Source organism: Triticum urartu, chromosome 4 (genome assembly GCF_003073215.2).
Source record: "Triticum urartu cultivar G1812 chromosome 4, Tu2.1, whole genome shotgun sequence".
Taxonomy (NCBI): Eukaryota; Viridiplantae; Streptophyta; class Magnoliopsida; order Poales; family Poaceae; genus Triticum; species Triticum urartu.
In genome coordinates this window covers 60,704,502-60,776,116 of record NC_053025.1, presented here as the reverse complement: position 1 = coordinate 60,776,116, position 71,615 = coordinate 60,704,502, and the positions used below count along the sequence as shown (strand labels likewise).

Below are 71,615 nucleotides of genomic sequence, written 5' to 3'. Positions count from 1 at the left end.
CTATATCAAGAATAATGAAATATATGTGCACATAGTTTCTATTTGCAACAATGAGAATATCATTAATTCTTCCCATAGATTTCTTAATGGTGGAATCCGCAAGATGCAAGTTTAAAGAACAATCATCAAAATCACGGAAACCTAGCAAATCACACAAAGATTTTGGAATCGTGGAAACACTAGCACCCAAATCACACAAAGCATAACACTCATGATCTTTAATTTTAATTTTTATTGTAGGTTCCCACTCATCATAAAGTTTTCTAGGGATATAAACTTGCAACTCAAGTTTTTCTTCATAAGATTGCATCAAAGCATCAACGATATGTTTAGTAAAAGCTTTATGTTGACTATAAGCATGAGGAGAATTTAGCATGGACTGCAACAAGGAAACACAATCTATCAAAGAGAAATTATCATAATTAAATTCCTTGAAATCCAAGATAGCGGGTTCATGGATATCTAAAGTTTTAACTTCTTCAATCCCACTTTTATCAATTTTTGCATCAAGATCTAAAAACTCCGAATTTTTCGAACGCCTTCTAGGTAAAGGTGACTAATCTCCAGTCCCATCATTATCAAGATTCATATTGCAAAACAAAGATTTAATAGGGGACACATCAATAACTTTTAGATCTTCATCATTATTATCATGAAAACTAGAACAACACGCTTTCACAAAGCAATCTTTCTTAGCACGCATCCTAGCGGTTCTTTCTTTGCACTCATCAATGGAAATTCTCATGGATTTGAGAGACTAATTGATATCATGCTTAGGTGGAATAGATCTAAGTTTCAAAGAATCAACATCAAGAGAAATTATATCCACGTTCCTAGCCAACTCATCAATCTTAAGCAATTTTTCTTCAATCAAAGCATTGGAATTCTTTTGCGAACTAATAAATTCTTTAATATTAGATTCAAAATCAGAGGTCATCTTATTATAATTTCCATAAGAATTGTTGTAGGAATTACCATACTTATTAGAGGAATTACTAGGAAATGGCCTAGGAAAATTACCTCTATACGCGTTATTGCCAAATTGTTCCTACCAACAAAATTCACATCCATAGATTCATTATTATTCTCAATCAAAGTAGACAAAGGCATATCATTAGGATCGGTAGGAGCACTCTTATTAGCAAACAATTTCATAAGTTCATCCATCTTTCCACTCAAAACATTAATTTCTTCCATCGCATGCACTTTTTTATTAGTAGATCTTTCGGTGTGCCATTGAGAATAATTAACCATAATATTATCTAGGAGTTTAGTAGCTTCTCCTAAAGTGATTTCCATAAAAGTTCCTCCGGCGGCCGAATCTAAAAGATTTCTAGAAGCAAAATTCAATCTGGCATAAAAAATTTGTATAATCACCCAAAGATTCAAACCATGTGTAGGGAAATTACGTATCATTAATTTCATCCTCACCCAAGCTTGTGCAACATGTTCATAATCAAGTTCCTTAAAATTCATAATATCGTTTCTAAGAGAGATGATCTTAGCAGGAGGAAAATACTTAGAGATAAAAGCATCTTTGCACTTATTCCATGAATCAATACTATTTTTAGGCAAAGACGAAAACCAAGCTTTAGCACGATCTCTAAGGGAAAAAGGAAATAGCTTCAATTTAACAATATCATTGTCCACATCTTTCTTATTTTGCATATCACATAAATCAACAAAGTTGTTTAGATGGGTAGCGGCATCTTCACTAGTAAGGCCGGCGAATTGATATTTCATGACAAGATTCAATAAAGCAGCATTAGTTTCACAAGATACAGGATTGGTAAGAGGAGCAATCGGAGTGCTAAGAAAATCATTGTTGTTGGTATTGGTAAAGTCACACAATTTACTATTGTCTTGAGCTATCATGATAAGCAAGCAATCCAACACACGAGCAAACAAGAAGCAAGCGAAAAAGAGGCAAACGGAAAAAGAGAGGGCGAATAAAACGGCAAGGGTGAAGTGGGGGAGAGGAAAACAAGAGGCAAATGGCAAATAATGTAATGCGAGGGATAAGAGTTTGTGATGGGTACTTGGTATGTCTTGACTTGTGCGTAGACTCCCCGGCAACAGCGCTAGAAATGGCTCATTGTCAGGAGTCAAATCTTGACTTGACTTGGCGCGAATCTCCCCGGCAACGGCGCCAGAAGTCCTTCTTGCTACCTCTTGAGCACTGCGTTGGTTTTCCCTTGAAGAGGAAAGGGTGATGCAGTAAATTAGCGTAAGTATTTCCCTTAGTTTTTGAGAACCAAGGTATCAATCTAGTAGGAGATCACGCTCGAGTCCCACGCACCTACACAAACAAATAAGAACCTCGCAACCAACGCGATAAAGGGGTTGTCAATCCCTTCACGGTCACTTACGAGAGAGAGATCTGATAGATATGATAAGAAAATATTTTTGGTATTTTTATGATAAAGAGAAATAAAGATGCAAAATAAAATAAACGGCAGTAGAAATAGCTAAGTGTTGGAAGATTAATATGATGGAAGATAGACCCGGGGGCCATAGGTTTCACTAGTGGCTTCTCTCGAGAGCATAAGTATTAGGGTGGGTAAACGAATTACTGTCGAGCAATTGATAGAATTGAGCATATTTATGAGAATATCTAGGTATGATCATGTATATAGGCATCACATCCATGACAAGTAGACCAAAACGATTCTGCGTCTACTACTATTAGTCCACACATCGACCTCTATCCAGCATGCATCTAGAGTATTAAGTTCATAAGAACAGAGTAATGCTTTAAGTAAGATGAGATGATGTAGAGGAATAAACTCATTCAATATGATATAAACCCCATCTTTTTATACTCGAGGGAAACAATACAATACGTGCCTTGCTGCCCCTGCTGTCACTGGGAAAGGACACCGCAATATTGAACCTAAAGCTAAGCACTTCTCCCATTGCAAGAAACATCAATCTAGTAGGCCAAACCAAACTGATAATTCGAAGAGACTTGCAAAGATAAACCAATCATACATAAAAGAATTCAAAGAAGATCAAATATTGTTCATAGATAATCTGGATCATAAACCCATAATTCATCGTATCTCGATAAAAACACCGCAAAAGAAGATTACATCGAATAGATCTCCAAGAGAATCAAGGAGAACTTTGTATTGAGATTCAAAGAGAGAGAGAAGAAGCCATCTAGCTAATAACTATGGACCCGAAGGTCTGAAGTAAACTACTCACACATCACCGGAGAGGCCATGGAGTTGATGTAGAGGCCCTTCGTGATCAATGCCCCCTCCGGCGGAGCTCTGGAAAAGGCCCCAAGATGGGATCTCTCGGGTACAGAAGGTTGCGGCGGTGGAATTAGGTTTTCGTGGTGCTCCTGGATGTTTGCGGGGTACGTGGACTTATATAGGAGGAAGAAGTAGGCCGGTGGAGCAACGAGGGGCCCACGAGGGTGGAGGGCGCGCCCCCCTGCCTCGTGGACTCCTCGATTGTTTCTTGACGACCACTCTAGGTCTCCTGGATCACGTTTGTTCAGAAAATCACATTCCCGAAGGTTTCATTCCGTTTGGACTTCGTTTGATATTCCTTTTCTGTGAAACACTGAAATAGGCAAAAAAAACAGCAATTTGGGCTAGGCCTCCAGTTAATAGGTTAGTCTCAAAAATGATATAAAAGTGTAAAATAAAGCCCATTAACATCCAAAACAGATAATATAATAGCATGGAGCAATAAAAAATTATAGATACGTTGGAGACGTATCAATATCTTCATGTCAAATTATAGATTGTTGCTTTGAATCACTTAAAGTCCAAATGTCCATGCTACAAAAGAAAGAATATGTGATGAATATGATAGGTAGCATTCCGCATCAAAAATTCTATTTTTATCATTTACCTACTCGAGGACGGGCAGGAATTAAGCTTGGGGATGCTTGATAGGTCTCCAGCATATCTATAATTTTTTATTGTTCCATGCTATTAAAGTATCAATCGTGGATGTTTTATGTACATTTACTAGCAACTTTATATCATTTTTGGGGACTAACCTATTGACATAGTGCCAAGTGTCAGTTGCTGTTTTTTGCTTGTTTTTTTACTTTGCAGAATATGAATATCAAACGAAGTCCAAATGCCACAAAACTTCTTGGAGATTTTTTTTCTGGTGATAAGAGACCCTGGAAGCTTATGGAGGCCACGAGAGGAGGCCTATGGGGCCCACGGGAACCGCCTTAACCCGCCCCCAACTCTATAAAAACACTAAAATCCCAGGAACCCTAGGGGAGTCGACGAAATACCTTTTCCACCGCCGCAAGTTCCAGAACCATGAGATCCAATCTATAGGCCTTTTTCGGCACTCTGCCGGAGGGAGAAACGATCATGGAGGGGTTCTTCATCATCCTTGCTGCCCCTCCAACGATGCGTGAGTAGTTTACCAGACCTACATGTCCGTAGTTAGCATCTAGATGGCTTCTTTTCTATTTTTGATCTTCAATACAATGTTCTCCTCGATGTTCTTGGAGATCTATTTGATGTAACTCTTTTTTTGCGGTGTGTTTGTTGGTTTCCAATGAACTGTGAGTTTATGATCAGTTCTATCCATGAATATAAATTGAGTCTTCTTGGAACTCTTTTATGCATGATCGTTATAGCCTCGTATTTGTTCTCCGATTTATTGGTTTGGTTTGGCCATCTAGATTGATTTATCTTGCCATAGGAAGAGGTGCTTTGTGATGGATTCGATCTTGCGGTGCTCAATCTCAGTGACAGAAAGCAAGGTTGTCAGAATTGCGATCCTGTTATACGATTCTATGACTTTACGATCCAAACTAACCCCTATGATTCTATGATTTTAGTTCATAGAATCTACGTCTCTACAATCCTAATAGTGAAGATTCTACGATTTGCGATCCTACCATCGGAGCTCGATCCGATTCAAAATCGCGATTCCGACAACCTTGACAGAAAGAGACATAACATGCACATATCGTCGCTATTAAGGGTAACAAGATGGGTTTATTCATACGTGAGCTTATCTTGTCTACATCATGTCATCGTTCTTAATGCATTACTCCATTTTTCCATGAACTTAATACACTAGATGGATGCTGGATAGCGGTCGATGTGTGGAGTAATATTAGTAGATGCAGAATCGTTTCGGTCCACTAATCTTGGACATGATGCCTATATACATGATCATTACCTTGGATATAGTCATAATTATTTGCTTTTCTCTCAATTGCCCAACGGTAATTTATTTAGCCATCGTATGCTATTTTCTTGAGAGAAGCCTCTAGTGAAAACTACGACCCTCGGGTCTATTTCCTATCATATTAAAACCAAAAATACCTTACTGCAATTTTCCTTTATTTATTTTATTTTGTGTTTTAGTTAGATCTATTTATCAAATCTCATACAATTTAATCTATCTCAATACCGTGGAGGGATTGACAACCCCTCTTACGCATAGGGTTGCAAGTATATGTTGTTTGTGTGCAGGTGCTATTTACATATTGTTGCTTGGTTCTCCTACTGGATTGATAACCTTGGTTTCATAACTGAGGGAAATACTTACCTTTGTTGTGCTGCATCATCCCTTCCTCTTCAGGGAAACACCAACGTAGATACAAGCAATCACGTAGTCACCTGTATCTGGCCAGACGATGATGGATGCCATCACACCGAGAGGGCCCTAAGAATATCTCTCTATTGTCGGAGGACCAAATCCCACTCTCCAGTTGTCCGTTCACTTGTTAAACTTTCCGGTGTGCCTGAAAGTTGTCGTTATGATCACCTTGTTACGGATGACGTTTGAGTAACCACAAAGCCCATCGTCCGGTAGGAAGTGACCTGAGACACTCTCATGGTCTGAGGAACTAAAACACATGGAAACACTCCATGTTATAACAGATGATTTCAAACGATTTAATCACATAGTATAACAGACAAGAATTGGGTCAATTCGATGTGATCGTTCTTCTAATGTGGCATCCTCAACGTTGTTTTAGGACTATCATTACACTTAACGATATCCTACGATCCGAAAAACATGATCACCAACAACACTTGATATGGTCTTAGAGGCGAGACCGGGAACCTATTGTTCACCGCTTATCATTTAACACATGCATATGAGTTTTCCACTGAATCACATATTCCAGGATCATAGCAGTTATAGCATGAAATATAAACTCTTAATTATGAACAATGGAAATATAATAATACAATAGTATTGCCTCTAGGGCATATTTTCAACAGTCTGGTGTTGCTCATGCTTTGCTTGTGGTAGAGCTTTTGTCATTTGTTTTGACATATTCAAAACTTAGCAATATTTGTGTCAGTCTTGTCTATTTTCAGGATCTCAATCCATCTTGCTGTTAGCTATAACATTTTATTCAAAATAAAATATCATTTAGACTCATTGCACTTAGAATCACATCAACTATATTAAGACTCTTCTTGACTATATATTGTAATCATATTCTAGATTCACCCATTCATATCAAGATTCTTCTTGACTGGGCATATTCATAATATAATGCTTATGGGTTTCTTACAAATTTTGTAATATCCAATTATATCAAGACATTTCTTGATTACTGGATCTACCCATTCATATCAAGACTCTTCTTGATTGGCCATATTCATCATATAATGTTAATGGGTTTCTTACAACTTTTGTAACATCCAATTTTATCAAGATATTTCTTGATTATTGGATCTACACATTCATATCAAGACTCTTCTTCATTCAGGTAACATAGAAACATCTAATGTTTTCAAAACACAAATTATCGTTATAGAATCAACAATATTGTTGATAAAATAATTTATTTTTATCATAGCCCTAATTATATCAATCATGAAGTTGATATTCATATATTCTTAATAATGAATTTAACTTCATATTCTCAAAATAATACATTTATTCTTTTGATATCCTTGATATCTGTAACTAACACTTAGTAAAAATCTTGGCCCTTTCATATATATTCTAACTATCAAGTTGAACTTATTTCATCTACTCATGCTTATTAACTGAATCTCATAAGCATCTAGTTATATCACATTGAGAGAAAAAATTCTCTAACATTTTACACCTTTGTAATATATATATATACCTTTTAGCTCAATCAGACATATTGATCTATCTTCATAGATTCTTTTATGCCCAATATTGTGCGTTGCTATTTGATGAAAACATGTTTCAAGACCATTTTATTTTACGGTAAAAAGCTATATTATTTCCATTTCATAATATGTCATAAACATATGAGACCAGAAATACTATATAGCTCCCACTGAGTTATATGTATACACAAAGTTCTTTTGATCAGATCAAAATCTCAATATCAGCTCACTTGTTATAATCTTCGAAAACTCTTCTGAAGTTTGCACTTTTATCTGATGTCATGAGGATTTTAAATTCTGATTGTATCATTCATACATCCTTTCCTTTTAGGAAACTAGTTTTATCCATTTTCTTAAAAACTCTTTGAAGTGTCAACCAAGTTCCATACTTGTTTCTACAATTAAGTTCTAAACTTAATTGTACATGAATTTTTCATCCCTGTGTGCATGGCTATGAGCCATTCCTTTGAGCTGGGTGCCACCATTGCTTCCTTGTAGTGTGCTAGTTCATCTCGTTTCCAAGATGAATGCTAGTTCATCTTCTTTCAAAGATGAATATCTCATTGTAGAATTTCAAAAATTCAACAATATTCCTAATTTGTATAAACCTGTTACAAGCTTTAGAATTTCTACATCCAATGTAGTAATTTGCGGTTTATTTTGCACACAAACTATCAGAACAATTCCGGTTTGTTAATTCTGCTTATTATCGTCAGATATTCAATAATCCTTTCTAAGTTGTAATATCCTCCCACTTATTTCTTTGACAAGAAAACCTTTTCATGAAAAAGTGTCCTTCTGCATCATTTTGTTGTCCTTTTGAACATTTCAATGAAGGAACCAAATCATATTATTTGAGATATCCTACAACATTTATTTGGTTAATAATTTCCATAACTCTTATGGTTTCATTAACCAGAATAATTTGTGATGCTCTGTTTAGTGTATATCTTGTCGTTTCAATTTATATCCCAAAGTATAAAAGCAGATCGGTAATAAATAATTCCATAATTATTCGAACGTTTTTTTTGCTAAACTTATGACTTAGATAATTTTCTTCAATCTTGAAGAATCACTTCATCTTTTGTCAAAATGATCCTTATCTTCATAATAAAGTATTTGAACTCTTCAAATACATTCTGAAATTCCTTTGAACTATTCAAATATTTCAGTTTTTATTTATAAGTAAATCATTTTTACGTAATCTTTAATGGAGCATTATTATCCACCGAGCCCTGAATCATTCATCAGACTTCATACATCAGTATGTATTCTTTTATCTGGTTTCTCAATTAAGAGAATTCAATACCTCATCTATATGAAGATTATTTCCCGATATAGCCAAGCAATGACACATTTAAGTGGATCTTATCAGTCTTCTCAAGACGTTTAGCATTAATGTTAAAATTTCAAATCAAGATTCATGAATAAACCATAAAAAATCTTAGGTAAATCCAAAACATAATGTCTTATACAACTCCGGAACATAATAACTATTCTTTGATCCTAAGATGAATCTTGAAGATAAACTAAAGCCATGATTCCATCGGTCCTGAGTAGTGATCCATCACCATCCTTGACTTACATCACGTCTTTATTTCTTTCCAACTTGTGAGCTTTCTATAGCCCCTGCATCAGATTACAAATGAGAGCAATCGACCAATATCAGATACTTGTGACTTACACAAACAAGAGAAATAACATTAACTTTGTATAAATTTTATACCTTTACCAGAAGAACCATTCTTCTTATCTACCAGATATTTCTTGTAGTTCCGCTTCCAGTGACCCTTCTGTTTGTAGTAGAAACATTCAGTCATCTTAGAGGCTCCGTCCTTGTTCTTCTTCTGAGAGACAGTCTTACTGGCACCAGTAGATTTCTACTTGGACTTGCCCTTCTTTTTGAAACTGGTAGTCTTATCGACCATCAACACTTCTTTGTTCTTCTGCATTCCAGCTTCCGCAGTTTTGAGCATAGCAAAGAACTCGTTTGCATTTTTCTCCATCCCGTTCATGTTGTAATTCATGATAAAACCATCATAAGATGGGGGAGTGAAGCTAGCACAATATCTGTACCGAGTGTTGGTGGAATTTGAAATTCCCGTGAAGCAAGTCCATCAACATAGCCACCAAGCTTCACTATATGCCCACTCATCGAGGAACCCTCTTTTATCTTGCATTCGGTCAGGGCCTTGGTTAATTCAAACCGTTCAGTACTTGCCTGTTTCTTGTACAGAACTTCTAATGACCCAATTATAAATTGAGTGGTAGGTCATTCAAAATGTTTATGTAGTTCAGGATCCATGCAAGTTAACATGAGACACTGGACTGCCTCATGGTCATCACTACGAGCAGTATAAGCAACTTCTTCTGGTGGTGCATCCTTTGAGGGAGCATCACCTAGGGGCTGATCCATCATGTACTCCTTATTAGCACTCCTGAGAGCAAATCTCAGGTTCCGGATCCAATCTGCATAGTTTCCACCATTTGCAGCCAACTTTTCTTTCTCAAGCATAGGTGCTAAGTTGAACATATTGCGAGCCATTTAATCTACAATGATAAACACAAACAATTTTAGACATAATTCGTAATTAATTATGTACTAGTCATTAAAACAAATTTTAATTTTAAAGCGCACTCCCACTCAAGTTAATATCTCTCATAATTAATAGTGAGTGATTCAAGATCCAAGTCTAGTTCTCAGCCATTGATGTGGACATCACTGATGACGAGAATTTTGACCGGTGGGCAAACTTTTATCAATCATATCTCCATATGAACCTTGTTCATCTTTTGATGTGTTGTGCTTCGAGCTCAGAATGATTCTGCTAGAACTTCAAGACAATCGAGTGCTATCTGCATACATGGTCTGACCATCCCCGTCTTACACCTCACATCCCGTTTGTACTCATGTGGGCATGATGCACTCCGGAACACTATGTGTTATAGACAGTTGCAACACTGGGAAGAGCACCTTTTAACTTGATATTTACTATGAGAGATCACCCTAATAATTGACTACTACGTAATCAAAGGGTGCAAACAACAAAGGGACAAACATCTCAGGCAATTCATAATATCATGACATGGTATAGCGTTGGGCGTCGGGAGTTCTCCATGATCGCCTTCAATCTCTAGTTGAAGCGACGTGACGACCAATATTTCGTTGTCGTGGCAACCGTTTCAAAAACGTTGTTGTGGCGGCAATCTCAGAAAACGTTGCCGGGGCACCAAAATCTGAAATTCCGCTGTGGCACAAAATTATAGCTCCTCGTACGCGCCTTGGTACACCTTCTCCTCGTCAGGGTCTTTTGTGTACGTCTTGCCACCATCACCTGTAACCTATCTCTATGATATTTACATTAAGGCGGCAATCTCGTGGCTCCAGCCATCATGTCGTGACACGCAGGCCACTTAACATTACAACATATAACCATCTCATACATAAACTCATTATCATGACGAAGGCTATACCACATCATATGCAACCCTGCAAAACCAAGTTAGACATGCTCTAATCGGTTTGACAAATTTTAATTACATGGCTTCTAGGGTTTCCGGATAAACCTAGCTACCTACGTGCACACCATAAAGTGATAATCATTGTTGCTAGATTAACTTTCGGGGTGTGTGAAAGAAGAGACTTAATTAAAAAACTCGTTCCCCCACACTAAACTTCGTCTAACACGCATGACCCCCTAGAAGATGATCCATCTTCATTGCCCCCTTGTGTACGTGATGGTTCACTATTCTTGACGATGGTGAAGCCCAAGGAACTATTAGCAGATCGTCGACAGCTAGAGCCGAGCGATTCCCAGAACCTTGTAGAAAGCGACACCATGCCATCAATGAACTAAACCGAAGCAACACTCGAGGGAAGCATAGCAAGAACATCACCCTCACATCCACATGTGATCTAGATCACAACCTGCATCTACTCATAGAACCTCTTTGATGCCACTGTTGGGAAACGTAGTAGAAAAAATCGCCCTACGATCACCCAGGAACAATATGAAGATGCATAATGGGTTGAGGTAAACAATCGATACCAACTCCGGGAGTGCAGCGAAAGTAGACGAGTTGGTGTAGATCATAGTTGGAGTCCCTCAAACGTTGATGACGATCCCGCAAACGGCCCTCGGATGGAAGACCGAAAGCACGACCTCTCTACTTGGTTGCAAGCGTACGGTCTTCACGATCCGGCAGCACTTCGTCGTCCAGAGCTAATCGTCGCCGAAGAATTAGAGGCAGGAGTATAGAACCACACAAGGCTTCTAATTTTCGGGATTAGAGGTGGCTAGGGATAGCTCTAATTAGTCAACTAGGACCAACTAGAACATACACTAGACCAACTAGACGAGGCTCCAAAACTTGTATTAGCATAGGGGGGAAATACTCTAGTATATATAGGTTAGAGGGGAGGGAGAGGGGAGCCACCAAGGGGGGGAGTCCCCCTTGGGGTGCCGGCCTAGAGAGAGGGAGTAGGACTCCCTCCCCTAGTCCAATCCCCCACATAAGGAAAGGGGGGCGCCTTCCTACTTGGGCCCTTATGGCCCAAGTTGCCTTCCACCTCTTGGCCTTTTAAGGCCCATTAATATTTAAATTAAATATAAAATGCTCTAAATGTTTTTAGAGCATCATATGTATAATTTAACATCCCTGGAACCATTTTCCACATATATATAATTAATCGATAATACCCGGTATTACCCGATACTCACTGAAACCCTTCCGGTGACCCCGAAACGCTTACGGAACCTCTCGGAACTATTCCAGATATTAATGAAACAATTACACAAATATATTCTCATCACTCTCGTCCCACTAACACTCAACAGATCATGATTACCTTAAGCTTGTGACCCCATAGGTTCAGTAAACCACAGACATGAACGAAACCCCTTCGTTCAATGACCGATAGCGGAACCGTGGACATCCATATATGTGTCCCTATGGTTACACGAATGATATTCAAGTGAACCTTTGGTTATCATGTGATGTTCCCTTTGCTTCGTGATACTTTACAAACCCGGTGTGCATTGATGTCTACAACACAACCTTCTTCTTGTAGACGTTGTTGGGCCTCCAAGTGCAGAGGTTTGTAGGACAGTAGCAAATTTCCCTCAAGTGGATGACCTAAGGTTTATCAATCCGTAGGAGGCGTAGGATGAAGATGGTCTCTCTCAAGCAACCCTGCAACCAAATAACAAAGAGTCTCTTGTGTCCCCAACACACCCAATACAATGGTAAATTGTATAGGTGCACTAGTTCGGCGAAGAGATGGTGATACAAGTGGTATATGGATAGTAGATATATGTTTTTTTAATCTGAAAATATAAAAACAGCAAGGTAACTAATGATAAAATTGAGCGTAAACGGTATTGCAATGTGTTGAAACAAGGCCTAGGGTTCATACTTTCGCTAGTGCAAGTTCCCTCAACAATAATAACATAATTGGATCACATAACTATCCCTCAACATGCAACAAAGAGTCACTCCAAAGTCACTAATAGCGGAGAACAAACGAAGAGATTATGGTAGGGTACGAAACCACCTCAAAGTTATTCTTCCCAATCAATATGTTGGGCTATTCCTATAAGTGTCACAAACAGCCCTAGAGTTCGTACTAGAATAACACCTTAAGACACAAATCAACCAAAACCCTTATGTCACCTAGATACTCCAATGTCACCTCAAGTATCCGTGGGTATGATTATAAGATATGCATCACACAATCTCATATTCATCTATTCAGCCAACACATAGAACCTCAAAGAGTGCCCCAAAGTTCCTACCGGAGAATCACGACGAAAACGTGTGCCAACCCCTATGCATAGGTTCATGGGCGGAACCCGCAAGTTGATCACCAAAACATACATCAAGTGAATTACGTGGTATCCCATTGTCACCACAGATACAGACGACAAGACATACATCAAGTGTTCTCAAATCTTTAAAGACTCAATCCGATAAGATAACTTCAAAGGGGAAACTCAATCCATTACAAGAGCGTAGAGGGGGAGGAGAAACATCATAGGATCCAAATATAATAGCAAAGCTCGCGATACATCAAGATCGTATCACCTCAAGAACACGAGAGAGAGAGAGAGAGAGAGAGAGATCAAACACATAGCTACTGGTACATACCCTCAGCCCCGAGGGAGAACTACTCCCTCCTCGTCATGGAGAGCACCGGGATGATGAAGATGGCCACCGGAGAGGGATTGCCCCCTCCGGCAGGGTGCCGGAACGGGTCTAGATTGGTTTTCGGTGGCTAAGGAGGCTTCTGGCGGCGGAACTCCCGATCTATTGTGCTCCCCGATCGTTTTAGGGTATATGGAGATATATAGGTGGAAGAAGTACATCAGGGGAGCCACGAGGGGCCCACGAGGGTGGAGGGCGCGCCCAGCCCTGCCTCGTGGCTTCCTCGTTGCTTCCCTTACTTGGACTCCAAGTCTCCCGGGTTGCTTTCCTTCCAAAAATAAGTTCCGTGAAGTTTCAGGTTAATTGGACTCCGTTTGATTTTCCTTTTCTGCGATACTCTAAAACAAGGAAAAAACAGAAACTGGCACTGGGCTCTAGGTTAATAGGTTAGTCCCAAAAATCATATAAAATAGCATATAAAGGCATATAAAACATCCTAGGTTGGTAATATAATAGCATTGAACAATCAAAAATTATAGATACGTTGGAGACGTATCATGCACCGGTATCCTCCTGAGTCATCACCATGCTCACTATATCGTTGCTCCCGTTACCGCTATTGTTCTTCTTTCTCGTTGATGCTTCCGATATCCCTGTGATGTAGTCACCTGTGTCTGCCCAGACGTTGATAGGTGCCGTCACACCGAGAGGGCCCTAAGAATATCTCTCATCGTCGGAGGAGCAAATCCCACTCTCAAGTCGTCCGGTCACTTGTCAAACTTCCCGGTGTGCCCGAAAGTTGTCGTTATGATCACCTTTTTACAGATGACGCTTGAGCAACCCCAAAGCCCACCGTCCGGTAGGAAGTGAACTGAGACAATCTCATGGTCTGGGGAACTAAAACACATGCTAACACTCTGTGTTATAACAGATGATTTCATACGATTTAATCACATAGTATAGCAGACAAGAATTGGGTCGATTCAATATGATCGTTCTTCTAACGTCACATCCTCAATGTTGTTTTAGGAATATTGTTACACTTAACGATATCCTAAGACCCAAAAACATGATCACTAACAACAATTGAGCCAGTCTTAGAGACAAGACAGGGAACCTATTGTTTACCGTTTATCATTTCACACGCGCATATGAGTTTTCCACTCAATCGCATATTCCAGGATCATAGCAGTTATAGCATGAAATATAAATTCTTAATTATGAATAACAAAAATATAATAATACAATAGAATTGCCTCTAGGACATATTTCCAACATAGTCCCCTTCCGTTGTGGCTATCACGCACTGCTCGGACGAACATCTTTCGCCTGCATTACGCATACCTAAAAGCTCAAAATGCCGAGACCCAACGGTGTTATTACAGTTAATGGTAACACCGAACAATCCCTCCATGCGGAGGAGCAAACCACGACTTTCACAACCGATGAGGCATCAGTGGCCCTCACTAGATTGCAGGATAAGTGCTCATCAAAGCGCATCCGAGGTGTCTCTTCAACCTCCCAACGGCCAGGTCGTACCCTCATATAGGGGTACGTGCTCCACAGTCCTCCTTTGCTAACCAAGGACTACGTACCTCGAGTTCATAACTTTGCACTCAAAATTCCATGGGGACCGTAGAGCATTACAAACAAGCACACTTCTCGGCTTAACCGAACAGTGACCCATATCCATCCTGGTTATTATCAAGGCACTATAACAAGCCCACCAGGACGGATTTCTGCAAACAGCATCACATTGTCTAAGCACAACTACTTGATGCAATCTCTTCAAATGCCCTTCCAGTCGAAGGCGTCCTGCATATCAATGGTCGTGTAGCGTGTGAAGTTGTTGAACCTCGGATTGGACAAGGTAAGCATTGCTAGACAGCACGGAGGCACAGATGTGCGACAGGTCCACAAATGGATGTTTAAATCCAAGTTCAAACCATCATGTATTGAACCTCCTTATTCTTGTGTATCTTTTTAGAATTTCTTTGATAAATCTCAGTATGTACGGTCCGGCCATATTAATCAAACAAAACAGGCCCTTTACGGTCCCTAAGCATATATTTGTGTTATTTCTTTTTTCTCTTGCCTCTGAGCCAAAGATAACCACATCGATACAATTCAACTGTCACTTCACCCGTCCTAGACCGGGGGCTCAGATTTACTCCTCGCCAAGTATAAAAGTATTCGGTATCTCGGGTGTTGCATTATATGCATTGGTTTCGAAATCATGTCTGTGGTCAATAGTTGGGTTGCCCGGCTCCTGTGCTTACCCCTTACGTTTCCGCATTGTTCGGCTAAGGGTGTAAAGGGAGAACCACTGCAATTGCACTTCCATCTTGAATGATTAGGTGCCTTAGTGGAGAAAGCCGAAAACTGACTCTCATGATAGGTGCAAACTGGTCGGCAATCCGATGACTGTGTCAAACAAAAGATCCATAGAGTTCACCCGTGTTAAATGAAGGGCTCCTGTTAAAGAGCCGAAGTGATTAACTGGATCAACCTCGTCCAGGCCGAACACTTCAAACTAGCCCCCACACTTAAAGCTCCTATGACTAAGTGAAAGTTCTCAAGCCGAGATAGTCGGATTTCCTGGGTTTGTACCAACAACTCTGCCTCCGGGCACCGACACATCGGCTAAGGGTTTAGTTTTTGTAGAAACACCCCTTGTATCCTGTACAAGAGGGTGGAAGCTGACGACTAGCTGCTTTCAGTATCAACGGTCGCACATGAGTCAAAATAAAAGGAAAGCAAGTGGGATATTAAAGAGAAATATAGCAACATTGAAAGTTTTTTTATATCATTGTAACTTTCGCATTCTGAAGTAAAAACTAATAAAACAAGTTATCATTGTTACATAGGGCCTCGATGATATGAGAAAACTCTGCCACATACTTCTCAGGAGCACGATCCTTCCCGGCAGGAGGTCCCGAGGTCACTTCTGTTGCGTCGATGCGCAAGTAGTGCGTTTTCATGCAAGCATATGTACGCTGGCCACCCTCCATGTAGGCAGACCGCTTCCAGCGAAGCACCTCGAGGTTGTCACCTTGGAGCCGAGCTACCTAGCCGAAGAATCTGCTTGGCATGGGCTCCGCAGGGCCAGAGGTTGATGCAGAGGTATTTCATGGCCGGCTTCATCGTGCGATAAATCTCCATCAACTGCATCATCTAGTCGTTGAGCAGTGGCGGATGCGATGGCACCTGGAATTGACTCTGCTACCTCTTGAGCACTGCGTTGGTTTTCCCTTGAAGTGGAAAGGGTGATGCAGCAAAGTAGCGTAAGTATTTCCCTCAGTTTTTGAGAACCAAGGTATCAATCCAATAGGAGGCCACACACGAGTCCCTCGCACCTACACAAACAAATAAAATCCTCGCAACGCAATAAAGGGGTTGTCAATCCCTTCACGGTCACTTATGAAAGTGAGATCTGATAGATATGATAAGATAATATTTTTGCATTTTTATGATAAAGATGCAAAGTAAATAAAGCGAAATAAAAACGGCACCGGAAATAGCTTGTTGACGGGAGATTAATATGAGGAAAAATAGACCCGGGGGCCATAGGTTTCACCAGTGGCTTCTCTCGAGAGCATAAGTATTACGGTGGGTAAACAAATTACTGTTGAGCAATTGACAGAATTGAGCATAGTTATGAGAATATCTAGGTATGATCATGTATATAGGCATCACGTCCGAGACAAGTAGACCGACCCCTGCCTGCATCTACTACTATTACTCCACACATCGACCGCTATCCAGCATGCATCTTGAGTATTAAGTTCAAAGGAACAAAGTAACGCTTTAAGTAAGATGACATGATGTAGAGGGATAAACTCATGATATATGATATAAACCCCATCTTGTTATCCTCGATGGCAACAATACAATACGTGCCTTGCTGCCCCTACTGTCACTGCGAAAGGACACCGCAAGATTGAACTCAAAGCTAAGCACTTCTCCCATTGCAAGAAAGATCAATCTAGTAGGCCAAACCAAACTGATAATTCGAAGAGACTTGCAAAGATAACCAATCATACATAAAAGAATTCAGAGAAGATTCAAATATTGTTCATAGATAAACTTGATCATAAACCCACAATTCATCGGTCTCAACAAACACACCGCAAAAGAAGATTACATCGAATAGATCTCCACGAGAATCGTGGAGAACTTTGTATTGAGATCCAAAGAGAGAGAAGAAGCCATCTAGCTAATAACTATGGACCCGAAGGTCTGAGGTAAACTACTCACACATCATCGGAGAGGCTATAGTGTTGATGTAGAAGTCATCCGTGATCGATGCCCCCTCCGGCGGAGCTCCGGAAAAGGCCCCAAGATGGGATCTCACGGGTACAGAAGGTTGCGGCGGTGGAATTAGGTTTTTGGCTCCGTATCTGGTAGTTTGGGGGTACGTAGGTATATATAGGAGGAAGAAGTACGTCGGTGGAGCAATGTGGGCCCCACGATGGTGGAGGGCGCGCCTGGGGGGGTAGGCGCGCCCCCCTACCTCGTGCCTTCCTAGTAGCTTTCTTGACGTAGGGTCCAAGTCCTCTAGATCACGTTCCTTCCAAAAATCACGTTCCCGAAGGTTTCATTCCGTTTGGACTCCGTTTGATATTCTTTTTCTGCGAAACTCTGAAATAGGCAAAAAACAGCAATTCTGGGTTGGGCCTCCGATTAATAGGTTAGTCCCAAAAATAATATAAAAGTGTATAATAAAGCCCAATAATGTCCAAAACAGAATATAATATAGCATGGAACAATAAAAAATTATAGATACGTTGGAGACGTATCAAGCATCCCCAAGCTTAATTCCTGCTCGTCCTCGAATAGGTAAATGATAAAAACAAATTTTTTGATGTGGAATGCTACTTGGCATAATTTCAATGTAATTCTCTTAATTGTGGTATGAATATTCAGATCCGAAAGATTCAAGACAAAAGTTTAATATTGAAATAAAAATAATAATACTTCAAGCATACTAACTAAGCAATTATGTCTTCTCAAAATAACATGGCCAAAGAAAGTTATCCCTACAAAATCATATAGTCTGGCTATGCTCTATCTTCACCACACAAAGTATTTAAATCATGCACAACCCCGATGACAAGCCAAGCAATTGTTTCATACTTTTGGTGTTCTCAAACTTTTTCAATCTTCACGCAATACATGAGCGTGAGCCATGGACATAGCACTATATGTGGAATAGAAGGGTGGTTGTGGAGAAGAAAAAAAAGGAGAAGATAGTCTCACATCAACTAGGCATATCAACGGGCTATGGAGATGCCCTTTAATAGATATCAACGTGAGTGAGTAGGGATTGCCATGCAACAGATGCACTAGAGATATAAGTATATGAAAGCTCAACAAAACAAACTAAGTGGGTGTGCATCCAACTTGCTTGCTCACGAAGACCTAGGGCATTTTGAGGAAGCCCTTCATTGGAATATACAAGCCAAGTTCTATAATGAAAAAAATTCCCACTAGTATATGAAAGTGATATCATAGGAGACTCTCTATATGAAGAACATGGTGCTACTTTGAAGCACAAGTGTGGAAAAAGGATAGTAACATTGTCCCTTCTCTCTTTTTCTCTCATTTTTTTATTTGGGCCTTCTTTCTTTTTTTTCTTCTTTTGTCCTCTTTTTTCTTTTTATTTTTATTTTTCATCCGGATTATCATCCTGACTTGTGGGGGAATCATAGTCTCCATCATCCTTTCCTCACTGGGACAACGCTCTAATAATGATGATCATCACACTTTATTTACTTACAACTCAAGAATTACAACTCAATACTTAGAGCAAAATATGACTCTATGTGAATGCCTCCGGCGGTGTACCGGGATGTGCAATGATGCATGAGTGACATGTATGAAAGAATTATGAATGGTGGCTTTGCCACAAATACGATGTCAACTACATGATCATGCAAGCAATATGACAATGATGAAGCGTGTCATAATAACGGAACGGTGGAAAGTTGCATGGCAATATATCTCGGAATGGCTATGGAAATGCCATAATAGGTAGGTATGGTGGCTGTTTTGAGGAAGGTATTTGGTAGGTTTATGGTACCGTCGAAAGTTGTGCGATACTAGAGAGGCTAGCAATGGTGGAAGGGTGAGAGTGCGTATAATCCATGGACTTAACATTAGTCATAAAGAACTCACATACTTATTGCAAAAATCTATTTCTTATCAAAGCAAAGTATTACGCGCATGCTCCTAGGGGGATAGATTGGTAGGAAAAGACCATCGCTCGTCCCCGACCGTCACTCATAAGGAAGACAATCAATAAATAAATCATGCTCCGACTTCATCACATAACGGTTCACCATACGTGCATGCTATGGGAATCACAAACCTCAACACAATTATTTCTCAAATTCACAACTACTCAACAAGCATGACTCTCATATCACCATCTCCATATCTCAAAACAATTATCAAGTATCAAACTTCTCATAGTATTCAACACACTCATAATAAATTTTTTTTATTTTTTTACTAATCTTGAATGCCTATCATAATTAAAGCAAATTACCACGCTGTTTTGTAGGACTCTCAAAATAATCTAAGTGAAGCATGAGAGATCGATTATTTCTATAAAACAAATCCACCACCATGCTCTAAAAGATATAAGTGAAGCACAAGAGCAAAAACTATATAGCTCAAAAGATATAAGTGAAGCACATAGAGTATTCTAATAATTTTCAAATCATGTGAGTCTCTCTCAAAAGGTGTGTACAGCAAGGATGATTGTGGAAAACTAACAAATAAAGACTCAAATAATACAATACGCTCCAAGCAAAACACATATCATGTGGTGAATAAAAATATAGCTCCAAGTAAAGTTACCGATAGACGAAGACGAAAGAGGGGATGCCTTTCATGGCATCCCCAAGCTTAGGCTTTTGGGTGTACTTGAATTTTACCTTGGGGTGCCATGGGCATACCCAAGCTTAGGCTCTTGCCACTCCTTGTTCCATAATCCATCAAAACTTAATCCAAAACTTGAAAACTTCACAACACAAAACTCAAAATAGAAAATCTCGTGAGCTCCGTTAGCGAAAGAAAAAAAACACCACTTCAAGGTACTGTAATGAACTCATTCTTGATTTATATTGGTGTTAAACCTACTGTATTCCAACTTCTCTATGGTTTATAAACTATTTTACTAGCCATAGACTCATCAAAATAAGCAAACAACACACGAAAAACAGAATCTGTCAAAAACAGAACAGTCTGTAGTAATCTGTAGCTAACGCAAACTTCTGGAACCCCAAAAATTCTAAAATAAATTGCTGGACGTGAGGAATTTATCTATTAATAATTTTTAAAAATAATTAACTAAATATCACTTTCCAAATAAAAATGGCATCAATTCTCGTGAACGCTAAAGTTTCTGTTTTTTACAGCAAGATTAAAAAGACTTTCCCCAAGTCTTCCCAACGGTTCTACTTGGCACAAACACTAATTAAACACAAAAAACACAACCAAAACAGAGGATAGATAAATTATTTATTACTAAACAGGAGCAAAAAGCAAGGAATAAAAATAAAATTGGGTTGCCTCCCAACAAGCTCTATCGTTTAACGCACCTAGCTAGGCATAATGGCAAGGATAGATCTAGGTATTGCCATCTTTGGTTGGCATTTCTTTAATGAGACTTCTATCACCCTCAGGATTTTCTTTCTTTTTATTAATTATCAAACTTCTAGGCACAATATCAAAAAATTCATTTGAAGCAAATGGTTCCTTAATGATAGCAAAAAGATTGGGATGAATACTTATAGATTTGAGATCCGCAGTTTCCTTGCTAGAGGATTCACCCTTATTTTTAGGAACATACATAAGCTTGGCAATTTTAGTTGGAGGACTTGGAGTATTCTTTACGGAATAAAAAGTGGTTCCCAAGTTGGTAATGATACCCTCAAGTTTATCGATTCTAGTGGAATCCTGATTTATTCTTTCATTAACTATGGGTTCCTTCTCCTTAATATTTTTCAAAGTGACTCCTACTTTAGATCCATATTGGGTAATTTGGTTGTGGATATTTTTATCCAAATTCTCAATTAACTCTACGGTAGCAACTTTATTTTCAATAATTTCAAGTCTTTGCATTACATGCTCCAAAGTTAACATAGTTCCATTAACCAAAAGAGGGGGTGAGCCAAACAAATCTATCATAGCATTATAAGAATCAAAAGTATGGCTACCCAAGAAATTCCCTCTGGTAATGGTATCAAGGATATATCTGTACCAAGGAGTAGTGCCTACATAAAAATTGCGGAGAAGAACGGAAGTAGATTGCTTCCTGGTAGATCTATTTTGAGCATTGCAAATTCTATACCAAGCGTCTTTTAGATTTTCTCCTTCCCTTTTCTTAAAATTAAGAACTTCATTTTCGGGAGACAATGGAGAAGATATGGGACTAGCCATAATAAAAAGCAAGCGATCCAACACACGAGCAAACAAGAAGCACACGAAAAAGAGGCGAACGGAAAAGAGAGGGCGAATAAAACGTCAAGGGTGAAGTGGGGGAGAGGAAAACGAGAGGCAAATGGAAAATAATGTAATGCAGGAAATAAGGGTTTGTGATGGGTACTTGGTATGTTGACTTTTGCGTAGACTCTCCGGCAACGGCGCTAGAAATCCTTGTTGCTACCTCTTGAGCATTGCGTTGGTTTTCCCTTGAAGAGGAAACGGTGATGCAGCAAAGTAGCGTAAGTATTTCCCTTAGTTTTTGAGAACCAAGGTATCAATCCAGTAGGAGGCCACGCATGAGTCCCTCGCACCTACACAAACAAATAAAATCCTCGCAACCAACGCAATAAAGGGGTTGTCAATCCCTTCACAGTCACTAACGAAAGTGAGATCTGATAGATATGATAAGATAATATTTTTGGTATTTTTATGATAAAGATGCAAAGTTAATAAAGCGAAATAAAAATGGCACCAGAAATAGCTTGTTGATGCAAGAATAATATGATGGAAAATAGACCCAGGGGCCATAGGTTTCACTAGTGGCTTCTCTCGAGAGCATAAGTATTACGGTGGGTAAACAAATTACTGTTGAGCAATTGACAGAATTGAGCATAGTTATGAGAATATCTAGGTATGATCATGTATATAGGCATCACGTCTGAGACAAGTAGACCGACTCCTGCCTGCATCTACTACTATTACTCCACACATCGACCGCTATCCAGCATGCATCTAGAGTATTAATTTCAAAGGAATAGAGTAACGCTTTAAGTAAGATAACATGATGTAGAGGGATAAACTCATGCAATATGATATAAACCCCATCTTGTTATCCTTGATGGCAACAATACAATACGTGCCTTGCTGCCCCTACTGTCACTGGGAAAGGACACCGCAAGATTGAACCCAAAGCTAAGCACTTCTCCCATTGCAAGAAAGATCAATCTAGTAGGCCAAACCAAACTGATAATTCGAAGAGACTTGCAAAGATAACCAATCATACATAAAAGAATTCAGAGAAGATTCAAATATTGTTCATAGATAAACTTGATCATAAACCCACAATTCATCGGTCTCAACAAACACACCACAAAAGAAGATTACATCTAATAGATCTTCACGAGAATCGTGGAGAACTTTGTATTGAGATCCAAAGAGAGAGAAGAAGCCATCTAGCTAATAACTATGGACCCGAAGGTCTGAGGTAAACTACTCACACATCATCAGAGAGGCTATAGTGTTGATGTAGAAGCCGTCCGTGATCGATGCCCCCTCCGACAGAGCTCCGGAAAAGGCCCCAAGATGGGATCTCACGGGTACAGAAGGTTGCGGCGGTGGAATTAGGTTTTTGGCTCCGTATCTAGTAGTTTGGGGATACTTAGTATATATAGGAGGAAGAAGTACGTCGGTGGAGCAACATGGGCCCCACGAGGGTGGAGGGTGCACCTGGGGGGTAGGTGTGCCCCCTACCTCGTGCCTTCCTAGTAGCTTTCTTGACGTAGGGTCCAAGTCCTCTGGATCACGTTCGTTCCAAAAATCACGCTACTGAAGGTTTCATTTCGTTTGGACTCCGTTTGATATTCTTTTTCTGCGAAACTCTGGAATAGGCAAAAAAACAGCAATTCTGGGTTGGGCCTCCGGTTAACAGGTTAGTCCCAAAAATAATATAAAAGTGTATAATAAATCCCAATAATGTCCAAAACAGAATATAATATAGCATGGAACAATAAAAAATTATAGATACGTTGGAGGCATATCAGACCCCAAAAGGCCTTTTGCTCAGCGTGACCCTCTAGGGCACTAAGGTAGCGGTCGGTGTCTGAGGAACTCTTTGGCATGTCCGCGAAGGTGTCTGAGGCACACCAGATTTGATTAAGCTGGGCGCACCTATTACGACCGAAAATGCATTGAAGCAAATAAGGCTTACCGGCTGCGATTTGCCTCACTTGTTGAAGCTCCTCGCGATCAGCCCATGCCTAGGTCCGGGCCTCATCACACGTCGAGCTCAGGTTCTCGAGCTAGGCGGCTTTCTGCTTCTGTTTCGCCTAAAGGTTGTCGCGTTCTGTGTACAATACCTTCTGATCCTCTTCAACCTCGATGGCTCGAGCTTGGTCTTTGCCTCGAGCCACCCTCTCCTCGGCCAGCTCATTGCTGGCCTTCACCGCTACAACCCTTTGTTGTTCGGCTTCCTGCTGAGCTTTCTTAACCTCGGCCTTGAGGGCCTCAAGTTGCGTAGTGCTAGCTAGCATAACATAAATATCAGTGTAGATTAGTCCACTGATTCACCACTAATATTTTGGGCCCAGAAATACGCTTTTCTAACCTTGGGCATGCTCGATCTCTTTCTTCATGAGATCAAGATTCTCCTTGGACCGCTCCAGTTTTCAGTTCATCTCCACTAACTCATTGGAGTTGGAGCTCGGAGCTGGAACAGAAGCCTGCAGAACATGCAAACTACATTAGTCCCGAAGTAGATTTTGATCCTTCGATTGGATTTATCCATCCAACTAGATTCTCGGGGGCTCCTGCATATTCGTTCGTCGAAATTATTATGTAAAAAAATGGCCCCCACGTCAGTTTATTAAAAACTGACCCACGGCTCGGGGGCTACTAGTTATTATGCTCCTATGTGTATGTAAAATTCACTTCTTTCACAAAGTCTTCGAACAAACCTTTTATGAGCTATGTCCATCAAGGGCTACTGGGTAGGCCAAGTGTGCAACTAAGAACCTACATACCATAAAGAGAAAGCGGCAAACAAGGGAGCACAAGACGTACCTCAAAACCATTGAAGAGGCCTTTGAACACCTCACGCATTCCGGTCTCCGCTGGCTGAAAGCTTCTCAACGCCGTGCCGATGAGGGCACGGTGCTCTTCCATGATGGAGGAGCTTCTTAAGGCCACCTCCATCTCTTCGGGCCACCCCTGGTAGACCTGCTCTGGGGTAAGAGGGGTGGGTAGAGTCACCTCGGATCCACCCACTATAGAGGTGGGGATGGAGGTCTCTGACTGCTTTGTCTGCGCCGGAGTTGCCTGGGCCGAGGCCTCATGTCAGCCCATCACGCCTTCTTTTACCAAGGGGACTTCTTCCCCTTGGTCCTTAGCAGTCGAGGTTTGGACCTCGGTCGAGGGAGCTCTGATATCGGTCCCCGTGTTGTCGATAGAGGGGGTCAGGCGTGATGTCGCCTCCCCCATCTCATCAAGGGCGGGGTAGGAGCAAGGTGCTCGGCGGTTCTGCTTTCCACCATAAAAGGTGGATGAAGCCCACCATCCGAGGCCTTATCATCGATGAAGGCACATTGTGGGCTAAAAAGATAAATATGGAGTCACACATCGAGGGATGCATACATAAAGGAGAACTAAATGTGTTCGGACAAGAATACCTCCTCGATGCTGACTTGGTCTTGCACGGCTACGAGAGGATGTCCTCCAGGAGTCAGAGAGTGTGACCTGGGTGGGTGCGGCCTGCTGGCTAGCTGGGTCAGCCGAGGCCTTGCACAGTTTTCTACGGGCTCGAAGGTGCCCCTATTCCGCTGCATCCTCGGACATTGCCATCTTCCTCTTTGGGGAAGGCACTCATTCCCCCGCATCCTCCTCCTCCTCATCCTTCTCCTATTCCCCCTCGTGGGTGGAGGAGGCGTGGATGTCTTCGGACCTGGCCTCCGAATGATCTCGGATGCGCAGGCCACCCCTCCCTTTCAGTCGCCTCTGCTCCTTGGTCGGGACCACATACAGTTCCTCGGCTAAGAGTGCCTTGAGTTGAGGAGACCTTGCCTCCTCTGGCAGCGTGTCGGGCACAGCATTTGTTGCACCTTGGGGATCCATCTCCGAGAAAGAAAGAATTGATTTAATCATTCTAATGGAGGGATCTACAAAGGAAGGTGTCGGTGTCAAAACCGGCGGATCTCGGGTAGGGGGTCCCGAACTGTGCGTCTAGGCCGGATGGTAACAGGAGGCAAGGGACACGAAGTTTTACCCAGGTTCGGGCCCTCTCGATGGAGGTAAAACCCTACGTCCTGCTTGATTAATATTGATGATATGGGTAGTACAAGAGTAGATCTACCATGAGATCGAAGAGGCTAAACCCTAGAAGCTAGCCTATGGTATGATTGTTGTTGTGTATGTTGTTCTATAGACTAAAACCCTCCAGTTTATATAGACACCAGAGAGGGTTAGGGTTACACAGTCGGTTACAATGGTAGGAGATCTACATATCCGTATCGCCAAGCTTGCCTTCCACACCAAGGAAAGTCCCTTCCGGACACGGGACGGAGTCTTCAATCTTGTATCTTCATAGTCCAGGAGTCCGGCTGAAGGTATAGTCCGGCCATCCGGACACCCCCTAATCCAGGACTCCCTCAGTAGCCCCCGAACCAGGCTTCAATGGCGATGAGTCCGGCGTGCATATTTGTCTTCGGCATTGCAAGGCGGGTTCTCCTCCAAATTCCGTGTACCTGTTGAATAAAGTCCGGTTTCTTATAGATGTTGCGCTCCTTGGCTTCTATGCCCAATAATGGCCGCTTCCCACGTGGCAAACGAATATGAAAAGTCTAAGTGTTTTTACATTCACACCCCTAGCCGCGCAAATGAGCTGACCTATTTAAGAGGACGAGGATTTAGATCCAAACCACATCTTCTCCCCTTCGCGAGTGTTCATCAGAGTGCAGCCGACAAAGGTCCATTCCACCATGGCCAACCGTCGCGACTCCTCCTCTCGCCCTTCCAGCCCTCAGCCTGGATATTGGGAGAGATGCTCCATCCCGCATAGCGAGTTAGTGACGCTCCAGACCAAGGGATTTCTCCCCCCGGCCTATATGGTCCCGGTTCGAGCCGGCCTTGCCATCTATAATGGCGGAGAGCAAGCGGAGAGTGCCCCTAATCCCTCCAAAGGAGAGCGGGTGTGCCTCGTCCCTTATTTAATAAGGGGGCTCAGATTTCCAATCCATCCATTTCTCCGGGGGCTCCTGGAGTTCTATGGCCTCCAGCTACACAATCTCACGCCTGCCTCCGTATTGCATATTGCGGGCTTCGTAACCCTCTGCGAGCTGTTTTTGGGTATCGAGGCTCATTTCGGGCTATGGAAAAGGCTATTCTGCCTTGTGCCCCGCTCTAAGGAGGGGTCAATATATCAAGTGGGCGGAGCCAAAGTGTGGCGCATCGCCGGGACCGGATATCTGTCCGGAACCCCAAAGAAGGCGTCCAAAGACTGGCCCTCGGAATGGTTTTATATAGAAGACGTCCCGCTGCCGGATCCTGTCCGGATCGGCCTCCCTGAATTCGACAGTGCTCCCTTAAAGAAGCGCCTAAGCTGGTGTCCATGGAGCCCTCAAAGGGAAAGTAATAGGGACATCATTTACCTGATGGGCCGAATAAGATTGTTAGCCCATTTCGGACTAACCATGATCGGGGTTATGGACGAATGCATTATGCGGGGGGTGCAACCGCTTCAGTATAGAAGCCACCCCATGTGGGACTTCAACGGGGAGGACGACGCCACCCGCTACGGCCGTAAGGGGCCGGATTCAGCTGCCGCTCTACTAAAGATCTTGTCCACTTTGTATAAGGGAGAAGAGGAGGAATTTCTCCGCGTCAACCCACAGGGTGGATTCTCTATGCACAATCCCCCAAGCTGGGTAAGAAGTCGTATTTACTTGCCCATCCATTTTGTATTCCCATTGTTAAATATTCAGTCTGACGACTTCAACGCAGGAACTGCGCCGGGCTATTAAGGAAATAAGCAGCCCTCCTCCACAACCCGAGGACCCAGGATGGTCCCTCGACCTGGCCTCTCAAGAGGATCCGGACATATCTGTGGAGCTGATTGATGGAGTGTTCCATCAATTGAGCAAGGACAACGCCTTGGTGGCCATTACGGCCGATTACCCAGGGCTAATCCTGGCCTCCCAGGTAACTGAGATCAAAGTCCCAGTACCCCGAATAGGTGTCCGCCCTCTCGTGTTTTCAGTTTCCTGATTACAACCGAACTTTGCAGGGGAGGTTTTTAAGGCGGAAGGCCGAACCTGCGGCGACAAGCCAACGAAGGGCCGCAGGGCCCCGTGGGCAGAAAAGAAGTGTAGTCCGGACCGAGGCGTCAGCGCAAAGGTATGGCGCGCCCCCTTATCCCAGGTGTTATACCTTCGAGGCACATTGACACTCGTGCTCTCTTCAGGACAAAGAGACCTCGCCGAACTATATCCGGAGAGGCTGCCAATCGCGCCTCCACCAGCCAGGCTCCAAAGCCTGGTGCGGAGGCGGAGGCGAACGCAAGGCGCGCGCCAGACGCTCCTCCGACGGAGGATGTGGACGGGTTGTCTGCCACCAACTCTGAGGTGGAGAGTGCCATGAACCACAGGTGTCGCCGGACAATTCTTCGCGACGCTTGTTTCTCCCAAGGGGCGTTAGATGCCTTCAACTCGGGAGATGCGTACCTCCGTGCCGCTCAAAATGGTCTAGCCAGAGCCACGGAGCAATATGTAAAAGACATACGGGTAAGAAAATTTTGGTAATTATATATATATACGAGTAGCCCCCGAGACTTGAAACAGTTAGAATAACTAATTTAAGGATCATTTGTTTATGTTGGTTCTTACAGAAAAGAATTCCCTACTGTCCAAGGAGCTGGAAGAGTGCAAAGCCCAACTTGAGGCCGCACAAGCCGCGGCAGGGGAGCCCAAGGAGACCCCCTCTGGTAATATGCACTTCGAAAGATAAGTATTTTGCGAAGCACGGCATGGGTGCGAATCTGACAAATAAAATTGCAGATGGCGCCGGATTGAATCCGGAAAGGCAACACCTCCTACGCCAGCTAAAGGCTGGTGAGAAGGTGCTGACAAAGGTGAGGCGGGAGAAGAACGATCTCCAAGATGCCAACACTAAGCTGGGCGTCGAGCTGAAAGATGTTCGTGCCCAGCTGTCAAACTCCGTGAAGGAGAATCAGCAGCTTCCGCACGACATATTTAGTAAGTGCTTGAACGAACCTTTGAAAGAAAGTTCGGCGGGGAAGTCGACTAAGAGAGCAATGTCTGTAGGTGTGCTAACAGGTCATCCTGCAGAGGAGATGCCCGATTCTACGGGTGACCTTCTTCCCGAGCTCTCACAACTGCTCGATCGAGTTCGGCAGGCGATGCAAGGCGTCGCTCAGGCCCTATGGCCATCCGTCTCCATGCCCGAAGGTCCTGGAGAGCTTGCGGAGAAGCTAAAGGGAGCACGGCGGCGCTTCTGGTTGTGGAAGATATCGGCCTACCGTCAAGGTGCTAGGGAGGCCTGGGCCATGGTGAAGACGCGGTATGCAAAGGCTGACCCCAACCACATGGCCGAGGTCGGTCCTGTAGGGCCCGATGGGAAGGAGATCCCTGTAAGCTTAGTATACGGCCAAGTAGAGTTGGCCGCAAAGTATTCCCAGCAGGACTGTAAATTAGACAGCCTGTTAGATGGTATTGAAGAGGAATACAATCAGTCAAAATGACTATGTAATTTAATTGACATTTATAATGCCTTCTAGCCGGATTGTAGATCATTTGTCATGGCCGACCTTTTCGCTTCAGCCTCGGGACCTGACGGTCCGGAGTGTGTCCGAATTCCCATGCGGTTATATAGGAACCGGGGAATGCATGGAGACCAGGCGTAGGGGTCATTAGTGCGTGAACAGACAAGTGCCCGACTAGTTATGTTATATTACATGGTTAGTAAGAAACATCTTTCAGGGAGAATAGTTCCGTTAGGGGTTCCTTTCCCTGGGAGGCATGCCCTAAGGTGCATGTCCATGCTGCGAAAAGAAACGCAGGAAAAACATCTGGGGGCGTATAGATAAAAATAAAAAAGATCATATTTAGTTCACCGACCGAATATTCCCTTAAGAACTCTAGCTTTCGGCTTCACCTAGTCAGAGGTACACGTCCGGCTGACCCGGCAGTAACAATCGCAGAGGTGCTCCCTTTACCACCTAGCCGAACAATCGGGAACGTAGGGGTAAGCACAGGAGCCAGGCAACCCAGCTTGGCCAAAACTTAAGTCATATCGATTCATATAATGGTGAATAAAAGGTACATGCGGAAGTGTGACACATGTGTTGGGCATGAAGCCCGTATGAATAAGCTTCTGTTTAAAGAATCCCCCAGGTTTAATGAGCGCATATAGCGCGTCAATTTATGAGCCTTTAAAGGCTATAAGAGAGAGAGAGAGAGAGAAGAAGAGAAATGTAAGACAGAAAATATATAAAAAATGGACAGAGGAAGGAGACGAACACAGAGTCCGGCGCTAGGCATAGAATCTTCGGAGACGGACTGCGTTCCATGGGTTCGGCTCGAGTCAGTTATCCAATGCATCCCGCAAGCGGTACGCTCCACCAGTCAGGACTTGGTCAATTATGAAGGGACCTTCCCACTTGGGCTTGAGTTTGTCCTTTTTCATGTCCGGTAGTCATAGAACTAATTCGCCAATGTTGTAATTTTTGGCCCGTACTTCTCTGCTTTGGTATCTTCGAGCCTGCTGTTGATAGAATGCGGAACGGGCTTTTGCCACGTCACGCTCCTCCTCCAATGCGTCCAAGCTGTCCTGCTGATCGAGCTCGGCTTCTCTTTCTTCGTACATGCACACTCGAGGTGAGTCATGAATTATGTCGCAAGGCAAAACTGCCTCTGCGCCGTACACCATAAAGAATGGTGTGTATCCGGTGGTGCGATTCGGTGTGGTCCGCAGCCCCCAGAGTACGGAGTCGAGCTCCTCTACCTAGTGCGTGTTAGATTCCTTGAGGGACCGCACTAATCTGGGTTTGATGCCGCTCGTGATAAGACCATTTGCACGTTCGACCTGGCCGTTAGTTTGTGGGTGATAGACGGAAGCATAATCGAGCTTGATGCCCATGTTTTTGCACCAGAGTTTTACCTCGTCGGCCGTGAAGTTCGTGCCGTTATCAGTTATGATGTTGTGGGGGACGCCGTAACAGTGTACAACCCCGGATATAAAGTCTATCACCGGTCCGGATTCGGCCGTCTTAACAGGCTTGGCTTCTATCCATTTGGTGAACTTATCCACCATGACCAGTAAGTATTTTTGCTTGTGGGTTCCGCCTTTAAGGGGTCCAACCATGTCAAGCCCCCAGACCGTGAAGGGCCAAGTAATGGGGATAGTTTGGAGGGCGGTGGGTGGCATATGGCTTTGGTTTGCAAAGAGCTGGCAACCGGTGCATCGTTGGACTAAGTCCTGAGCGTCTGCCCGGGCCGTCAGCCAATAAAAGCCCGTACGGAAGGCCTTGCTTGCAAGGGACCGAGCTGCAGCGTGATGACCGCCGAGTCCGGCATGAATTCCAGCCAGGAGGTTCCGCCCCTCCTCTTCGGAGATGCACCTTTGAAGGACTCCGGTAGTGCTTTTCTTATAAAGCTCTCCCTCGTGGACTCTGTAGGCTTTGGATCACCGCACTATGCAGCGTGCCTCATTTTGGTCCTCGGGGAGTTCCTGCCTAGTAAGGTAGGGGAGGAATGGTTCTGTCCACAGGGCGATGAAGGCCATTATTACGTGGGCTGAAGGTGTTATTTCATTGGCAGAGCCTCCGATTGTGTCAGAATGTTCGGTGTCGGGCAGTGCGGTTGGGTCCAGGCTGTTATTGTTTGGCTCCCCTTCCCATACTACGGATGGCTTGAACAGCCTTTCCAAGAAGATGTTGGGGGGACTACATCGCGTTTTGCGCCGATGCGTGCCAGGACATCTGCCGCCTGATTATTTTCCCGGGCTATATGGTGAAATTCAAGCCCCTCGAACCAAGCTGACATTTTTAGGACGGTGTTGCGGTAAGCTACCATTTTTGGATCCTTGGCATCGAAGTCTCCATTTATTTGGGATATTGCGAGGTTCGAGTCCCCGCGCACCTCTAGGCGTTGAATGCCCATGGATACTGCCATCCGGAGACCATGTAAAAGGGCCTCATATTCGGCTGCATTGTTGGAGTCCGTGTACATAATCTGGAGTACGTATTGAACTGTGTCTCCTGTGGGGGAAGTCAAAACGACGTCGGCCCCTAGTCCGTCCAACATCTTGGAGCCGTCGAAATGCATGATCCAATTTGAATATGTGCCATACTCTTTAGGGAGTTCGGCCTCCGTCCATTCTGCGACGAAGTCGGCCAAGACTTGCGACTTGATGGCTCGCCGTAGCTTATAAGTTATGTCAAACGGGAGGAGCTCAATGGCCCATTTTGCAATCCAGCCTGTTGCGTCACGGTTGTTTATAATATCGTTAAGTGGTACTTCCGAGGCTACTATTATTGAACACTCTTGAAAGTAGTGTCGTAGCTTCCGGGATGCCATGAATACCGCGTACGCAATCTTTTGATAATGCGGGTACCGTGATTTGCAGGGAGTGAGGACAGTGGACACATAATAGACCGGCTTTTGAAGGGGGAATTTGTGTCCGTCCGCTTCTCATTCGACGACGAGCACTGCGCTTACAACCTGATGTGTTGCTGCAATGTATAATAGCATTGGTTCGCCAATGTTTGGCGCAGCCAGGACTGGGTTTGTTGCCAGTATGGCTTTTATTTCATCGAGTCCGGCCGTGGCTGCATCCGTCCATTTGAAGTGTTCGGTGCGCCGAAGGAGGCGGTAAAGGGGTAGGGCCTTTTCTCCCAAGCGGGAGATAAAGCGGCTTAGAGCCGCCACGCATCCGGTTAACTTTTGTATTTGATTGAGGTCCTTTGGGATATCTAGTTGCGACAGAGCTCGGATCTTGGCTGGATTTGCTTCAATTCCTCTACCGGATACAATGAATCCCAAGAGCTTTCCTGCTGGAACGCCGAAAATGCATTTTTCCGGGTTGAGCTTGATGTCGTATGTTTGGAGGTTATCAAATGTGAGCCTCAAGTCGTCTACTAGAGATTCAACATGTCTTGTTTTGACGACCACATCATCTACATATGCCTCCACTGTTTTGCCGATCTGGCTTGCCAGACATGTCTGAATCATGCGCTGATATGTTGCGCCGGCGTTTTTGAGCCCAAAGGGCATCGTGTTGAAGCAGAATGGGCCATATGGTGTGATAAATGCCGTTGCGGCTTGGTCTGGTTCTGCCATCTTGATTTGATGGTAGCCAGAATATGCGTCGAGGAAACACAACGAATCGTGTCCTGCGGTAGCATCGATAATTTGATCGATGCGGGGGAGGGGGAAGGGATCCTTTGGGCAAGCCTTGTTAAGGTCTTTAAAATCAACACACAGGCGCCAGGATTTGTCCTTCTTTGGTACCATCACCAGGTTTGCTAGCCAGTCCGGATGTTTTATATCTCTGATGAATCCGGCCTCCAATAGCTTTGCTAGCTCCTCTCCCATGGCCTGTCTCTTAGGTTTGGAAAAACGCCGAAGAGCCTGTTTGACAGGTTTGAATCCTGTTTGGATATTTAAGCTGTGCTCGGCCAGCCTGCGTGGGATTTCCTGGCATGTCTGAAGGGTGCCAGGCGAAAATGTCCCAGTTCTCTCGTAGGAACTCTCGCAGTGCGGCGTCTACATCAGGGTTTAACTGTGCCCCGATGGAAGCTGTTTTATTGGGGTCCGTTGGATGGACTTGGAATTTGACTATTTCATCCGCCGGTTTAAAGGAGGTGGACTTGGATCTTTTGTCGAGTACCACGTCGTCCCTATTCACCGTAGAGCGCAGCGCAGTCAGTTCCTCAGCCGCTAGGGCTTCGGATAGTGCCTCGAGGGCCAGTGCGGCTGTCTTGTTTTCGGCGCGGAGTGCTATGTCCGGATCACTAGCGAGAGTGATGATCCCGTTAGGCCCGGGCATCTTGAGCTTCATGTACCCGTAATGGGGTATTGCTTGGAAGATTGTAAACGCTTCCCGCCCTAGCAGAGCGTGATAACAGCTGCTGAACGGAGCCACATGGAACGTGACCTTTTCGGACCTGTAATTATCCGGCGTGTCGAACACCACATCTAGTGTGATTTTTCCTGTACAGCGCGCTTCCCGACTGGGGATTATTCCTCTAAAGGTTGTGCTGCTTCGCTCAATGCGGTTCCAGTCTATTTCCATTTTTTGAAGGGTTTCCTCATAAATGAGGTTCAATCCGCTGCCGCCGTCCATGAGTACCTTGGTAAGACGAAAGCCGTCCACTATTGGACTGAGGACCAATGCGGCTGGTGCTCGGGCTGTTCGGAATTTAGGTTCATCACTGGCGTTAAAGGTAATAGCCGTGTCACTCCATGGGTTTATTGTTGCTACTTGGTAGACTTCGGCAAGGCTGCGGAATGTCCTTTTTCGCATATTATTTGATGCGAAAGTCTCGAAGACTTTTAATACCGTATTGGTGTCTCTGGGGTGGCTTTCTGTGGCCTCCGAAATTAGGAGATTTTCGCCAATTTTGGCCACCTGCCGGAGTATCCAACATGCTCTGAGGCTGTGAGTTAGTGTGGCGTCCTCTGTACTGTGAATTTTACAGGGTCCATTGAGCCATCCTTCCAGTACGGTTCCATGCCCTATAGAGGGGTTTTGCTTTTTAGTGCTTGACCCGGGTGTCTGGTGATGATGCCCCCTTTTATTTCAGACTGGGTTTGTATTCAGGGCCGGATTGTCCCAAAATTTGATTTTGGTTTTCCAGGCGCTTTCCATCGCACAGTACTTTCGTACAATGGACGCCAAGTCAGCGAAGTGTGTAATATCACGACAACTTATGGCGTTGAGTATTCCCTTGTCCGTGCAATTATTGCAGAAGATTGAGATTGCATCTTCCTCGCGGCAGTCCCTTAGCCTGTTCTTAACCAGGAGGAATCTGGCCCAGTAATGATGTACTGTTTCATCGGGCTCTTGCCTAATTTTGGATAGATCGCTTATGTTGGGGTGGGTGGGTGGAATTAAATCCGAAGCCTCACCCCATCTGAGGCTCAGAGGCCGAGGAATTTCCGAACTCGAAAATTTGGATTCCTGGATGTTGTCCAATGAATCCAGCCCGTCGCCTGACTCTAAGTTCAGGTCTTGAGTGATATCCTCCCCTCCGCGGGTATCCGGCTTGGAGGGATCGGGAATCCGAACGTAGTGAGTCCTTAAGATAGATGAAGGGTCGTCGCACTGTCCCTCTACCACGGCAACGTGATGGGTGACTTGGGGAGAGTTAATCTCTCTCAGATCGGGTTTAGGCCCAATCTGGTCGTAATCCGTAGCGACTCCCAGGTTGGCGAAGCGATCCAAGAGCTCATTTATGGAGGAGAGCTCCATTGGATCTAACTGCTCGGCGAGTTCCGAGCTGACATGAAGATTGTTTTCGATGGCTTGAGAGGTCATCGTCGGCGCAGAAGCCGAACAGGCGGTCATAAGAAAGCCACCTAGCCGGAGGGTTTGGCCGACAGCCAAAGCTCCCTTAGCAACGGTGCCATCTTTAAAGACGGGGCGAGGCATCCTTCCTGATGGCGATGACACAGAGGAACTCTCAATGAAAGCACTAATGTCGGTGTCAAAACCGGTGGATCTCGGGTAGGGGGTCCCGAACTGTGCGTCTAGGCCGGATGGTAACAGGAGGCAAGGGACACGAATTTTTACCCAGGTTCGGGCCCTCTCGATGGAGGTAAAACCCTACGTCCTGCTTGATTAATATTGATGATATGGGTAGTACAAGAGTAGATCTACCACAAGATCGAAGAGGCTAAACCCTAGAAGCTAGCCTATGGTATGATTGTTGTTGTCTATGTTGTTCTACGGACTAAAACCCTCCGGTTTATATAGACACCGGAGAGGGTTAGGGTTACACAAAGTCGGTTACAATGGTAGGAGATCTACATATCCGTATCACCAAGCTTGCCTTCCATGCCAAGGAAAGTCCCTTACGGACACGGGACGGAGTCTTCAATCTTGTATCTTCATAGTCCAGGAGTCCGGCTGAAGGTATAGTCCGGCCATCCGGACACCCCCTAATCCAGGACTCCCTCAGAAGGGATAGATAAGCATAAAACTATAGGCTCCGGTTACCTCGTGGGCATCATGTTCGGCGGCTTCCTAGGGGAATTCATTCTTGGCGGCTTAAAGAGTGTCGACCACATCCCGGCCAGATCGGTATGGTAGAAGCGCCACACTGTCGGCATGTCCTCGGGCGTATAGGCCCACATTGGGCTCTCTCGAAGCTGAAGTGGGAGGATGCAGCGGTGGAGCATGACGTCGACCACATCCACCAGCTTGATCTTCTTCTTGTCTGCAAGGGACTTGATCCTATGTTGCAGCGCAGGCACCTCTTTGGAGTTACCCCAAGTCCAGGCCCTTCCTCATCCATGAGACAAGCCTCCTTGGAGGGGCCGCGAAGAACACCGGGACTTTGGCTTGGCCGCCAGCGAGTGGCTCGGTGATGTAGAACCACTCCCGCTGCCACTCCTTCATCGTCTCTATGAAGGTGCCCTCGAACCAGTCAACCTTCTGGATCTTGCTTATAATTGCCCCTCCGCATTCGGCTAGATCGGCGCTGCTTATCTTTGGCTTGATATCGAACGTTTTCAGCCGCAGGTCAAAGTGCGACTCGGCACGGAGGAAGGCCTTGCAGACGTGATAAACACCGCGAGGTGAAGAATGGAATTCGGGGCTAGATGGTGGAAATCTAGCCCGTAGTACAAGAGTACCCCATGCACGAAGGGGTGCAGGGGGAACCCCAGACCTCAGATGAGGTGGGGAAGGAAGATAACCCGCTCCCCTGGCTTGGGAGTGGGAATCCGCTAGTTGGACTCCGGTTCCTGGCAGGCGGCGGTGGTGGAGATGTATCCCGCAGTTCTGAGCTCCTGGATGACGCCCTTCGTAGTGGTGGAGGACGCCCACTAGCCCTTCAAGGTGGCTTCGGAGATCGCCGAGGAGGGAGCTATAAGCGATGGTGGACTGGCGAGAGCTTCAGAGCAAATCTAGGTGCTAGAGCTCTGGAGGCTGTGCGTAATGGCGAGGGAATGGAAGTGTGGGGAAGATGGTACTATTATCCCTTGCTCTTATAGGTCTGTGAAAGACCAAGAGTCCCGCTTGCCACACTAGATTAATCGCCATGTTTGAGCCGTGGGCGCAGTAATGTGTACGTGAGATGAAATGAATCTTGATGATATCCCCTAAAATACGGAGCATGATCTCTACCTTGATACGACGTGCCAATGATAAAACCGCCTTGGGCCGCGATTCGAGTAACAATAACTGACTTGCGTTGGTATAAGTGGCGACGCTTCGAAAAAGTTGTCATGTTATAAACATTGTTCGCACTCGAGTAGTAAAGCCTTCAGGGATAAGCTATCCAAAAGACCTCGGTTGACAAAGCGTGGACTTTGAAGCGTGCGGTCGACAGGCTGCCCCATTAGAGGGAGAGCTCGGAAGAATTTCCTTGCGCAAATAAGACAACAGATTTGTGTGGGTGATCACCGGAAAAAAGAACTATCCTGTCAAGCCGAAGTCATCTGTCCGAGAAGAATTGTTGTCCCCGGCTTTGAAGACAGTTCAGGGCTACTGACGGTGTCATGGACTAGGGGTGCCAACCTAGTTGGCCCACAGTCCACATGCCGAGCTTATGGTCCACCAATCTCGCAAGGAATAACTTCATAGGCCTCAAACTTTGGCGTGGTGGAGTCGGACGCTGTTGACGACTTGGCGTGCACCCTAAGGATTATTTCGATTATTGGCATGTTTATCCCTAGATGGCAACCGACCATATGTAACCCTAGATACCCCAGCATCTATATAAAAGCTGAGGGGTTTAGACCGTAGGGGCGAATTCATTATTACACACCTCAAGGTTAGAACACAACATACGATCTCGAGGTAGATCAAGCCTATACTCAATAAATCATCATCAATACAATCAAAACAAGACGTAGGGTTTTACCTCTTCGAGAGGGCCCGAACCTAGGTAAATATTGTCTCCTTCGTCTCCTGTTGCCCATCGATCCAAGATACATAGCTCAGCCCCCCTACCCGAGGTCTGTTGGTTTAAGTATCAACAACCATGTTACAGGTGACGTTTGAGCAACCCCAAAGTCCATCGGACAGTAAGAGTGACTATGATACTCTCATGGTCTAAGGGGCATGAAGGATGACATTGACAAGCGTCGTCGGCACTCGATTTGGGAAGAAAATGAGTCTAGAGCACGTCATGTACACAACCAAGGACGCCTAAAAAAGCTATGCCACGTACATATAGATCATTGTCATGCAGACGTGTCTCATTCTTGTGACTCACAGAGGATGATAAAGGGCCGTGCCACAGTAGCCACAAGACTAGCAAGCGTGCCGCTAAGAAGTAGATCGGTGATGATTAATTACTCTTTTTTCCGCAGTCACGGTATATGTTTCAAATATTTCGTGCAATTAAGAACCTATGAACCTCCGTTCCTTTATCATTTTTTGTTTTTATGCATTCTTAAATATTTTGTGCGGCCTGGAAAACTTATAATTATTGAAATCGTGTGAACATCATCACAAACAACTTCTTAGGTCAACCGCAAAAATAGAACTGACTTCTTAGGGGTATATCTCACATGATTTGTCAATACAAATCACCTGTTATAAATCACACATAATACAACCCTTCAACCATAGATTGGCTAGTGGCTCAGGCCTGTTTTGGAATGCTAAGTGTAGATAGTTGTATATCAGGCTTCAAGTCCTAAACTTGATATTTGTGCTCACATTTTCTTGAATTTATTCCAGGCCTATCGGCAACGTGCGTTTAGTGAGAGAAGACGTTCTCGTTGACTATAAAGGCATATGTGGTGATTTGGTCAATTTCAATATGATGTGTCGGCTTAATCTCTCGAAGATGCTCATATGATTAACATGTGTGTGCATGTACTCATAAATGTGAGTGTATATGCGTATATACGAGGGTCTGTATCGTGTTAAAAATACTCCCTTCGTCCCATAATATGAAAGTGTTTTTGATACTACACTAATATGAAAAACACTCCTACATTATATTATAAGACAGAGGGAGTACGTAATAAGGTAGACAAATGGTCTAACTTCAAAAAAAAAAGGAAGACAAATGGTCTACTTTCCTTTATTTCCAAAAAAATACGTGGGAGACCGCACACGTGGTCACGCACGCACACGGGCACACGATACCCTGTGAGACCGCACACGTTGTCCCTCCTTTTTTTACCACGAACACCCCATTCACCGCGAAAATAATGCCAACTCTGTTTCAGGCACCCTTCGATATTTTTGCTTTAAAAAAAAACTCTGATCAGGCACCCGCTACATAACCAGTGAGAACCCTGAAACCCTCGAAAATCGCACCTCCCGTCCATCCCACTTCCCTCTCCAGTCCACCCAAAGTCCGACGAGCAACCTCCCGGCCATGGCGACCACCGACATCCGCCTCTCCATCGGGCACCAGACCCGCTTCGCCCTCCGCCTAGCCTCCGCCATCTCCTCGCCCTCCCACGCCAAGGGCTCCGCCGGCAACGCCGCCTTCTCCCCGCTCTCGCTCCACGTCGCGCTTAGCCTCGTCGCGGCCGGCGCCGGCGGCGCCACCCGCGAACAGCTCGCCGCCGCGCTCGGGTCCGCGGAGAAAGGCGGGTCCGAGGACCTCCACGCGCTCGCCGAGCAGGTGGTTCAGGTCGTGCTCGCCGACGCGTCGGGCGCCGGCGGCCCGCGGGTCGCCTTCGCCAACGGCGTCTTCGTCGACGCGTCGCTCAAGCTCAAGCCTTCCTTCAAGGATCTCGCCGTGGGCAAGTACAAGGCCGAGACGCAGTCCGTGGACTTCCAAACTAAGGTGATCCCCTTCCTTGTCTAGCTAGTTCTTGCAACGACGGCAAGATCCTTCACCAGAAAAAAATACACAGTACAGATTTGCTCATTATTTGTGCACATCACTAGCTGGTAGTTCATCTACTCGTGTCTTTACAGTTCGCCGTGTCATTCTTTCTCCGAAAGTGGTTGTTTTGTGCAGGTGTGATGTAGATATGGATATGGGGTGGTATTTCGCTAGGTCTTTTAACCATTCTAGATTTGTAATTTAGTGGTTTCCATACTGTTTTGTTGAACACCAGGAGCTTTGGTACTGTTGTATGGAGTTGCTACATATACGTATAGGTAGCTATAGAAGAGCATTGCTGAAGCCTCTTGTCTTTCGGCTGTTTTGGTAAATGCAATAAATTCGACTGAATGTTCTACTGCTAAGCGTTCAGGCCTGTGCAAATTATTTCCTTATCAAGCTTTAAAATGTGATGAACTACTGATGCCGTGCCAAAAGAGCTCAATTTAATCATTGAAGTATAGGTGTTTACTAAACAGTAGAAATTGATGGAACTTTGGAAGTATTACTTTTTATGGTGTCATGTTGCTAACTTGCTCTTTAGATTTCCCCTTTGTACAGATAATTTACACACTGGAACTTGCATTAGTGCGGTTTTGGCATAGCTAGTCCGTTACTTTTGAGATGAAATATACTCCTTTTTAGAAGTGCAATTTTCATAGTGTGCTATCTAGTGATTTGAAGCCTGCGGAATTTGTTGATATTGACATTTTTAGGCTCTTGAGTGTAGTATGTATGTTAGATCAATAGGAATGCCCAGGGCATTCCAAATTCGTTGGCCTGTATTTAAGCGTTTTCAGGGTCTTTTTGTCGTTTTCATTTATTACCTTCATGGGGATTTTGTTTCTAAGATAATGTACAAAAATAAACTAAAGATTACTGGATTAGAATTGTCAAAAAATCAGTAGTGGTATTGCACAATGTCGCTCCTAGTTGGTGTGATGACCATTTAAATGAGTATACATTTCGAGCAACTTTAAATGAGCATTAGTATGATTTTTCAGTTGTTCTAAGTATTGATGTATTTTGCAATGGTCCAGGCTGCTGAAGTTGCTGGTCAGGTGAACTCCTGGGTAGAGAAAATCACAACAGGTCTCATCAAAGAGATCCTCCCTGCAGGGTCTGTTGACAATACCACTAGACTGGTTCTTGGTAATGCCCTTTATTTCAAAGGAGCCTGGACTGAGAAGTTTGACGCGTCCAAGACAAAAGATGAGAAGTTCCACCTCCTTGATGGGAGCTCAGTTCAAACACCATTCATGTCCAGTACAAAGAAGCAATACATTTCGTGTTCTGACAGCTTGAAGGTACTGAAGCTTCCTTACCAGCAAGGCGAGGACAAGAGGCAGTTCTCCATGTACATTCTTCTTCCAGAAGCACAGGATGGTCTCTGGAACTTGGCCAACAAGTTGAGCACCGAACCAGAGTTCTTGGAGAACCATATCCCAATGCAGAAGGTTCCTGTCGGGCAGTTCAAGCTTCCGAAGTTCAAGATATCATTTGGATTTGAAGCGTCTGATATGCTCAAAGGTTTGGGTCTCCAGCTGCCGTTCAGCGCAGAGGCTGATCTTTCGGAGATGGTGGATTCATCGGCGGGCTTATACGTCTCGTCCGTTTTCCACAAGTCGTTTGTCGAGGTGAACGAAGAAGGCACCGAGGCTGCCGCGGCAACTGCTTCTGTGGTCACACTTAGGTCACTGCCAGTAGAGCCCGTGAAGGTGGATTTCGTCGCGGATCACCCTTTCCTCTTCCTTATCCGAGAAGACCTCACAGGCGTGGTGCTATTCGTCGGTCATGTGTTCAATCCCTTGGTGTCTCCATGATGTGTTTGCTCTGGATCGCTGCATTGGCAGTGACCACAACTATCACATGTGAGTGGAGGGGGTTTCAACTTTAGATCATGCTGCCTGTGCAATAAATCCGGTGGATGTTTTTTGTTTTCGAATAATGGCTTGCTTGATGTATGGAGGTTGTGGTGAGTTAGTGACAATAATCCAGGATTGCTGTGGAGTTTTGTGCTTTCAGTTGCTTGATGCATGAGATGGAGGTTGTGGTGAGTTAGTGACAATAATCCAGGATTGCTGTGGAGTTTTGTGCTTTCAGTTGCTTGATGCATGAGATGCCCATGCTGGCCAAATGCTTCTTAGCGAAGTATGAGCCATGGTCTTTGCATAATTTGCGAGAATGATCTGGATTATTTTGTTAATCTGGATTGTTAGACGAGTGAGTTTGGTTGATCAGGCGCCGAGAGCGACGTTGTCCTCCGTGGCCCTATCGTTGTCAGTCCACGATATGCTGAAATTTTAAACCCTGTCCCTTCTGAGTGTCTCGAGTATTGACTCCTGAATTTCACAGACAGAAAGATTCCACAATGGTTCATAATTTATTGACTCCTGAACTTCTCAACAGGTAAGATGAGCCCACGATATGCTGAAATCTGATATTAATATGCACAACTCAAATTGCTCAATAATATGAGAGTCTCTTATCTGAACCGAGTGCATATCTCAACACCTGGAGCCCTGCACGTAAATGGATACACTGAATCGTAGCAAGAACCACAATGCAGAAACACACAAACTCATCTGAACTGAAAGGTCGAAACGAAACTGATCAAGCTGTAGTGTCTCTTATTTGCCTACAACACATATACATGGTACAAAGATGATGTGATGACACGGGTTACAGATGATCTACCAGTTCTCAAATCAGCAGAGATAGTCAACACAGCATTGGAGCAACACAAGGTCACATCCAAAAGGCCAAACCGTTGTACTACAACATTGGAAGTACAGAGACCAACTAGTACAACAAAGTAACATTTGTGGGCGGGCTATCAAGCACCGCGGTACCCTATCCCTTCTGAGAGTCTCGAGTAGCTTGGCATCTTACGGTCAACTTATAGAAGAACTGCTTCGTCGAGAGGTTTTGCACCGTCACATAGCATACACTATCTCCCCGCTGCTTTCGACGTCGAGGTCGGCGTCTGAATCAAGGTCGTCCATGTCGTCGTCAAGGTCGAGACCGTCGTTCAGGAACTGGTTGATCCGAGAACCAGCCGCCGGGATGGTGGCCTCCGCCAGGATCTGCATGATCTCGTCCATGCTCTGCATCGGCTGTTCAGGCTCCTCATACTGGCTGCTCATGGTGCTGTCGTCCACCAGGTCAGCTGGGAGGTTCTTCAAGAACCACGGATGGTTTCTTATCTCAGGGATTGTGATTCTCTGCAAAAGTTATCAACCTTAAAATAAACTGCACGCAACAATCTAGTGACTCAAACACTACATGGTTAGTAGATATAAGTACTACTCACGGTAGCTGGGTTGCCAACGAAAATCTTGGCGATAAGATCTCGACACTCGGAAGATATGTGCACGTAATCTGGAATCGAGTACTGCACACTCAATATCCTCTGGCAAAGCAAGCTCATTAGTTTGTGATCAGAACAGAGATGGTCAAGAGATTAAGATAGCTATAAGAATGGGAACCTGAATTGTCTTCCTAAAATTCTTGGGCTCATCAGGATCCTCAAAGGGATATGCACCAACTAGCATAACATAGAGCGTCACTCCACAGGACCACACATCCGCAATCTTCATTTCATCGAAGAACAAAGGATTAGTGGCAGGTAGCTTGAGATGACACATCGCAGAGTCTAGTAGTACCATGGGATTATACATCATGCATCTCACGAATGGAAATCTTCACAATGCAAATATGGTTGGAGAAAAATGGGCATGAACATTACACAAAACAACAGGATCAGGATATCATGAAAAGTAATATTAACATGGAGCAGCAATATGTATGCTTCAAGGCCTTTAGTTTCAGAAACAAAAAAATTCGGACGTCACCGAGATATGCGGAATTTTGGAAATTCCGCGTATTTCAGAAATTATTTGGCATTTTGAATTTTCAAATTTAATGAATTTTAACCTAATTCAATTTTTTAATTTGAACTGGACTCGAAATTTCAGGGCTATAAGTATTTCATACCCCGCCGAAATATGCGAAATTTTCAATGAAATTTCGTTGAAATTTTAAACCCTGGTATGCATACCTTTCCATCATATTCCTTCTTGAGAAGAACCTCCGGAGCAATGTACGCCGGTGTTCCAACCGTAGATTTTGGTTGCGAATGAAGAACCGATGACTGCAAATACACGAAACAGGAATGAGGAATGAGTAGAATAACAGGTCGATACACTAGGACACAAAAACTACTAGGATGGCAAGCAGAGCATAAACCCCATTCTGGCATGTAAGCAGAGTAAATACTATGTTGATTGCTGAAAACTGAAAGCCTGCGCGACAGTGAAGCAAGTATCTTGTTTTAGTAAGTTATGTACCTTGGAATAGCCAAAGTCGCATATCTTGAGGCGAGGAGCCGTGCTCCCGTCCAGCAGCGTGTTCTCCAGCTTCAAGTCACGATGGCATACTTGCTTAACAAAAGACGAAACCATTTCAGTCGTAGCTACCGTAACAGCCTAACGAACTGTGGAATCGCCCGAAAAGGAAAGAGTACCATGGAGTGGCAGTAGCTGACTCCTGAGAGCAGCTGCTGGAAGAAGAAACGCGCCTGAAAAGTCAGAGGCTTGGGCGGTTAGTACAGTGATCGATCACTAGTAGTCCACGTATGAGAAACGGAGAACGTCATGGCGAAGGAAGGAAGCGGGAGGGTGATGGGCGGACCTCGTCCTCGCTGAACCTGCCGGCGTTGCAGATGCGCTCGAAGAGCTCCCCGCCGGAGGCGTACTCCATGACGATGGCGAGGTGCGTGGGCGTGAGGATGACCTCCTTGAAGCGGATGATGTTGGGGTGGCGCAGCGACCGGTGGTTGATGATCTCCCGCTGCACGTTCTCGTCAATCTGCTTACACGAACGCAAGCTCTTCAGCTCTGATTCCGTCCCGCGCAGGGAGACGAAGAACTAGCGATGCTCTGGTAGTAGAAGTAGTAGGAGTACCTTCTCCCCTCGCTCGATGTACTTGACGGCGACGAGCTGGCCGTCGGCGCGGTTGCGCATGAGGCGCGCGACGCCGAAGTTGCCGGAGCCGATGTCCTTGACGAGCTCGTAGCGGTCGCCGTCGTGCATTATGGGCATGTCCATGCCCGGCCCCACCGTCAGCGCCGCCCGGTCCATCCCCTCCCTCCCCTCTCCCCTTCCCTTCCACCCACCGCCGGCGCCGGGAGCAAAGCAACCGAGCTCGCTCCTCCCGTGACCCCGCGATCCAAGAGAGAGAGACACACACACCTTGCCTTCTCCCCTTTAGTTTAGTTAGCTGATGATGATGAGCTCCAGCTCCGGGGTGGTGGACTGGATTGGGCGGAGGAGAAAACCCACCTCGTGATCTCTCTCTATCGCCTCGCGCTTTTCACCCCGCGCCCACGCCCCGCCGGCAGCCTTTATTTCTCTATTAATAAAATCGCCGCGCTCTGGTTTCTTCTCCTCCCTGTCGCTCTGCGTGATCGCTCGATCTTTAAAATATTTTTCTCTCCGCTCTGCTTCGCAGGCGAACTATCCAGTTCCAGTCCGGTGGGGAAGACGGGCGGGGGGCGTGTCGCGTCCTCCTAGCCTAGCCCAGCCCAGCCCCCCGCTAACCGACGTGTGGGCCGGTGGGCGCTGGGCCCCGCGCGTCGGCCTTGTCACGGGAGGGCGCCGGTGGTGTGCACGTAAGCGGCGTCGGTCAATGACGTGCAGACCCGGCGCGGTGAGGTACGGGCGGGACCGGGATGTCGGTGTCTGTTGTAGGACGGTGGCGTGGGCGTGGGCGTGGGCGTAGGCGTAGGGTGGTGGGGGAGGCTGAAAATATCTGGAGGGGTGGCTGGAAGGCGTACCGCGTGGAGCACGGGCGACAGCCTGAACTTCTTCAGGTCGGTTAGTTGAGCGGACCGCCGCTCTATGCGTATCGGATGGTGATCGGGTGACGTGTTGTGCGCGTGGACGGCTCCGATTGATTTAGCGCTGTGGGCGTGTTCTCATTTCGGCACCAGCGGCTCGACTTGATCGGCTGACTCGCTGTAGCTAATGACTGCATTAGGTTGGGTCGGTTTGGTTTGCCGTCTTGACTAGGGCATCTCCAATCCAAAACCCAAACGGGCAACATTATTTGTCCGCTTATAAAATGTTTATGTTGGGACGTGTTCGTAAAACTTACTTTAGATCGGTGCGCAGTGACCTGACGCAAGGCTTTAAAAAATCCCCTGCTTATCAGCCTCCTTTTTCTTTTCTTTTTGTAAGTCGTTTTTTTTCTTCAGACATTGAAATGATTCAAATATCAATTTTGCAATACGATTATAATTCAAATACAAATGTTACAACTCATACATAAAAAAACTTTCAAATTACATAGCTTAAATTAAACTCCAATTTATTCAGACTCGTGCTCTATTGATTTTAATGAAACACTAGCAATGTTCCATTGGGTCATTTGGAAGTTGCGTATGAGTTTCTGATTACAAATCTTAAACTCCATCGCATCTTGTTCCGAGAGATCGACAATTCCAAGATAACTCATGTGTTCTACATTGCGAACACCCTCACAACATTCTAGTATTGATCCCTGCTAATGCCTTTAAGACCAGCTCATGTATTGATGATGAGTGTGAATTTAATGGGACAGGGGCTGGCCGTCGTCGATTTCAAAGTGATTGGTTCACAAATGATTTCTTGTTGGAATATTCATCTCTCACAAATCTTGCCTATTGCTTGCCTTGTTTTCTCTTTTCGAAGAAGCCAATTGGAAAGTGTGGTTCAGACATATTCACGGTCAAAGGATTTGATAAGTGGAAACAGGTTAACAATAGAAAAGAATGTGCTTTCCTCATGCATATGGCACTACTCCCAACTCAGCTCACAATTTTGCAGTTCTGTGTTATGAAAACCTGAAAAATAAAATGAGTCATGTTGATGAGGTGATTAGAAAATAAACTAAGAAGATGGTTCTTGATGCAAGACTAAGGCTAAAGACTTCCATTGATGCCATGAGGAGAATAATTTAATTTCAAACATTTAGAAATTTTAATACTTGATGTCTAATAATTATTCTACATTGATTGCATCAGGTGGTTAATGTTCCAAGCATGTCTGAGGAAATGATGAATCCGAGGATTCCAAGAACCAAAGTAATTTCAAGGAAATGATTAAGCTTTTGGCTTCTTATAATAAGGATGTACATGAAGTTCTACAGAATGCTCCAAGAAATGCAAAGTACACCTCACCAACTATTCAAAAGGAAATTGCTAGCATATTTCCTGAAAAAGTGAAGACCTCAATTAAAGAAGAACTTGGTCATAGCAAATTTTCTATCATGGTTGATGAATGTAGAGATGAGTCTAAAAAAGAACAGATGGCAGTAGTTCTTTGTTTTGCAAACATAGAAGGGGTGATAAGAGAACATTTTCTTGATCTTATTCATGTTAGAGACATTAGTGCTTTGACTCTCAAGAACACAATTATTACCATCCTAGTTGATAATGGGTTGAATGTGAAAGATATTAGAGGCTAAGGATACGACGGGGCTAGCAATATGAGGGGAGAGCGGAATGGGCTAAAAGCTCTAATTCTCAAAGAGTGCCCATATGCATACTATATTCATTGCCTAGCTCATCAACTCCAATTGGCTCTTGTTGCTGCTTCAAGGGAGGTACATGAGGTCCATAATTTTTCTCACCATGCCAATTTTATAGTAAATACAGTTAGTGCATTTCCCAGATGCAATGAGGAGCTGCTAGAAAACCAGGCTGTTGAAATTGCTAGAGAGATTGAATTAGGAGAGCTTGGCACAGGAAGAGAGTCCAATCAAATAGGATCTTTACAAAGGGTCGGGGACATGAGGTAGAGTTCCCACAACAAATCCATCAAAAGTTTGTTAAAGATGTTTACCGCAACAATTTCAGTGCTAAGAAGTGTAGCAGCTGATCGTTCAGCTACAAGGAACTCAAGAGGAGATGCTAGAGGTTCCCTAAAAATCCTAATGACGCTTGATTTTGTGTTCATTATACACCTCATGTAAAGAATCATGAAAATCACAGATGTCTTGTGTCTTGTGTTAGATTGTGTTTCTAACACGAAGGAGTTGCTTGCCGAACTGAGAGATGATGGGTGGGACCGTCTTTTTGAAGATGTAAAATCCTTTTGTGCGAAACATGAGATTGACATCCCGGAGATGGATCAAAAGTATGTCTCTTCCCCTATCTATCTATGATTATTTGAATTAAAATGTAGAGATTTAGTCACTTACCTACTTACTCATCAATGTCTAGATCATGCAACTAATTCATGTTTTTCATATATATTGCAATTTTAGATATGTTGATGTGACAAAATCTCGAAATGAGCATGAAAACACCACAGTTCTCCATCATTACAAAGTAGATGTGTTTAATGTTGCAATAGATCAACAAGTGATAGAATTGAATGATCGATTTAGTTCTCAAGTAACTGAGCTTTTAGATCTTTGTTCGTGTAACACCCTCGATGCGACTATAGCTCCCACGTGTTGAGGCACGACTTAGAGATATAATCGCATTGAAGGCATATGTCGCAAGTTAGGCAATCTTCACAACATCCCATGTAATATGATAATAAAAGGGGAGACAACATAGTTGGCTTACACTCGCCATGTCAATCAAGTGCATAAATAACATTACATCATCCAAACACTCATGGCCCGACTACGGCGCCAAAATAAAAGAGAACCCAACATGCGACAATGGTCCCGTTCACCCCCAACTGGGCACCACTACTTATTATCGGGAAAGGAAACATAGTAACGTTGAGAGTCTTCGTCGAACTCCCACTTGAGCTCATACGCGTCTGCTGGAGCGGAATCATCAGGTCCTGCATCTGGTGTAACAGTAATTTGTGAGCCACAGGGACTCAGCAATCTCGCACCCTCGCGATCAAGACTATTTCAGCTTATAGGTAAGGCAAGGTAAAATATAAGTGGAGCTGCAGCAAGCGACTAGCATAAATGGTGGCTAACTTATTCGCAAAAGAGAGCGAGAAGAGGAGGCAAAGCGCGTGCGAGAAACTAGCGAGCAACCTGCGCAAACATTACTCCAACACCGTGTCCACTTCCCGGACTCCGCCGAGAAGAGGCCATCACGATAACACACTCAGTTGATTCATTTTAATTAATTAAGGTTCAAGTTATCTACAACCGGACATTAACAAATTCCCATATGCCCATAACCGCGGGCACGGCTTTCGAAAGTTCAATCCCTGCAGGGGAGTCCCAACTTAGCCCATGACAAGCTCTCACGGTCAACGAAGGAATAGACCTCCTCCCAAGACGTTCCGATCAGACTCGGTATCTCGGTAACTCAAGACACTTCGACAGGTTAAAACAAGACCAGCAACACCACCCGAACGTGCCGACAAATCCCGATAGGAGCTGCACATATCTCTTTCTCAGGGCACACTCAGATTGTCTTAGGTACAGATAGGCCAGCCCAGAGTTGCCCCTGGTGGCCACCGGTAGCTGACAGGTGGACCAACACTCAGAGGAGCACTGGCCCGGGGGGGGGGGTTAAAATAAGATGACCCTTGAGTCTGCAGAACCCAAGGGAAAGAAAAGGCTAGGTGGCAAATGGTAAAACCAATGTTGGGCATTGCTGGAAAAGCTTTAATCAAGGCGAAATATCAAGGGGTTCCCATTATAACCCAACCGCGTAAGGAACGCAAAATCCGGGAACATAACACCGATATGACGGAAACTAGGGTGGCAAGAGTGGAACAAAACACTAGGCGAGAGGCCGAGCCTTCCACCCTTTACCAAGTATATAGATGCATTAAGATAACATGGCAATATAATGATATCCCAACAAGTAAATAAAAGATGTTCCAACAAGGAACGGCCTTCAATCTTCACCTGCAACTAGCAACGCTATAAGAGGGGCTGAGCAAAGCGGTAACATAACCAATCAACGGTTTGCTAGGACAAGGTGGGTTAGAGGTTTGACATGGCAATTTGGGAGGCTTGCAAGCAAGTGGTAGGCATCGTAGCATTGGCATAGCAAAAGAGCGAGCAAACTAGCATAGCAAAGATAGTAGTGATTTCGAGGGTATGATCATCTTGCCTGCACAGTTGTCAAAGTTGACTGGATCCTCGAAAGCAAACTCAATGGGCTCCTCGTTAGTGAACTCGTCTCCCGGCTCTACCCAAATAAGACAAACAAGCAACAAGGATACAATCAACCACGTGCAAGGCCAAGCAATATGATGAAATGATGATATGCTATGCGGGATGCGAAATGCAAGGTATGACAGGAAATGCATGAACCTGGTCTCAACTTGGAAATCCAAGTGTGCCACTGGAAAGATGAGATGAAATCGCTTGAAAACGATATAAAGAACGCCGGAATCGGAGTTACGGTTTGGAAATGGCAAGCGTTTCAAAAATGACACCGGTCTGCGATTTACGGCAAGTAGGCCTCTAAATGCAATGAAATGAACATGCTACAGCACCCAAACATGACAACAAAATACATGGCAGGGAAGTATTCAAGATGCTTAACAAAAGTCTAGCACTGAGCTACGGCCAAATCATCCATTAACAGATTCAAACAAGCATGGCAAAAACGCAAATGGTAAAACAGATCTCAGACTTGGTGAAATTAACACTTGTCTGCAATTTCAGATCATATAGCCCTCTTCGGAGCAACAAAACAATATGCTACAGGACCTGAACATGACAAAGAAAGACATGGCATGGAGCTACTCAACAAGCTTAACAAAAGTCCCTTAGTGACCTTGAGCCAAAAGGGATCACAAAATATACTAACAAGCACACGAACATAGCAAAAACATAATCAGTTTCCATACTTAGTGAAAACTGGGACATGCTGAAACATAACTCACGAAGGCATGTTTACGAGCTCGATGCGCTCACCACAGTGCAAGTCATGTCAAGACAAGCATAAATCCCTTAAGAAGGCACAAAATGCAAGCTAGACATGGCAAGAACAATGGCATAGCATGCACGGATCAACTACAACATCACCGGCAAAATCGCAAACAAGTTGATGATCTGCCCAGATTCGCAATGAAGTAAAAGTAGAGCTCGATTGACTCAAGCTAGGGTGCTCCATAATTGCAAACAAAGACATGGATGGATAGAACACTACAATATTAACAAAACTCCCTTACTGATCATCCTCAAAAGAGGCACGGATCACTAGGAAACAACATGAACATATGGCATCATGAGATAAACAACTCCAGGACTTAGTGAAATCACTAAGTCCCTGAAAACAGAATTAGCAAGTGCACCACTTTGCAAGCTTGCAAAAGTCACCACACACATCCTAAAAATACATGGGTTGCACCTCTAGAGAGATGACAAAACCCTTAACAAAACATATGTAGAACTCACGGGCATAGCATGCACACAAAAATCATGGCAAAAATGACAAAAGTGCTAAACGGAGTAGCAGATCTGACAATTAACTCAAGTAGCCCTCTTCTAACAGCATTTCGCGCATCAAGATGAACTCAAATGAAAATGATGCAATGGAATGAAATGATGTACTCTCTGAGATGAACATTTTGATATGCTATATGCATGAATCGGAGCTACGGATGCAAAGTTACGGGGCCTCGAACAGGAGCATATAGATCAAGAATTTCGGGACTTAGGAAAAAAAATGACCTAGGGTTACTGTTCACCCCGATCCAGATCTAGATCCTCCCGGTCACTGTAGCGGCGGCGGCGAGCCGAGGAAGAACGGTGGCGGGGCGAGGCCGAACGGCGAGCTCGCCGGCGCGGCGCGGCTTGGCGGCGGCCGGAGTAGGTGGCGGCGGCCGGCACGCGGCAAGGCGGCGGGGTCCTCCGCGGGAGGCGGCGGCGGCGGGTCGCGGCTCCGGCGGGCGGCTGTCGACGGCGGCGAGCGCGAGGGGCGCGACGGCGAGGCGGCGGAGCCGGCGACGTGCTCGGGCGGCGCGGGCAAGCCGGTGGAGGCGGGTGGCGGCGTGGGCCTCGGGGGCCCGACCTGGGCCTCCCGGGCCGGCGGCGGCGACGAAGTGGGGCGGCGGCGCGGTCCAATGCCGGCGTGACACGTGGCGGCGGGAGGCGGACCGGACAATGTCCGTCGGCGGGAATATGTCCGGCGCGCGAGAGGACGATTGGATCTAGGGTTAGGGACGAAATGAACCTGAGATTTCGGAGGAGGGGCTATAAATAGGCATAGAGGGAGCTAGGAGAGTCCAAATGAGGTGCGGTTTTCGGCCACGCGATTGTGATCAAACGCTCTAGAATATGGAGCAGAGTTGGGTGGGTTTTGGGCCAAATTGGAGGGGTGTTGGGCTGCAACACACACGAGGCCTTTTCGGTCCCTCGGTTAACCGTTGGAGTATCAAACAAAGTCCAAATAGTACGAAACTTGACAGGCGGTCTATCGGTAGTAAACCAAGGCCGCTTGGCAAGTATCAGTCCAATCCGGAAATGTTTAATCCCCACACACGAAAGAAGATAGAAATGACCATCGGAGGAGAACGAAGCGCCGGAATGCAAAACGGACAACGGGGAAAATGCTCGAATGCAAGAGACGAACACGTATGCAAATGCAATGCACATGATGACATGATACGAGATGCATGGCAACGATAACAACACACGGAGACAAAGACCCGAACCCGAGAAAATAAAATAACTTAACGTCGGAAACGGCAAGAGTTGGAGTACAAATAGGGAAAGTTACATCCGGGGTGTTACAGTTCGTCATTGGATCCGAGGCATGATGCTTTCAAAAAGTCAAAGATATGCACACTAGTGAAGAAATTCTATCCAGCAGATTTTTCTAGTCAAGAAAGAGATAGGTTGGAGTGCAAGCTACCACATTTTCAGCTTGATACATTCAACCATCCGGAGATCAAGAACTGCAAATCACTTGTTGATCTGAAAAAAGGAATAGTTAAGACTGACAAGTCTTCTGACTATCCAATGGTTGAGAGGTTGTTACGATTGGTGATAACTCTCCCAGTGTCAACTGTAACAACAGAGCGAGCCTTTTCTGCAGTGAAACCAGTAAAGACACGGCTTCGAAGTAAAATGGGAGATGATTTTCTTCGTCATTGCACGTTAGTTTACATTGAGAAGGAACTAGCAGCCAAGTTTAACTCCGAAGAAATAATTAATATCTTTGATACGGGTGCTCGTAAAGCGGAATTCAAATTGATAGATATGTAATCGTTTCTTCTTACTACAGAACAACAGACATATATTTACTATCTACATCTCCTAATATATACTATGGTATCTTATTATATATCCTATGGTTTTTTTGTGGGAAATCTATAGCTACTAATAAAGTACAGAGCGTTTCTGCCCGTCTGCCGTCATATTTTTTTACAAAAAAGCCACCCGCGATACCACATTAAGTGCCCTTTCTTTTTGGGGTTCAGCCCAATTGCGGCAGCCGCTATCTCGCGCGCCTGGGCGCTGATTAGTATTTCATGTTCAGCTGTAGTAGGTCCAGTTCGATCTGTTTTTCGCCTGTTAGATCCCTTGTTTTTATTATTTATAGAGAATATGTTAAATATGATTATACTATAACTTTGCAATCGTAACTCGGATTAAATAATTTGGATATGTAATTTGTTCAGAAAAAGGCTTAATTTTCAACTGTGCTATTATTTGTTCCTGGTAACCACTTTAAAGTTCCGTTCAGGGTATAAACTAAATTAACCTAATTAACTGTTATGGTGTTTTTTGGGAAATGCTAACACAATATAAATTTTATATAATCTTTATATATATGAATATGTTACGAGGGTCTATATGTATCAGAGGGAGTATAAATGATCAATTTCAATGGGTATATAGGGGTAATAAAAAAAAGAGAATAAAGGGTGTGATCAGTAGGGATAAAAAAGAACAAGAGAACTAAAAAAATATGAAGGAGAGAATAGCACAAATGAATTGATATTAATACCAAGGGTGTGGCATACAAGCAATGCAATAATAAAAAGAAATTAATACCAAGGGATGTGGGAGTGACACACATATATGTGTTGGTGTGCAGTGTGCGGCCGTTATGTGCAACAAAAATAAGAGCGTTGAGTTGTATGCAACAAATTAGGGTCGTTTCGCTCATACATAGACAATTAATTTTTTTAATCTTCAACCATATGCAAAGATGACCTAAAACACATTTAATAGAATCTTTTTATTGAGATTTTTCTCGCGGCTTGCTGCAGATTCCAAACATCGCTTCAACCTACAAATAATGTATTAGTATGAAAAACTGAAAATTGGGCTCTTTAAAATCAAAATAATTATACAAAAAGTATTGTATGTGTAGCATGCTTCTTAACGTATCACTAATATGAATTTCTGTTAGATCTTAGTGTGCGTCTCTCTGTCTGGCCGGGCACAATTCAGGTGTTGTTGGGCCATGCTGACAGATATTTTAGTCACGTCAATTATCTCCTCCGTTGCAACGCACGGGCATGTATGTATAACCTATGATTCTGGTGCTTTTGAGGGGGTACACTTTTTTCCAAATGAGCCGTAAAAGTCTCATCCTGGGCTGGGCTGGGCCGGGCCGGGCCGGTGCAAACGGATCCAGCAAGTGTTTACCCGTGAGAGATCCTGGGCCCTGCTTGAGAGAGTGCCTGGGCTTTTCTCAAAAAAAAAAAGAGAGAGTGCCTGGGCTTGGCATGCTGTTGCTTCCGCATCCACGAATCTTTGCCACACACGCACACTGTGTTCTGCGCCGTCGCGGGACGGCCACCTCATCCACCCCTACCCGCCTCCGTCACCCGGAGTTCAGGCAACCAACCTCGCATAGCCTCCTCCGTCCTCTCCCGGCGTCGCAGGCAGGGGACACCTAGCTTCCCACCATCCTAGCTGCCGGCAGCGGCGCTGAACTTGGGAGGCAACGACCTAGAAACAGGTAGCCCTCTTCCGTCTCTACTTCTCTGCGGTTCTCGATTCCGAATAAGCGCATCCGACTAAGGTTTCAAACCGTCCCATATGTTGTTTCCCCGGAAATTCTCGGGAATGCAAGTCCAGAAGCGCATGCTTATTTGTCAAATTATAAAGTAACCGAGAAATAGTAGGTATTGGGGGCAGGGATTCCAGATACTAGGTTTCAGGAGCTTATCTGTTGGGGTTCCCAATATTAATTTGTTTAGTGGGCTTGCCAGATCAAGAAATATAATTACATGTAAGGGTTTGGCTATGCATAATGTAGAATGTAGCCGTCAGGTTTTCTTTGTACTAATTCCAAAAATTGGGCACCTAGTGTTCCGCCGCTGACACGGAAAATGGTTGTTTGCTGTAATATGCATGAACAGGAGTTTCAGTATGCAACAAATGGCGCTATCTGCGTTCGTCACGACCCCCTCCTCGTCATATAGCAATAACTTACCGGGGTTGACTGCCCGCCGGTCTCAAAGATGGCACGCGAGACGCCTGCGCAGCAAGGTTCGAGCGCAGGCACAACAAGAGTTGCAGTATAAGAAGCTTGGAGATTCAGACCTTCTTATCAGCGAGATTACTCTTGGAACAGTATGTGCATAGCTGCAGATCATGTTGTATGTTGTTGCTACATTTCTTTTACAATCCGGGCTAATTCTTTGTTCCTTCAGATGACTTTTGGGGAGCAAAACACAGAGAAGGAAGCACATGATATGCTTTCTTATTCTTTTGATCAGGGCATCAATATCCTGGACACTGCAGAAATGGTCAGTGCAGAACTGTGTATTCTTTCCTTCCCTTTGTGGACTCTATTCCCTTATCCTCTGAAGTTCAATTCTATCAGCCATCCATGAATGATAGATCTAGTTTTTAATTTTTTATTCCTTTAGTATCCAGTTCCAACAAAGAAGGAAACTCAAGGGCGGACTGATCTATATATAGGCAGGTGGATGCAATCCAAGCCACGAGACAAGGTACTGTAAACAGGCCCAGTTGTTTATCACCTTATTCTAAATTGTTCAATCATGCCCGCTGCTTGGATTACCAGCAAATTCATGGACATGAGACTCTACTCTGTTTAATTAACTTGTTTCTATGTGTACATGATTCTTTTTTGTGATCTGCATATATGTTACGCTGATTCCCCACCCAAGTTGATGTCAGTGTTTAGGATTATTTTTGACGAAAGAGCAGCATTGAGCTGTTTTCATTAATGATATGGCCCAACAGATTAAATATAAACGTGAAAGCCTGGGTCTAGAGATTATGATCATAATAATAAGAATAAAGATGTTGAACAACAGAATAAATTATGGCCCAGGCTTTAGTATCAACAGACCCCAGATTTTCCATTTGTAATGACATGTTTGAATAGTGTCATTGAAAGTCTGAAATATATTTTTTTAAATTGAGAAAGCCTGAAACATGACACTTGCACGATTTGATTATGTGTATCTAGGTGATTCTAGCCACCAAAGTTTCTGGTTATTCAGAGCGATCTACTTATCTTCGGGATAATGCAGAGGTGGTACGTGTCGATGCCGCCAATATCAAGGAAAGTGTTGAAAAGAGTCTTTCACGTTTATCTACAGACTACATTGATTTGCTTCAGATACACTGGTTAGTGTTTCATTTTGAAGATTATTCTTGCTTAGGCATAACCTGCACCTTTTTTTGTCCAGCTCGAATGCATGCACAATCATTGTCAGAGCCAATATTCATTATATTAACTTTGTCAGATGTTCATTTGTTCATGAAAAAAAATTCCAACTTATTATCAACATTAGGGAGGAGGTTATTTTTGTTATATTGATATAGTTTGCTTCTTTTACCTTGACGAGGAAATCAACCCTGCCTCCAAATGTTTCTTTTATGTCTTTAGGCCCGATAGGTATGTGCCAATATTTGGCGAATTCAGTTATAATTCAACCAAATGGAGGCCAAGCGTTCCATTTGAGGATCAATTGAAAGCTTTCCAGGAGCTAATTGATGAAGGAAAGGTATTATTTTTTAGGCATTTTTCGAGAAAACACAAAAGCCTTGTGTGATGCATATTTAGCTGATATTTTTACAGAAGAGAAATAGTTAAAATTACAAACCCTCCCACCAATCTTCGGAGAGGAGAGAGTCTCCATAACCACCTAAACATCTAATGAACTACTCACAAAATGCCACAGCTCCAATTCCTGCTACAAGACCTAGAGATTACTCATAAAATTCAGCTATGCCTCTTCCTCCCGCAAATGCCCAGAGTTTCAAATCCTGATGGATGAGTGCGGTCAGAGCGCCAGAAGAAACCTGCAGGTGAATGTTGTTGAACACCCCTTGCGTTTCGTTGCTTCCACAAACTCCAACAAGGCAACAAGTAATCATGACCATGGAGTTGAAACCACGCCATTTTCCCTTGGGAATCCTCTTGCGAGTGCTGCACTACCAATCCTCCAAGTTGTCAGTAGCAATCGGAACATGAGAGGCATCACAGTGGGCAGCCAGGAAGCAGTTGGAGCAAACCTGACGGGCATAAATGCATTGCATGAGGATGTGATCTGTTGTGTCCTCCTCTTGGTCACAGAGATTGCAGGGTGAGGGATGATCTTGTAGGCCTCACCGTACGCTGTGATCAGAGGTCCAGATACGGCACTGCAACGCCAGCCACATGAATATTTTGCAATTGAGTGGAGCGCAGCTTTAGAGATGGCGCTGGCCAAAAACATGACATGCAAACATACTGCTAAAGCTTGTTTGTAAGCTTAATAGAAACAGGTTACCATTTGATTTCGACCGCAAGAAACATGAGATGCATTCTGACCTGTTGATAATTGCAAGAAGAGCTTAGTCTTTGAAACCGCTGCATGAAACTCATTATCCGGAATGGCGCTGCTAGTCTGAACTTATCTTGTTTGAGCTCCCCTTGTAAGCTGGTGTCCCCTTTGTGAACCTGATTGTAAGAATGCTGCCAATGGGAGTTGCAATGAAAGCCAGGCTTAATGCCTTGTTTCTAGAAGTAGCTTATGATCATGTTCTTATTGCATTTTAGAGGCACATTTAAGTAGTTCACTCACAGCGTATTCGAATTGCAGACAAGAACAATTGTTGAAATCACTTTTATTGTCTGTTCTAGGTACGCTATATCGGTGTTTCCAATGAAAGCTCATATGGAGTAATGGAGTTTGTACAGGCTGCCAAACTTCAAGGACTTCCAAAGATTGTGAGCATCCAGAACAGTTATAGTCTAATTGTGAGATGCCGCTTTGAAGGTGAAACAGATGGCACCGATCTCTTCAGTCTTCACTAGATTCATCAGAATTCTGTTTATGAGGCCCTTGGTTCTAAATAACTGAGATTTTCTACCTTCTCTTTTAGTCTGAAAATCAGTTGCATGTTATGTCAAATAAATACAAACTGCTGATAAGTATTTGCTGACAACTAATTTCTTTCCTGCTTAGATATAACTGAAAAGAATGAAAAGGCTTCCATATAACTGTGTTATAATTTTGTTAAATTGTGCATTTTGCATATTCTTGAGGTGATGGTATCAGAGTGCTGGCTTTTGAGTGCCCAGCTTAGTGTGTACCTAATATGCTGGACCTGGCCTTCATGTTTATTTTGTCACAGTTGATCTTGTTGAGGTCTGCCACCCAAATAACTGCAATGTGGGGCTGCTTGCCTACTCCCCACTGGCGGGTGGCGTTCTCAGCGGAAAGTATCTTGATGCTAACTCTGCTGGTGCAAAGAGGAGCAGGCTGAATCTCTTCCCGGGATACATGGAGCGCTACAACGCGTCTTTGGCTAAAGTATGGTTAAACACTGCAACTAACCATTCAGAACTAAAGTTTATTAGTTTCGCAATTTTCTGAGGGCGGCGGACTTCATCCTCATTTACTTCCTATTGCCTTTGTTTCAGGAAGCAACGGACGAGTATGTCAAGCTTGCCAAGAAGCATGGGCTAACACCGGTCCAGCTTGCCCTCGGCTTTGTGCGTGACCGCCCTTTCACAGCTAGCACCATCATAGGAGCGACCACCATGGATCAGCTAAAGGAGAACATCGATGCATTTACCAGCGCTCCGCGGCCTCTGCCACCGCAAGTCTTCGATGACATTGAGATTCTTTTCAAGAAATACAAAGATCCAGCAATCCTCTAGATGTTCATTCACCTTTTCGCTACAAAGGACACCAATCCTTGACACGTACAAAGACCTAGCAAGAGGACATGGATTACGCAATTTTGTTCATGTTTATTACACATTGCTTTGTTTCTTTCAACTGATATTTCCCAAATGTGTATGTTTTTTTTTTTGAAATATATGTGTACAGATAGTATATCTCGGAGTAAAGAATGATGCTACATATAATCAGCTATTTTTTCTCTAAATTTTTTAAAACAGGGAAATTTACCTAGTTATCATATCATCACCTATTTGTTCTTTATTTTTTTGTAAACAGGGAAATTTCTAAGAGTTATCAGTCCTGCACTCTGTTGCCTGTTGCAGCGGATTGGTGTGGCTCCGTGCGTCGTTGGTGTTCCCCTGTGGTGTCAACGTGATACCGGCTGTGCGGCGGCCCGTATCCTCCATGGTGAAGCGGCTAAGAACATCTTCAACAGCACCGGCTATTGTGTTCTATCCCCCTGTCGATGTGAACATACGTCTCCCAATGAAAGAATTTTTGAAAAGTCAAAGCTCATCAACTCTGATCAAGTTTGACCAACTTTGTAAAAAAAAAACTCTGACTAAGTTTGTAAAGAAAAATATTTTCATCTAGAATGCCAACACTATCATTAGATTCATCAAAAGACGTAGTTTCATATTTTATATATTTGGTATGTAGATATAAATAATGGGTGTGTCTAGGGCACATCTAGATGTGCTCTAGTTATTGCACATCTAAGTGAGTGAATCAAGCATAAAGAGAAAAAAGAAAAAAAAATATTCACACGAATCTCAATGTAAGATCAATGACATAGGACTTAGATGTGCAATACTTATGGCACATCTAGATGTGCTTTAACAAAACTGATAAATAATTTTCTTTACAAATTTGGTCAAAATTTGTGACTTTTTTAAAAATCTATACACGCTACATTATGAAATAGAGGGAGTACAACGTGTTGTTTGATCCATGGGTGAGCCCGTGTCAGTCTCAGTGTGTGACGTACTAGCAGTGTGTTTACTATCAAGTGTGGTGCTTATCTCATCCCGAGCTTTCCACTGCTATTTTAATATGTTTTTTATTTTTCCAAGGAGACTTATTTGTCGAGTTTCTGTCTGGAAACGAAGAGCGCAACCAGCACATGCCATCACTCACCATCCATTCTAACTATGCCCACGGTGCCCTAAGCACACGCGGCACGTCGACGATGTTATGATCATTGTGTATGTAGGTTTTATTATTCCATGACAAACGCACCGACATTCAATTAGTTTGAATGACTAGAGAGAGATGCACTGGAGACTCATCAGCTGCAAAACTTAGGCATGTTTGGCTGCCATACACTTGTACACACTGCCATATTTTCATGCCACAAATCTGGGTAATGCCATATACTATCTTTCTAGCGGCTAAATTGATCGCTACGCTTGTGGTAAAAGCGGGCTAGCTACCAAACAAATCAGTGAAGCACGGAGGTAGATTGTGCCGGAGGGTACGCAGGCTGCGTGCTGACCAAGTGAAACACGTTGGCGACAGTCAAGGCGAGCATTACCATCAGAAGCACCATGAACGGTCTCGTTTCGGTGTCACCGTAGGCGTTATAGGCTATCCTCATCTGATTCACCATGCACAGCCACACAACGGCCAAGAACTCCTGCAGAATTCAGTTGGTTACACCGGGCAAATTCAGTTTCAGTTAGCACATCGACCGCATCACGACTTGCTATTTTTTGTGGGGGCCTTCGTGGTTAGTTACCTGGAAAAAGCGCCGGCAGCCGGATGTTTCCACGCCCCCATCGTCCGCCGGCGACGCCGTGCCGCGTTCTTCGGGTGCGCCCTTCTCGACGTCCAGCAGCGGCGCCTCCTCCGTCGCCTCGCAGCCGGACGCGTCGCACGGCGTCGAGGAGATCCGCTGTGCCATTGGGGGAAGAGAGACGGCGACGAGCGGGGCTTTACCCTAAATCGACCTCGCGTGCGAGTTAATATCGGAGACGTGGGCACCATGAAAATAATCATTAGGGCTTTAAATTAACAGGTTTGCTATTTCACATCTAGATGTGAAATAGTTATCTCACATCTAATTTTCTAACCACATAATTTAAACATCAAGATTCGTATTCTTTTGTCCTTTTTTCTTTTTGTTTCTTTAGCATTTTTTTCCTTTTGGTGTTATTTCCACACGCGTTGCCCATGTGAGGAGACCCCCCGTAGTGGCATGTAGGCCGTTCTTTGTTTTTTCACTGCCTTGTGGTCGTGGGTTGCCTCGGCGTGGGCTGCAGCCACGAGTAATTTTTTATTTTCTTTTTTGTTTCTTTTTCTCTTCCCTTTTTCTGTTTTAATTTTTTATTTATTTTGTTTCCAATTTGTAAACATTTAAATTCTGCAATTTTGTTATTTTCTTTTTTCAATTCAATTTTTTTCTTTTATATTTTTTAAATCATGAATTTTTTTCATTGTTGTTAGTTGACTGTTCACGATCAAACAGAGGTGTTGTCAATTTTTTTATCTCAGTTGCAAGATCACACTCGACTCACTACTGTGGTCCGAGATTTTTTTTGTCCCTGTTGCAATACCACCCTTGACTTGCAACTAGCCCTTGACATTTTTTGTCTCAGTTGCAAGTTCACCCTCGATTCGCAACTGGGGCGCGACCATTTTTTGTTCTAGTTGCTAGTCCACCATCGACTCGCAACTAGGGCCCGGTCTTTTTTTTAGTTGATAGTTTAACCTTGACTCACTAGGGTTAACTTTTTTGTCCTAGTTGCAAGTCTATCATCGACCCGCAAGTGGTCATAACCTTTTTTGTACCAGTTGCAAGTCCACCCTTGAATCGCAACTTCGGCCTGACCTTTTTTGTGTTAGTTGCAACTCCACTCTCTAACTTGCAATGGGGTCCAACACTTATTTTGTCCTAGTTGCAAGTTCATCCTTGACTCGCAACCGGGCTCCGACCTTTTTTTGTCCCAGTTGCAAGCTCACCCTCAACTTGCAACTAGGCCCATAGTTTGTTGTTGTCCCAGTTGCAAACCCGCCCTTATCTCGCAATTGATAATTCTTTTGTTTTCCATCTCAGTTGCAAGTTCACCCTCAACTTGCAACTCGTATCATTGTTTTATATACTTCTCTTAGTTGCAAGTCCACCCTCGACTCGCAACTAGGGCGCGACATTTTTTTTTGTTCCAGTTACAAGTCCATCCTTGACTCGCAACTAGGCTCTGACCTTTTTTTTATCCCAGTTGCAAGTCCATCGTTAACTCGCAACTGGGCTTTGACCTTTTTTTTGTCCCAGTTGCAAGTCCATTGTCAACTCGCAACTAGGCCCATAGTTTGTTGTTGTCTCAGTTATAATTCCACCCTCGACTCGTAATTAGGCACGTAATTTGTTTTATCCCAATTGTAATTGGGCACGTAATTTGTGTTCAAAAAATATTCGATAATTCAAAATTGTTCATAATTTGCAAAAAGGGTTTCAATTAATTTAAAAAATGTCTTCTAATCTCCACCCTGTACTGTGTTCTTAAACATTTCCCGTTTCATTAAATTGGCAGCATGTAATGGTTGGAGTGGTAGAAGACGTTGTTCCCAAGATTGAGGTCTCCAGTTTGATTCATGTGTCGGTTAGTGCGTCAACTGTAGTTTTTTGGTAGCGCTCCAATCGGCCAGATTCCTGTGTTAGGTAGCGTGTCACTTGTAATTCTTTTTAGCGCTCCAATCGGCCAGCCCGATGAAAGAAAGAAAAAACAAATAGGAGAACAAAGCGGTGGGCTGGATCAGAACTTAGATGTGAGATATCTCACATCTAGATGTAATATAGACAGACCCTTAAATTAAATTAGTAAATATGCAAGCGCAACGCATGTTAATATTTAGGCAATATATTAATTGCACGCGGATATTAGGTATGCTATTATTTGTCTGTTAATTCTAATATTCTATGGTTAGTGTAATATTTGGTACGATATTAATTGCACGTTAAACACATTTAACGCTCGCCATTGAAGCAATCTAGGTCGTTGAATTACTTAGTTCGATGGCCGAAATCAATTGGATCTGTCTCTTTGGATCTTTTATATAGAAATATAAATATATAGACATATAAATATAGATATAGATATATATGCATGGGAGGAGATACGAGGCAACTGGCAAGGGCAAACAAGAAAAGTTAAGATGATCAAGTAAATCACGCGGAACATATATTTTTTTGAGCATCAGTACAAACACAAGCGCTCATATACACGTGCATACACTCATCCCTATGAACGCACACACGCACACCCTACCCCTATGAGCACCTCCGAGAGACTGAGCCGGCATATCATCTTGAGATTTACGAAGTCACCGTAGGCGCCTCGTCGTCGACGGGAACGTCTCCTCCCACTGAAAGCGCATCGCTGGAAATCCTGAAATAAATCCAAGAATAATGCGAGCACCAGGATTTGAACTCTGGTGGGTTGGTGATACCACTGTCCACCTAACCAACTCAACCACAGGTTGATTCGCCACGCGGAACATATATAAGGGATAAAAACAGAACCTTGGTTCGTTTTTTTCCTGTGAACACTGTATAATGGCAGGTACTCATATACACGTATATACTGTCGGCGATTTAGGAACGGAGGTCCTCAGATTTGTCTGTCTGCGGCCCGCGGCGTGGTCAAGCAACAGGCCGTACGGCCTATCTTCACCAACAAGGCACCCAAGACCCTCGTGAGGGGCTAAACCTCGCGAGGCGGACGACGCAAGACCTCCTCTGGAGTGGCCTAGCTAGGCAGGCTCACGAGGAACGGAGATATCAAGGCGAGGCGAACCTCACGAGGCTCTCGTGACGTGAGCCATGACGATCGACACCAGGCGGGCGCCAGCGCGCGCAGCGTCCTTGTTTTCTCTTTGGTGCAAGGGAGACAAGCGCAGCCGCGGAGTACCGAGGCTTCAGGCAAAGGTTGTCATTTCGGTGCAACAAGACCAAGACCAGGCGGACGGCAAGGCGGAGGTCATCGTGGAGCCCAAGACGGCGTCACCCCAGAGCCTTTCACAGGCGCAGACTACCTTTTGTCAGGATGGCTCGTACTAGCTGTCCCTCTTCAAATTAGCCCGCCATTGTTGGCTCCCTTCCCGCTCAATATTTGGGAATATGACCAGTGTCTCTATAAATAGGACTAGCCACCACCATAGTAGAGGGGGATGAGAAAGAGAGAAAGAGAGAGACCCAGAGAAAGAGAGAGAGAGGCCGAGAGAGAAAGGGGATCAGACCCAGAGATACACACAAGTCCACACGCACAAGAACACCTCAACCTTAGGAGGCTGTTCTTCCCCTTGTACTGTTCATCATCAGCCCAAGAGGCAATCTACCACCACCACACTGGAGTAGGGTATTACACCACAACGGTAGCCCGAACTAGTATAAACCTAGTGTCTTTTTGTGTTGTGAGTCTGTCGAGTTCATCCGTAAGATCTTAGCGAGCTAGAGCGTAGATCGGTAGGAGGGAAAGACTTCGCACGCACCCTAGTGTTCGAACCTTAAGGGTTTGCCAGAACCCCACATCCGACATTTAGCGCGCCAGGTAGGGGTGCGCCGTAGCTTCCTTTCCGTCAGTCCATCGCTCCGTCGCTCCGTCGTCTCCATGTCGGACGCTCGCCGTGCTCAAGCTGAGCGTTGGGCTGCCCTCACCGCCCGCGTTGCTCAGACGGCTCCCGTCGGCGGGCCGCCTCGTCGTTCTCCGCCCCCCGCCGCCAACGCTGCCACCGGTCCGGTGGGGAACGAGCAACATGCGTCCTCGCAGCATCCTTCGGTGCGGCAGGACGGCCGCACCGCTACTCCATCATTCACCCCTGATGGTTCTTCGTCTCACGCGCACCGCGCTCCCATGGAGGCACGGGCGCGCTCATCGCGGCGAACGAGCTCCTGCGTTACCGCCCCGTCGACGACCTCTATGAGGAGTGGCTCGACTGCGTCGCCGAGCTCGTCCGTGCCTCAGGGGGCTCTACGACGCTGTCCCACTCTGTGCCTCCCCCTCAACCAGCCGTGGGCGACGGGGCTCATGGCGTGCCTTCACCGCCTCGACCCCACGACAGTGCCTTGGCGCCAAGGGGCGCGCCTCCACGGTGTGATCCGCCGCGCCCGGCGCCCGCACGTGAAGAAAGAAGCTGCCAAGAAATCCCGCGGCCGCGAGAAGCTGCACAGGCGCTCCCCACGCCACCTCGTCAAGACTGCGTGCCGCCTATAGTGGCGCAACGCGGACCTCCCCAAGACCAAGCTCCGCCTCAGAAGCGGGCCCCGGCGACCACGGCTAGCTGCCGCGCCTTCACCCCCGAACTGCGTAGCGTCGCCTGGCCAGGCAAGTTCAAGCCAGATCTACCTCCTCGATACGACGGCACCGCCGACCCCACGGAGTTCCTGCAGCTCTATGAGTTGAGCATCGAAGCGGCCAACGGCGACGAAAAAGTCATGGCGAACTGGTTTTCCATGGCTCTCAAGGATGGGGCTCGCTCCTGGCTCCTGAACCTGCAGCATGACTCGATCTCCTCCTGGGACGAGATGCGCGACCGCTTCGTCGCCAACTTCCAGGGAACCCGTGACCGCCCACCGGCCACGGGCGATCTACGCCGCATCAAGCAACAGCCAGGGGAGACCCTCCAGAAGTACATCTAGCACTTCAACAACACACGCCTCAAGATCCCCAAGGTCACGGACGAGGCCATCATCTCCGCGTTTTCCGACGACGTCCGTGACGTCAAGATGAAGGAAGAGCTAGCTATCCATGAGGAGCTTTGCACATCTCAGGAGCTGTTCAACCTGGCGACCAAGTGCGCAAGAGCTGAGGAGGGGCGACTCTCCCTCCTTGAGCTGCCAGTTGCAGGAGTGGAGGAGAAGAAGGCCAAGGCCAAGGACATGAAGCGCAAAGAGGCAGTGGTGCTCGCAGCGGAGCCCGACACCAAGCGAGGCAGAGATCAGCCCGAGTCGTCCAAGAACGGCTATCCGTTCTGCGCCTTCCACAACCTGAACACCCACAACACCAGCGATTGTCAAGAGCTCAGAGCCATACGGGAAGGACACTTCGGTCGACGCCCCGAGCGCAACAACCGGGGCTACAGCCACGGAGGAGGACGCGGAGGCGGACGCTGGGATGACCGTGGCCCATGCCAGGAGTGGCGCGACCGGCCTCGTGAGGACCGCTGGCAGGACCAACCTCGCGAGGGCGCCTGGAGGGACCCGCCTCGTGAGGATCGCCCCAGGGTAACACTGGTCTTCCCCCGTTGCCGCCACCAAGAAGGAACGACGACCACCACCAGGACGAGGGGGCTGGGGGCTTCTGAAGGAAATATGCCCTAGAGGCAATAATAAAGTTATTATTTATTTCCTTATATCATGATAAATGTTTATTATTCATGCTAGAATTGTATTAACTGGAAACATAATACATGTGCGAATACATAGACAAACATAGTGTCACTAGTATGCCTCTACTTGACTAGCTCGTTGATCAAAGATGGTTAAGTTTCCTAACCATTGACATGGGTTGTCATTTGATTAACGGGATCACATCATTAGGAGAATGATGTGATTGACTTGACCCATTCCGTTAGCTTAGCACTTGATCGTTTAGTTTGTTGCTATTGCTTTCTTCATGACTTATACATGTTCCTATGACTATGAGATTATGCAACTCCCGTTTATTGGAGGAACACTTTGTGTGCTACCAAACGTCACAACATAACTGGGTGATTATAAAGGTGCTCTACAGGTGTCTCCAAAGGTACTTGTTGGGTTGGCGTATTTTGAGATTAGGATTTTTCACTCCGATTGTCGGAGAGGTATCTCTGGGCCCTCTCGGTAATGCACATCACTTAAGCCTTGCAAGCATTGCAACTAATAAGTTAGTTGGGAGATGATGTATTACGAAACAAGTAAAGAGACTTGCCGGTAACGAGATTGAACTAGGTATTGAGATACCGATGATCGAATCTCGGGCAAGTAACATACCGATGACAAAGGGAACAACGTATGTTGTTATGCGGTTTGCACGATAAAGATCTTCGTAGAATATGTAGGAGCCAATATGAGCATCCAGGTTTCTCTATTGGTTATTGATCGGAGACGTATCTCAGTCATGTCTACATAGTTCTCGAACCCGTAGGGTCCGCATGCTTAACGTTTCGATGACGGTTATATTATGTGTTTATGAGTTTTGATGTACCGAAGGTTGTTCGGAGTCTCAGATGTGATCACGGACATGACGAGGAATCTCGAAATGGTCGAGACATGAAGATTGATATATTGGACGACTATATTCGGACACCGGAATGGTTCCGGGGGTACCGGGGGGTTACTGGAACCCCCCGGGGGTTATTGGGCCTCATGGGCCCAAAGTGGTGGAAGAGGAGAGGAAGCAAGAGGTGGCGCGCGACCCCCCTTGCCCCAATCCGAATTGGGAAAGGGGAGGGGGCGAGGCCCCCCTTCTCCTTCCTTCTCTCCACCTCCTCCTTCCCCCTTCTCCTAGTTGGAATAGGAAAGGGGGGAAAACCTACTTGGAGTAGGATTGCCCCCCCTTGGGCGCGCCTCCTCCTCTTGGCCGGCCCCCTCCTCCTCCCCCCTTTATAAACGGAGGAGGGGGGCACCCCATATACACAACAATTGATCAAGTTGATCTTTTAGCCGTGTGCGGTACCCCCCTCCACCATAGTCCACCTCGACAATACTATAGCAGTGCTTAGGCGAAGCCCTGCGTTGGTAGAACATCAACATTGTCACCACGCCGTCGTGCTGACGAAACTCTCCCTCAACACTCGGCTGGACCGGAGTTCGAGGGATGTCATCGGGCTGAACGTGTGCTGAACTCGGAGGTGTCGTGCGTTCGGTACTTGATCGGTTGGATCGTGAAGACGTACGACTACATCAACCGCGTTCTGCTAACGCTTCCGCTTTCGATCTACGAGGGTACGTAGACAACACTCTCCCCTCTCGTTGCTATGTATCACCATGATCTTGCGTGTGCGTAGGAATTTTTTTAAAATTACTACGTTCCCCAACAGTGGTATCAGAGCCTGGTTTTATGCGTAGATGTCATATGCACGAGTAGAACACAAGTGAGTTGTGGGCGATATAAGTCATACTGCTTACCAGCATGTCATACTTTGGTTCGGCGGTATTGTTGGATGAAGCGGCCCGGACCGACATTACGCGTACGCTTACGCGAGACTGGTTCTACCGACGTGCTTTGCACCCAAGTGGCTGGCGGGTGTCAGTTTCTCCAACTTTAGTTGAACCGAGTGTGGCTACGCCCGACCCGTGCGAAGGTTAAAACATCACCAACTTGACAAACTATCGTTGTGGTTTTGATGCGTAGGTAAGAACGGTTCTTGCTAAACCCGTAGCAGCCACGTAAAATTTGCAACAACAAAGTAGAGGACGTCTAACTTGTTTTTGCAGGGCATGTTGTGATGTGATATGGTCAAGACATGATGCTAAATTTTATTGTATGAGATGATCATGTTTTGTAACCGAGTTATCGGCAACTGGCAGGAGCCATATGGTTGTCGCTTTATTGTATGCAATGCAATCGCCCTGTAATGCTTTACTTTATCACTACGCGGTAGCGATAGTCGTGGAAGCATAAGATTGGTGAGACGATAACGATGCTACGATGGAGATCAAGGTGTCGCGCGGGTTTCGATGGTGATCATGAAGGTGCTTTGGAGATGGGGATCACAAGCACAAGATGATGGCCATATCATATCACTTATATTGATTGCATGTGATGTTTATCTTTTATGCATCTTATCTTGCTTTGATTGACGGTAGCATTATAAGATGATCCTCACTAAATTATCAAAGTATAAGTGGTCTCCCTGAGTATGCACCGTTGCAAAAGTTCTTCGTGCTGAGACACCACGTGATGATCGGGTGTGATAGGCTCTACGTTCAAATACAACGAGTGCAAAACAGTTGCACACACAGAATACTCACGTTAAACTTGATGAGCCTAGCATATAACAGATATGGCCTCGGAACACGGAGACCGAAAGGTCGAGCGTGAATCATATAGTAGATATGATCAACATAGTGATGTTCACCGTTGATACTACTCCATCTCACGTGATGATCGGACATGGTTTAGTTGATATGGATCACGTGATCACTTAGAGGATTAGAGGGATGTCTATCTAAGTGGGAGTTCTTAAATAATATGATTAATTGAACTTAAATTTATCATGAACTTATTACCTGATAGTATCTTGCTTGTCTATGTTGTTTGTAGATAGATGGCCCGTGCTGTTGTTCCGTTGAATTTTAATGCGTTCCTTGAGAAAGCAAAGTTGAAAGATGATGGTAGCAATTACACGGACTGGGTCCGTAACTTGAGGATTATCCTCATTGCTGCACAGAAGAATTACGTCCTGGAAGCACCGCTAAGTGCCAAGCCTGCTGCAGGAGCAACACCAGATGTTATGAACGTCTGACAGAGCAAAGCTGATGACTACTCGATAGTTCAGTGTGCCATGCTTTACGGCTTAGAACCGGGTCTTCAACGATGTTTTGAACGTCATGGGGCATATGAGATGTTCCAGGAGTTGAAGTTAATATTTCAAGAAAATGCCCGGATTGAGAGATATGAAATCTCTAATAAGTTCTATAGCTGCAGGATGGAGGAGAATAGTTTTGTCAGTGAACACATACTCAAAATGTCTGGGTATCATAATCACTTGACTCAACTGGGAGTTAATCTTCCTTTTGATAGTGTCATTGACAGAGTTCTTCAATCACTGCCACCAAGATACAAAAGCTTCGTGATGAACTATAATATGCAAGGGATGAATAAGACTATTCCCGAGCTCTTCGCGATGCTAAAGGCCGCGGAGGTAGAAATCAAGAAGGAGCATCAAGTGTTGATGGTCAATAAGACCACCAGTTTCAAGAAAAAGGGCAAAGGGAAAAGAAGGGGAACTTCAAGAAGAACAGCAAACAAGTTGCTGCTTAGGAGAAGAAACCCAAGTCTGGACCTAAGCCTGAGACTGAGTGCTTCTACTACAAGCAGACTGGTCACTGGAAGCAAAACTGCCCCAAGTATTTGGCGGATAAGAAGGATGGCAAAGTGAACAAAGGTATATGTGATATACATGTTATTGATGTGTACCTTACTAATGCTCGCAGTAGCACCTGGGTATTTGATACTGGTTCTATTGCTAACATTTGCAACTCGAAACAGGGGCTACGGATTAAGCGAAGATTGGCTAAGGACGAGGTGACGATGGGCGTGGGAAATGGTTCCAAAGTCGATGTGATCGCGGTCGGCACGCTACCTCTACATCTACCTTCGGGATTAGTATTAGACCTAAATAATTGTTCTTTGGTGGCAGCGTTGAGCATGAACATTATATCTGGATCTTGTTTGATGCGAGACGGTTATTCATTTAAATCAGAGAATAATGGTTGTTCTATTTATATGAGTAATATCTTTTATGGTCATGCACCCTTGAAGAGTGGTCTATTTTTACTAAATCTCGATAGTGGTGATACACATATTCATAATATTGAAGCCAAAAGATGCAGAGTTGATAATGATAGTGCAACTTATTTGTGGCACTGCCGTTTAGGTCATATCGGAGTAAAGCACATGAAGAAACTCCATACTGATGGACTTTTGGAACCACTTGATTATGAATCACTTGTTACTTGCGAACCGTGCCTCATGGGCAAGATGACTAAAACTCCATTCTCTGGAACTATGGGGAGAGCAACGGATTTGTTTGAGATCATACATACAGATGTATGTGGTCCAATGAATGTTGAGGCTCGTGGCGGATATCGTTATTTTCTCACCTTCGCAGATGATTTAAGCAGATATGGGTATATCTACTTAATGAAACATAAGTCTGAAACATTTGAAAAGTTCAAAGAATTTCAGAGTGAAGTTGAAAATCATCGTAACAAGAAAATAAAGTATCTACGATCTGATCATGGAGGAGAATATTTTAGTTATGAGTTTGGTCTTCATTTGAAACAATGTGGAATAGTTTCGCAACTCACGCCACCCGGAACACCACAGCGTAATGGTGTGTCCGAACGTCGTAATCGTACTTTACTAGATATGGTGCGATCTATGATGTCTCTTACTGATTTACCGCTATCGTTTTGGGGTTATGCTTTAGAGACGGGCGCATTCACCTTAAATAGGGCACCATCGAAATCCGTTGAGACGACGCCTTATGAACTATGGTTTGGTAAGAAACCAAAGTTGTCGTTTCTGAAAGTTTGGGGCTGCGATGCTTATGTGAAAAAGCTTCAACCTGATAAGCTCGAACCCAAATCAGAGAAATGTGTCTTCATAGGATACCCAAAGGAGACTGTTGGGTACACCTTCTATCACAGATCCGAAGGCAAGACTTCTGTTGCTAAATTCGTAGTTTTTCTAGAGAAGGAGGTTCTCTCGAAAGAAGTGAGTGGGAGGAAAGTAGAACTTGATGAGGTAACTGTACCTGCTCCCTTATTGGAAAGTAGTTCATCACAGAAAACGGTTTCTGTGACACCTACACCAATTAGTGAGGAAGTTAATGATGATGATCATGAAACTTTAGATCAAGTTATTACTGAACCTCGTAGGTCAACCAGAGTAAGATCCGCACCAGAGTGGTACGGTAATCCTGTTCTGGAAGTTATGTTACTAGACCATGACGAACCTACGAACTATGAAGAAGCGATGGTGAGCCCAGATTCCGCAAAATGGCTTGAGGCCATGAAATCTGAGATGGGATCCATGTATGAGAACAAAGTGTGAACTTTGGTTGACTTGCCCGTTGATCGGCAAGCAATTGAGAATAAATGCATCTTCAAGAAGAAGACTGACGCTGACGGTAATGTTACTGTCTATAAAGCTCGACTTGTTGCAAAAGGTTTTCGACAAGTTCAAGGGATTGACTACGATGAGACCTTCTCACCCATAGTGATGCTTAAGTTTGTCCAAATCATGTTAGCAATTGCCGCATTTTATGATTATGAAATTCGGCAAATGGATGTAAAAACTGCATTCCTGAATGGATTTCTGGAAGAAGAGTTGTAT

At 44.7% G+C, this 71,615-nt stretch overlaps 4 protein-coding genes across 5 annotated transcripts; 2 read left to right on the top strand and 2 right to left on the bottom strand.

Moving 5' to 3' along the window:
- Nucleotides 1-38,989: 38,989 nt before the first annotated feature.
- LOC125550663 (serpin-ZX) lies at nt 38,990-41,585 on the top strand. The gene is made up of 2 exons (XM_048713707.1): nt 38,990-39,441; nt 40,524-41,585. The coding sequence occupies exons 1-2, from the start codon at nt 39,025-39,027 to the stop codon at nt 41,304-41,306; spliced, it is 1,200 nt and encodes a 399-aa protein (XP_048569664.1). The 5' UTR covers nt 38,990-39,024; the 3' UTR covers nt 41,307-41,585.
- A 508-nt stretch (nt 41,586-42,093) lies between these two features.
- On the bottom strand, nt 42,094-44,988 carry LOC125550664 (serine/threonine-protein kinase SAPK10). 2 transcript variants are annotated; one of them, XM_048713709.1, is made up of 9 exons: nt 44,449-44,988; nt 44,176-44,352; nt 44,009-44,062; nt 43,833-43,925; nt 43,544-43,636; nt 42,972-43,076; nt 42,797-42,895; nt 42,402-42,707; nt 42,094-42,350 (listed from the first exon to the last, which is right to left on the bottom strand). In XM_048713709.1, the coding sequence occupies exons 1-8, from the start codon at nt 44,623-44,625 to the stop codon at nt 42,420-42,422; spliced, it is 1,086 nt and encodes a 361-aa protein (XP_048569666.1). In that variant the 5' UTR covers nt 44,626-44,988; the 3' UTR covers nt 42,094-42,350; nt 42,402-42,419. The 2 variants fall into 2 exon arrangements, with proteins under 2 accessions (XP_048569666.1, XP_048569665.1); XM_048713708.1 differs by having other exon boundaries at nt 42,094-42,707; nt 44,449-44,987.
- A 9,153-nt stretch (nt 44,989-54,141) lies between these two features.
- On the top strand, nt 54,142-58,792 carry LOC125550662 (protein tas-like). Its single transcript, XM_048713706.1, has 9 exons — nt 54,142-54,380; nt 54,784-54,997; nt 55,078-55,173; nt 55,297-55,380; nt 55,866-56,026; nt 56,289-56,406; nt 57,528-57,663; nt 58,022-58,200; nt 58,311-58,792. Exons 2-9 carry the CDS (start codon nt 54,794-54,796, stop codon nt 58,548-58,550), a joined length of 1,218 nt encoding a protein of 405 aa, XP_048569663.1. The 5' UTR covers nt 54,142-54,380; nt 54,784-54,793; the 3' UTR covers nt 58,551-58,792.
- Nucleotides 58,793-59,568: 776 nt separating this feature from the next.
- Nucleotides 59,569-60,494, bottom strand: LOC125553540. The gene is made up of 2 exons (XM_048717309.1): nt 60,314-60,494; nt 59,569-60,211 (listed from the first exon to the last, which is right to left on the bottom strand). The coding sequence occupies exons 1-2, from the start codon at nt 60,476-60,478 to the stop codon at nt 60,017-60,019; spliced, it is 360 nt and encodes a 119-aa protein (XP_048573266.1). The 5' UTR covers nt 60,479-60,494; the 3' UTR covers nt 59,569-60,016.
- Between the last annotated feature and the right edge of the window lie 11,121 nt (nt 60,495-71,615).

Coding starts and splice junctions, on each gene's coding strand:
- LOC125550663 (XM_048713707.1), top strand. CDS start 39,025: ATGGCGACCACCGACATCCGCCTCTCCATCGGGCACCAGACCCGCTTC. Junction 39,442..40,523: donor CCGTGGACTTCCAAACTAAG/GTGATCCCCTTC, acceptor GCAATGGTCCAG/GCTGCTGAAGTTGCTGGTCA.
- LOC125550662 (XM_048713706.1), top strand. CDS start 54,794: ATGCAACAAATGGCGCTATCTGCGTTCGTCACGACCCCCTCCTCGTCA. Junction 56,027..56,288: donor GATTTGCTTCAGATACACTG/GTTAGTGTTTCA, acceptor TTATGTCTTTAG/GCCCGATAGGTATGTGCCAA. Junction 57,664..58,021: donor TGTGAGATGCCGCTTTGAAG/GTGAAACAGATG, acceptor ATTTTGTCACAG/TTGATCTTGTTGAGGTCTGC.
- LOC125553540 (XM_048717309.1), bottom strand. CDS start 60,478: ATGGCACAGCGGATCTCCTCGACGCCGTGCGACGCGTCCGGCTGCGAG. Junction 60,212..60,313: donor GCTGCCGGCGCTTTTTCCAG/GTAACTAACCAC, acceptor TGAATTCTGCAG/GAGTTCTTGGCCGTTGTGTG.
- LOC125550664 (XM_048713709.1), bottom strand. CDS start 44,625: ATGGACCGGGCGGCGCTGACGGTGGGGCCGGGCATGGACATGCCCATA. Junction 44,063..44,175: donor GCAGGTTCAGCGAGGACGAG/GTCCGCCCATCA, acceptor CTGACTTTTCAG/GCGCGTTTCTTCTTCCAGCA. Junction 43,637..43,832: donor GCGACTTTGGCTATTCCAAG/GTACATAACTTA, acceptor GTGTATTTGCAG/TCATCGGTTCTTCATTCGCA.